This window comes from Diadema antillarum, unplaced genomic scaffold, assembly GCF_040938485.1.
Source record: "Diadema antillarum isolate AM-2024a unplaced genomic scaffold, OU_Dant_1.0 scf00000123, whole genome shotgun sequence".
Taxonomy (NCBI): domain Eukaryota; kingdom Metazoa; phylum Echinodermata; class Echinoidea; order Diadematoida; family Diadematidae; genus Diadema; species Diadema antillarum.
Genome location: NW_027271012.1, coordinates 480,953 through 536,661, shown reverse-complemented (window position 1 = coordinate 536,661; position 55,709 = coordinate 480,953). Strand labels below are relative to the sequence as shown.

Sequence of the window (55,709 nt, the reverse complement as noted above, 5' to 3'; positions counted from 1 at the left end):
ACAAGAGAGAATCTGACATCGAGAGAGTGCTCGCTGAGCGCTTTATGCTAGCGCGCTGTCGCATACACACACTGCAAACGCAAGCGTTTTACACACATAGTGTGTCGGGCTCTCAGCGAGCGTGCAATGGAGCAAATCGTATGGATCCAAAACTGCACGGTAAATGGAGCCACAGTTGCATGGATGATGACATCATAGTGAAATGGGCTGAATGATCAATGTCAAACAACCAATCAAATGACAAGGATCTCTTCAGGCGTCATATAATGTGGCATACAGAGGGTTAACAGGTTGAAATCGGCGGTGCCGATTCTCCATTATTGTACTTGAGTGATTTTTTTTTTTTTAGTTAGTTTATAATGAGGCACCGTTTGTAAACAGTAAAAATCGGGCGGTCCTGGTGACCTTGTGATCAGGGGGTTTCCCTGTAATTCTTCATAGAACACCCAATTTGCTCATTGGACTTTTTCCCAACTTTCCACAAGTTACCACCCAATGAGACTTGATATTCAACTCAGTATTTACCTATTGTCACGTCGAGATAACTTCATAACACACAGACAGACAGATGTGTACTGTTCCATGTGTCTGATATACTGATGATAATGTGTTCAGGTCTATATACACATATGCACAAATTGTGTATCAGTACAAGTGATCCCAGGGCATTCCTCCCAAAGGATTACAGTGTATTTCTATTCTATTACACCAGATGGTATGCGAGATGTCCATGTAATAGCGTCTATACTTTGAAGTATTTTTTATTGTCAAAGTTGAACAAATTAATATCATGGAGGTTGGAATTAAAAATATTCACTACCACCAAGTTACAGATGTGTGTGTCTGTGTATACATGTGACAATACATCTATATCACTTGTAATGCAACAACTTCATTGATGTGCTGGTAGAGAGTGACAGTTCATTCCTATGTATTAGACTAAGAGTATGTATAAATGTATGTTTCTGTTTGTCTAATTTGTTGTGTTCTGTGTGTTTGTGTGTGTGAATGATCGATATTTTGCAAGGATGAGCTCTTACAATCAAAGTCAAGAAATTGCTGATGGTTGCCATTAATTGTAATTGCTACGTAAGTTTTATGCCATGGGCCCATGTTATTTGTGGCAAAGTTAATGGTAAAAATATCCATACATAACGTTGTATTACAGTGTATTCCCGATATAACGAAGTCCTTGAGACTGATGGTTTTCTTACGCTATAATGAAATTTCATTATAACTGAACAGTATGGCATATAATGGTATAATAGAAATGAAAATGAAAGAACCTGAATTTTGATTTCATAATGAGAATTTCATTGAAACCATCTCCATTATAATGGGAGTGCACTGTGGTAATACATCAAACCCAAGTGTACAGGTGCCAAATCATTTTGTTCATACCTCACTCTACTTGCATGTAAGCACACAGTACATTCAGCAAACAAATAAACTAATAGAAATCTAATTTGTTTCAGACATATATTTGCAATTATAAAATGAATAAAAGATATCACACACTAATGTAATAAGGAAAATGATACATATTAGTCATGAGAAAGCAGGGTGTCAAATAAATACAGTCAATTATCAAAATGTCTATATTAAATACATGTTTCTATGTAGAGTGAAATCTATATTGATTGAATCATTTCTTTATTCAAGAAAATGTTTATACATAACCAGGTCAATTATCTCTTTAGATAATTGCAGGTACACATTGAACATACAACACAAATAACATCCATGAGATTAATGTGCCAGTATCAACAATAATATTTAACACTAACAATCATTATAACATTTATATCAATTCTTTCATATATATTTATAAAATGGGTTCAAGAATGTAGCCAATTGGAAGCGCTGAAATGAGTCACATGTGCGTGCATTATTTTCTTCAGGTATGCACTAAGAAGAGTCTCTCTTCCACCTCCCTGGCCTGACGTACGTCACAATGTTCACACTAGCAGTGCGCACTCAATCAGTTGTTACAAGTGCGTCACGCACTACTATACGCGCTGTCAATCCTGTAAACAACTTCTAGTTCGGGCCGCGGGCTGCCACAACAGCCGGCAGCCTTTCTTGTGCATAACAGTACGTGGCGTACGTATACTCTTATACGTACGTACAGTACTTATGTGCGGGATTTCCGAGTGCGACGTGCGTAAATGTTTGGGACGAACATCTTCGGACATCTTGACTTTTGAGCGAGTGCTACATGTAGCTGACTGGTATTGACCCACAAAGGTACGTGAATAATGCTGTTAGTTTTCGACCCATTTTATAAAACAAATGATGCGCAGGATTATTTCGTGGCGTTAGTGAAGGTGCGGCTCACTCTCGAGTATTGACAACGGTTGCAAACATGCACTCGGCTGCGCCTCGTGCATGTCGCACCATTGTCAATACTCTCGAGCGCGCCGCACCTTCACTAACACACTCTATCCTGTGCATCATTAGTATAATATCGGACGTTTATAAAAACTTCACACTCCGGGCGGACCAATAATCAGTCGATGTTCTGCTTTTTTGTTTTCTGATTTCGTTTTGTACAAAATCAAAAACTCCATTTACTTTCCCATTGAAAAAAAAAAAATATCCGTGGTCCTAAAAACTGTAATAAACCTTCTTTCGGTGTATCTAATTCAATATTACATAAATTATTATACAAATACAAAATATTACACATATACTATACTAATCAACAGACTTCAACATTTTGCATACTATAAAGATAAACCCATGAACTGAGAGTGAGAGTTGAATTCTGATAAAATGTGTATCTATATATACTTTTTGTTTACTTTGGTAATGACGTTTATTCATCTGCATAAAGGGTATTAATGATATTTTGTCCGTTGAGGTCATAACCATGTTTACATTTAAAAAAAAAAAAAATTATATATTCCAGGAGAGGGTTAAAACAATAAAGAAATATAACTGGGGATGGATGGTCGCCTTAAAGTTTAAGTTAAAAATCCAGAGTGGTCCCACAGGGGGAAATACTGAAAAATATGATTGCTACATGATACAAAACTACTGCCGTTGTCTCTAGCAGAACTCTTCTTTCACTTCCACCATGATGTGCATGTCTTGATTGACGCTGCAGCTACAACATGTAGGGGTAGGCCTCTATAAAGTACATGTACATTGTCTCGTACAGGATATGTAGGCCTCTACACTACGCTCCGTGTATGACATGTATCCAAAAGAATACTTGCATCTCTAGTATTTTTTATGACATATACACATCCCAAAAACCTAAGCTTGTGCAACTATTTGTCATCCAATGCACGGCTATTCTTATCTTTTGCATGTATTTGATTTGGGTTTACTGGTAATTGTTTCTTCATTTAGACAAATAGGCATACAAATATATGTACAATTGCATCAGATCCATATACAGTGGAAATACATTATAAAAAGGTAAAGCCCCTGTTCCACTATGCCGTTCTCACTACGATTTGACAATTTTCTCAGATCGGGAAGGATCGGGTAAAACCCGAGCCGATCTGGACACAGTACGATGTTAGAACGCTCTAAGTACGCTGCAGTTACGACTACCATGTGCTTGCTACGCTCTTACTACGATGATCGGGAATGAGAAATTACAATTTCTGCCGCTGCAGTTACGCTTTAGAACGATGTAGCTACGCTGTCAGTGCGATGCTGCCGATGTTATCCGATCGATGCCCGCTGTATCTACGCTCTGAATGATCTATACAATCTTATCACGCTGTTACCCCGTTCAGAGAGCTGAAAAATGCCCGATGTACCCCGATGTACCCCGATTCGACTGTCGATCCGCAGTCAGTCAACTTATTAACATGCAGAACCAAAGAAATATACTGTGGACCTCGAAGAGGCTACTCAACTCATGGTTCTTTTGCAGCGATGTACGCGATGTATTGTTATATAATCAAAGACGTGCTGATCTTTCCAAGGCTTTTTCTTGAATTCGTTGCTTTTATAGTCCGTCTTCCTCCAGTTGTAGATGATTTCATATTCTTCAAAATTCTACTATGTCCTCTTCTTCCTCCTCTTTCGGCATCACGTGCAGTCTCTCTTTCTTCGCCTTTTGGGTAGCTGCTTCGCTGCTTTCTTCTCTTCTCTTTCTTCATCTCTTCTTCTTCTTCAAAAATTACAGCTAAAATTACTTCCCGTTCTTGTGCCGATGTTACTACGCTCAGAAAGACCTTGTTACGCTCATCCCGCTGCGTTTACGCTGTCACTACGCTCTCCCCGCTTGCCGTACGATTAAAAATAGGTCAATTTTGATCGGGGAGATCAGGAAGAAATTTTGAACACGTTCAAAATTTCTTCCCGATCTGAAAAAATGCCCGCTCCAACCCCGACCTCCAAACGCTGCTGCTACGATGCTTCCGATCCCTGTACGCTTTTGCCGCTCTCTCCCGATCTGCTAGATTGGGACAGATCGGGGTCCAGATCGTGATAGTGGAACGGGGGCTTAAGATATCGTAAAGTAGGTGATATAAAGACGTAATCTTAGATGTCCCATTCTCTTATACTCTTTTATTTTAATCCCTGATATGAGAAGATACCCAAACTAACAGGAAGCTTCAGTGGTCGAATAATAACGAGGTTACCCTGTTATGCTCTCTTTATGGACGGGTACTCTAAACAGTTTCATCAGCACCGTCAGGCCTCTAGAAATAGGAAATATGACTCTAAAGTGATGGTGTAACACTTTTTGTGGCATGTAATTTTCATTGTGTAATGGGACTGCACATGGGTTACATGAGAGATACGGTTACATGGGAGATACATGTACTCATTCATTAATGACCTCTAACACTAGCAGGAATATGGAATTAGCTTCAATGTTTTCAAGGAAGAAATTAACGTGTGTATGAGAAAAATGCAGCCAGAGTTTAGACTTCTACCAGACTCAATAGTCATGGAAACTGGCTTAACAAATATTCAGCTGTACCTCAAGATATTATTATGCTTGTACGTCAGAATATTTCGAAAGTCCCACTGGGTGGGTATGACACTATTTCTCAACTTGTTTAATCATATCACCATGCTGATCATATGGCAATGATCGTATCCCCGTGATTCTAGCATTATCATACTTTGGCATTTTTTCACATTGAGCAGTCAATAATCCTGGAAGATTTGAGATTAGTCCGATACAATCACAAATCATCCAGACCCTCGACCCAACCAGCCAGAGATAACCTTTCCTTGCTGCTCTTCTAAACAGTGGGTCTATCCATACCAGAATGTTGTCACAGCTAGAGGCATGGTGGCAAAACAAAACAAAAACAAAAACAAAAACAAAAAAAATCAGCCAAATAATTGGTCAACGATGTCCCTCGGATAGGACATAAAATGGAGGTCCCGTGTGTGAGAGAGTCACAACTCATGCACATAAAAGATCCCGCTTCATTCATTCATCGCAAAGAGTAGGGTTTAACCCAGTGAAGTGGTCCCGCCTCACATCCAACTGGACCCCATGGAAGACCAGCTTAGCATAGCTGAATATGGGCTATCCAGCCATCTTCTCAGATGGAAAAATGAACAACAACAACAAAGTCAATAATCTAGGAATGTTATGATCAGATGTCCCTAATGCATTCAATCATCATGAAAGATGGAATGTCTGAATATTTGTTGATTTATCAAACACTCTAATTTTGCTGTTGAAATAATTACCCACGCCGATGAAAATCGGCAGGGGGTTATGTAAAGGGTTCCGTATGTTTGTTTGTTTGTTTGTTTGTTTGTTTGTTTGTTTGTTTGTTTGTTTGTTTGTTTGTGTACAAGATAACAAGAGAACGGGTAAACGGATTTGCACGAAATGTTATGGGGATGTTTGGATAATGGCAGGAAAGAATCGATTAGATTTTGGTGATAATCGGTTGACCCTTGCAAATTCTGTGTGACCTTGAAGTTTTGACCCCATGGTATAGTGACCACTCCGAAAATTTCCCGTTTCTCACTTTGCGATTTTCCGCCACCATACGAAAACATAAACTCCCAAACGGTCCGACTTCGCTGCTCAAATGTTCGTAAGAATTCCGAAATTTACGTTTAGGCCTATTTGAGGGACTATGTCCTTCTAGATTTATGAAAGTTCGTTCTCCGTCATCACAAACTGGCCCGTATTTTGATGATTTTTCAAATTAACATTGATTGTTTTTTTCGTTGGAGGAGCATTTGCTCGGTCGCAGTCACACTGCACGATATGCGTGCTCAATGTCAATGCGTGTGCAAGGCCGCTGAAAATGCATCGCGCTCTACACTGTTGGTGCAAAATTGCATCGGGGACGTTGCGGCGCTCGTTGGTGGCCGAATACTGGTGCAGTAGACATTTGCATTCAACCCTTGCATTGAATAATTCCCGTAGACACTAATCATTGGGGTAATTGCCTAGGGGGTACGTAAATTTTGTTTTTCTTTTGCGCTTTTGTGGATACCATCAAAGATCGTACACTCATACGACCTTTGATATCATCACACTCTCGGCTTGCTATAATCAAAATATCCCGCAAGAAAACGGCGTATTTCTCGATTTTTAGCGCTTTTTCCGCGACCCGTCGCGTAGACAATACTCTTAAAACTGGACTTAATTCGCACGCGCTTGGAAAAGTTCCGATTCTGCACTTTTGACTGTGGAATTTGGGATTTTCGATGGATTTTTGGAGGAGACTTAAGGACTTTCCTGTACGTGAATGAGTGTTAATACCGTATGTGTAATGATGTGATTTGCGTGTGATGTGACTGTAGAACCAAAGATCGTACACTTCAGTGTACGATCTTTGGTAGAACTCACTGGCTGGTGATAAAGCACACTGGCAATTAAGTGGCCGAATTCTGGTAGATGACCGAATGCACATTATGTTTACCCCGACTTTGTACTTAGACGTGGGTCTGCCGCCTTTGACGGCCCCTCTCTAGTTTGTACTGTTTTCATTCCAACACACTCTGACTTACTTGACATATAAAGCCTGGTGTAACACTAGTTACACGCTTGATTATTTTACATGGCTCTGACATGCACAACTTCATGCTTCAGGAAAAAAAGAAGAAATCTTTGGGGACAGTCATGCTACAGGTCAGAATTACTGCCCGATTAATTCATTGATTAGATGAAAAAAAAAAAGTTAATTCATTGACAATTGAGCCCATTTAGTTTCAGCAAACTTCATTGCTTCTCCTTAAATTGACAACAAATTCTGGTTTACTTTCAAATACTCAAACACTATTCATGAGCATATGAATTTGATTGTGAATTAATGGCATAAAAGAAATCCCAAAGTCTGGACACTCTTGAAAACGCCCTAACAAACATGCATACATTTGTAGGTGTGATGCTAACAAAGTCTTAAGAGAATTGTCGACGGACTTCTGATACACGAAAGTGCTAACATACAGGGACACAAAATGTATAAATTTCAAGAGGTCATTGATCTTCAGATCTGGATGAGAGGTTTGATCCCTGAGTTGTTGCCAATGTCATGCTGTCTCACTCTTCTCTTTGTTCATAAAATGTTGATTGCACACCTCGTAGTCTGCCAGGGAGCCCACATCATATCGACCAGAGATGTCGTACACGTATACAGGTAACCTAGAGGGGATAATATCATAACATGTCACAGAAATAGGTGGTCAATGACTTCTGATTTATCATAAACTTTGCTGGTTAAAAAAGCATCATCCCCCCCCCCCCCCCCCAAGTCTGTCTAGCATAGTGGCAAAATAGGAATAGTACAAAGTATTCTGATCCTACAGTGCTTTGGACCCATGGACCACACAAAATATGGAACGTCTTCACTAAAAACATCTTTATAATGGGAATACTGAATGTGTCACCAAATGACACTTTCAGCAGTAAATGTACCTCATTAAAAAAAGTAATCAAATGGAAGGATTCTCATTCATGTATGTTACAGGTGAATTCAAATTGGAATAGAACACTTCACCACTACATTCCTTCACATATAATACGGCATGGCCTATACACAATCAATGCTCTTCGACATTTTATGGGTAAATACTTTGAGGAGTGACTAAACCAATGACTCAAAAGGCCCAATATCTGACAGTTGCAAAAGGTCTGTGGTGCTTTCCGAATCAAATATCACCTATATATTCAAAGTTTACCTTGAATGCAGATATTTGACAAAATTTCCAGTGGCATCTTTCTCTTTCATTGGTCTATCCTGAAATGAGAAGAAAAGTTATAAATCTCTAGTTATGTTCAAGAGATTCAAGGAGTATTCAACAAATGTGCTGCAGTGTTGATAAAGTACAGAAATACATACAGGTACTTTGTACTAAGTAGTACTCATATACGTTCAGTTGACGGTACATTCAGCTCCCTTGCGGAGAAAGTTCATTCACAAATATGCATTTGAATTCTTTATGATATTGCTTGATTTGATCTCAGTTTTTCGGCAGTAAATTATTTATATAATTATGATATTATGAAGTTGTTAAGATTGAGACTGGAATACAAAGGAACCACAAAAAGTAATCACAGAAAATTTCCTTTCAATAGAATACACATGCATTTCTGTTCCAATGTTCTCTTACACCCCCCCCCCCCCCCTTTCCCTATTCATAAGGAATAAGGCACCTTATCATATATGAGAGGTGTTTAACAACGGTCTTTGGACAGGACCAGATAATCAGTTTGGCATGTAAATTGGCTTTACACAGATCTTTCTGTAATGATCATCACAAATATACACAATGCATCAGAAAAAATGTAAACACAGGTAATTTTTGTTTTAAAATCTATCAATTGAATACACAAATTTCAGCTGACTCTACAACATACATAACTTAGGAAGGTTGTTTACCTCCTGCAGAAAGTTGTCCAGATGAGGCAAGCTTCGTTGGGAGAAGAGGTAGAAGCACGGACACTGCAAAGGAATGCAAACAAATAATGAAAAAAATCAAACAAAATTTGTTTTACTATATGCAATGGTTGGTTTTATCACGGAGAAGAAATTTGCAGTTACCACAAAGGACATAGTACCCTATCTTCCTTGTAAATACTCTGCTGTGAGACAACAATGAAACTACATCAAAATTAATTGACAAACACAAAAGTACAGTAATTTTTTGATTGTCTCTAATTCAAAACTTCTGTAGGTTTGAACATTAACCTGAGTCCCGAGTATACTTGAACAGGTGTCTGTGGGAAATGTGTGTTATACCAAAATAAGCTCGGTCTCAAGAGATAAAATATGCATTGTAGTTCAAGATAAACTAGAAATGTCGCTATGGCGACTGGTATGCCTCCGCCATAATGCATGATTCTCCTAATAGGTCTAAATAGTACATGTGGACAATGTGTGCTTACATTTTCACAAAATTGGCAAATGTTAAAATGACAGGTTTGTCACAAATGTGTTGAATGCTCACCTTCCATGACCTAGGTTTAATTGGATGAATAGGAGAGCATGTATTTGGGATTTACGGACTTTAACTTGACTTTGACCAATTCATACGTTTATAAATGCATTGAGTAATATTCAAGGTATGGAGAAAAAGTGCAATTTCTGTATTGAATAGTAAATTGTTACCATTTTCATCTGGCCTTTGACCCTAAAATTCATAAGATAATCACTGTCAGGCAGAAGATGCATAAATATGTAGTACATTTCAAGATAACTTGAGCCACTTCCGAGATATGGAGGAAAAACTTAGTTCAGCACTTTCACTTGATCTTTGACCTTTTGACCTTTGAGGCAAAAACAAAAGAAAACAATAAAACTTTCCAGAGAATCTCTATTAGGTTAAACATGCATACACCTAGTGTTAAAAAAAAAAAAAATCCTGCTGGCATTGCACAAACATGAGGGAAATATTTAATAAAATTTTAAAGTGTTGCCCTTGACCTTTGACCCCTGACCTTTGACCCCATGAACCCTAAATTCTCTAGATAATCACTGCCAGTCAGTACATCACTATGTTCCATGAAGAGACCCGGAACAATTTCCAAGGTACAGAGAAAAAAGGTGAAGTTTTAAGATTTTTACTTGACCTTTTGACCTTTGACCTTTGACCTCAAGACCCAAACTTTCACCAGAGAATCTTAATTGGGTAATACATGTATACACTAAGTTTCAAGAAAATATCTTCAGGCATTGCATAGATATGATGGAAATAGTGAGATTTTACGTATTTGACCTTGACCTTTTGACCTTTGACCTTGAGCATGTGCACCCAAAAGTTGATAGGCACAACTTCACCCCCTAATACACATACATGCCAAGTTTCATTAGGATACCTCAAAAGGTTTTGATAGTTACCTTGTCCACAAAAAATTCATTACGGACGGAAGGACGGACGGACGGACGGACGGACGGACGGACAACCCGAAAACATAATGCCTCCGGCACCACTTCGTGGCGGAGGCATAAAAAACAACTGAATCTATTATCTTGATATTCACTTCCTTCAATTTTGTCAAAAATACCTGCAACCTTTACGCTGCCTTACAACAGAATGTATAGCCCAGACATATCAGAAAGAGAGAAAAGAAACAGAGTAAGGCAGCATAGTAGGCAGTCAGCCGTATCAATACCAAAGAATCTCTGATACTCACAGCTCGTCTAGAGGAGGTTTCTTGAGGTTTTGGTTTCTCTAAAAACGCTGTCACCCTCATGTCTTCATTAACCTCGAGGATGCCACGCTTTATTGTCTCTGCAAGCAATGGGAAGACATACATATGTGACCCGCGACAACGGTTTCAGGCAAAAGTCGCAATAGCAAATTTCCTCCTAGGCGGGGTACAAAGATCTTTACCATTATTTTTGTCGATTTGGGTTTTTTGCAGAAATCGAATCTTTGATATGTTTTCTACATCTACACTAAATTTCGTAGCATAAGACTACGTTTTTCCTATCGAAAATGGAATTTTAAGCACCCTATGTTGGATTGCACTCGTCAGTTTCGAGCTTCTTTCGAACGCCGCGCCAATATCCCCAGCGTTGCTACGGCGCAAGGTCTCGCATGCGATTGGCTGGTGCGTCACGCACATTTACATAATTCGGCTTTCGGAGACACCAGTTGCAGCGTTTGGGGAATGCTTTGTCCACGCGTGCATGTGATTATATGCTCCGTTGTTCTTGCTATAGTGGTTTATACGCTGTAGTGCGTGCTCTTCGTTTGCCTTTCTATTCAAACTATTCTACCGCAATGTTGGACAACGGAAGTGAAACAAATATCATGTACGTAATCGTGTGAAAAGAAAAAAAACCGAGTCTACTTGTACATGTAGTAAAAATTATGGCAGCAGACTGACTCATGGGAAGGTAGATGAGAGGGTCACATGAAACCAGTTATATCCAAATACTATCAAGATCGCACGAAACTAACGAGTCGTGTTTGTTTGTTTGTTTTAATATAATTAACACCACCAAACAATTAAGGCAACATATGCACGGCTTGTAAAAGCAAAACAAACAGGAAGCGTGACCTTTGCCAGCACTGTCATTAATCTGTCTTCAAAAGGGTCGGCAATGATAGAATCAAATCAACAACAATGAAAACGCGATTTGTAAATGTGTGGATGCGCCACCCGCTCCTGTTACATGCGCATGGTCATGGCGTGTGGATGCCATTGCGTAGTGCGTGCACCATACACGTGTACACCATACGTGCAATTATCGTATCCGCCATCTTGAAAGACGTAATGGTAAAACAAACCCGAGCGAACCGCGTTGTTTTTTGGCTCCATACGCTGAGCTGCTAGGAAGGATGCCCGGGAAATTTGACTCTCTCAGTGAGCCAATCAGAAGGCGATGTGGTTGCTAGAGGCGGAGCTTAACATCGATTGGCACCATTGTACGGATGGGTGATTCTCATCTCGCATCGCCGCTCGGAGATTGTCTTTGAGAAAGAGGTGAATCTTCAAAGCCCGTTTTCTCGCAATTTTGTCAGGCTAACAAATTAAAAAGTGCATTTTATTTCGCTTTCCATGCCCACTTATGGTGCCGAAGAATGTAAGTGTCTTATATCAATGCAAAGCTTAGGAAATGGGCAATGTGATTCAGTGAAAAAATGAATTTTCAAAATGCCCGACTTTTGCCTGAAACCGTTGTCGCCGGTCACATATTATAGTAATTTATACACACAGGAACTAAATTCCTCAATGGATAAATGCTAACTCGTGATATGGACGAATGGTAAGACAGTACTTGGGTTTTTAAGAACGGCATGAGTGCTCACACATTACTGACTTTCATGGAAGTCACAAGTGCCCAAACAGCATAATTTCATTCAAACAGTTACTTGTGTTCATCTAACATGTATTGTGAAATTTCAAAAACACACTAAGTACATATAGTATTCATACATTACTCCATTCCATGCTTGATTTTAAAGGGCTACATCATAGCATTTCATAAAAGCTGCAAGTGTTCATACATTACTGATGAGAGGCACAATTATCCCTCCATTATAGATCCCTATTTTGACCATTTTGACAATATGAAACAGCTGACATCAAAAACAGTGAGAGATTTGTTTGACAGAAAACCTGCAGGGAAAACATTCATGTTTTTTGATTTTTTTTTTTTTATGCCTATCCCAAAGTGAGATGAGTCTTGCAAGGCTTTGCTTCAAAACATAATCTAAAAGTTACTGAAATACAATTCAGTTTTTATAACATGCTTCAGAAATGCCCTGTTTTAGGGCTGTTTGCAAGACAGTTTCCCCCAACAAAAAGCAAGAATTATGCAAAAATGTCAGTTTTGCCACATGCTTAGTGATACTCCCTCCCCCTTGAAAAAAGAAGAAGTAATACATAACAAACAGTTAGAACAAATAAAAAAGAAACAACAACAACAACAAAGCAGCAATAGAACACTACCTTCATCTGGGATCTGGTTGGAGACCACCAAACTCGCTGCCGGACTCGCCTCCTTCCTCTTCTCAAACTCTGAGAGGAAAGCCGGTAGTGAAAAGTCATCAAAGAATAATGTGTCACTGTGGCCAACAGCAAGAGAGAAAGAGATACATACAAATCAATGTGTCCATGATTAGTGGTACTGTAACAATGATATCCCAATGAAAATAGTGGTAAGAATGACAATGGTACTGATAATAACAAAACAGGGGCAATCATGATGATAATAAAAGAACTTTGTTATCAAGTCAAACCTGTCTATAGCGGCCACCCGAGAGACAAATAAAGTGGCCATTATAGATGGGTGGTTGCAATAGACAGGTTCTTCCACATGCTTTTTCTCTCAGAGGGAATTTTTTTTAGTGGTGGTATATGGCAGGTAGTCGCTATAGACTGGTGGTCGCTACAAGCTTTACTGTACATGCAAACTCCACAGAGCACAATGTTCTAGGCACCTATAGGGCCTACACAACTTTTGTCTTGTTGCTCCCATCCCCCCACCTCTTACAGTTAACAGTTGAGATTTCATTGACTGCCTGAATTATACACTCCAACAAATAAGCACCTTTTCACCGCAGAGAATTACATGAGATATGGAAAGCTCAATGTATGACAGACAGCTACAAAGAAATAGAAACACTTACCCTCCAATGACAAGAATATCATCAGCAATATTTCCATCTCTCACTGCAAGCTGAATGCATCCAACTGCTCCAATTCTGTCCTGATGAAAACAAGGCGTATAAACATCATAACGTACTTGTGGTGACTGTAATTCACAAAATTTGTAAATACCATGGCAACAGTTCCAATGTCAGAGTGAATCAGCTGTGAGCTCAATCACCTGTGAGCTCTATACAGTAGTTCTGGCTTTGATAGATCCTAAGTGGCTTATACCAAATGTATTAAATTTGTGTTGCAAGTATCTGTTGTTTACATAGTGAAAAAAAGAAGAAGATGAGCCCCACATTGTTATCTCAATGAACACACTGATAAAAATGTACAAATCTTTAGAAACAAAAAAGTAAAACACATAGTCTTATATGGGTGAAACTTTGTTGAGTTTGCTCATAGATATCCTATAGTCCATCAACAATAGGTAGATACTTGAGTATTTCATACACTTCAAAGCTTCACTCAAGACTCACATTTTTCACCAGACATTCAATATCTAATGCTTTTGGAGGATTCTGCACCTTTGAATGTTTCTTAGATAGATATATGGCACCATACAAATGCTGTGAATCCTCATCCTTATCATAATTTTAACAGGAGGGGAAAAAAAAAACCTGATCAGGGAGGCTGTTTTATCTTGTACGGACATGACACGACAGTCTTCAGTGTTCACGAAGTCACCTGTGAATCAGGAAAACTTGGCAGCTCCACAACTGGTTTGGATCGAGGTGACTTGTAATAGCAAACTGTTTCAACTGGACACATTTAGCCACCCAGAGAGGAGAGTTTAGCCCTTCTTGTGCCAGGGATTTTGCACAAAGTGTACAATGCTATGGGGTTTTCTGTGCCATTTGGCACTCACAGCACATAAAGGGTTAAACCAGTCTCACCTCATTGGAGGTTGTCCCATCGCTGACAAGACTCACTTGGGGCCAGTCCTGCCTCCATGACTCAAACTGCTCTCTGTACAGCTCATTCGTCTGCAGGTGAGAATACGGACAAAACACAAGTGATCAAAGTAATTTAATCCACGTTTTACTGTCTGCTGTATGAGGATAACCTCTCACATGCCTAAAATCCCCCCCCCCCTGCCCTCTTCTCTGTCCCTCCTCCTCCTCCTCCTGCTATTCTTCCATTCATCAAATCATATCAGTGGGCTAACACTTATTGAGTGATCTGATGAGTTCTCTTGTTTTCTCCATGTCTCCTATTATGTGCCTGGATGACTTGAAAGAGAAAGACTTGCTGTTGTTAACACTTGCTTCACTCTAATCCAACCCTCCACCTCATCCCTCCATCCTAAAAAAAGAAGAAAAAAAAAGAGCAAACAGAATGTAACTGTTAGCAAGGAGCTTCTAGCTCCTTGCTGTTAGTGATATTCACACACGCCAATTTTGGTATCAATAATCGATACATCATTTTGAGACTTCCCAAAGTGATGTACTGATTACATGATGTATCAACACAAAAATTGGCGTGTATGCCAGTACCGTGCATAACATGCTACCCGAGTACAAAATCTACACTATAAATCATAAAGGAGTATTGATATGAAAAATAGGAAATTACACCAAACCACAATCTGCAAATATCTATCATTCAAATTTTCTTTAAAGTGTAAATTTGCAAACAATAATGCAAGTGGTTGTCAACATCTTTGATATTGGTAACTCCTCCTTAAAGAAATTATGTCTCAGTCTTAACAGAGTAATCCCTATAGCAGCTGCAACACAGCTAGACAGGTCATCACATCTGATTTATGAGAAGTCTGTGAAAAACATTTGGAAGTTCAAACTTTCAGATTCTTTCCCCAGAAAGAATTCCATCTCACTGAACACATAGTGTTAAATGGTAGTGCAGTGGAACCTTATCATAAAGAGGTCTGATAACAAAACCTTCACAAGATCACTTCACAAGTTGCATCTCTTCCGTTCTTTGTGAGAAACTAATATTCAGACCAAATGTAGAAAGAATATTGTCTTCATTTCCAGGTCCTTGGGGGGAAAGAAAAAAGGTTCCCGCTTTGTATGTGTAGTTTTTACAGCTGGCTTGTGAAGTCCCTGATGGAGTTAGTCATGGGTTATTCCTCACACTCACCACAAGATAGACCTTGTCTATTGCTTCATGCTGCACCAGGCACTGCATCCAGCGAGAAATCAAGGGTTTGGTTGCTATGGGAACGAGAGGTTTGGGAAGACCAGCGAGGTGCGAGTATTTGCCCGATGCATCTTGGGATATGTCCCGCTGGAGGCGAGTGCCATAGCCAGCTGCCAAGAGAATCACTTTCATCTGGGTAGCAGTCAACTACATGTGTAAATTTAATAGAAGGATGACAAAATATCAGTAGAAGGTTATTTCAATATCAGATATATGGAATCAAACTTATTTGGACAACTTGCATAAAGAAAGAGAGATATCATCTGGTACCAAATGTGTTTCAACAGTCAGGAGCAGAGGTTCCCTTTCATTCCAAGCTATGTTCTACAGGATAGCAGAACATTGTTGGATACAGCATGTATATGTACACTACAGTGCTCATACTTGTAGCTCATGCATATTTTGACCAGGTTATACCCTGGTAATAGTTACATGGACTCACAAAACATATGATCATATGGTTACGGTATGCTTGATGATCGACATCTCAATAGTCATGGCTTGATTTTTATAGAAATGTATAGAATTCATCCTACAAACTATCATCCGTATGTTTCACATGGAGACTGAGAGGGTGACATTTACCTACTAGCCACCACATCACCACTGTCTTGATATCCATTCCCATATTTTTCAATGTATTCCCTTTTGATAGGTTATGGACAATTTCTTGAACCATAGTCACTAGGAAGGTCTCAGATTAGAAGTTTTGTTTGTTTGTTTGATTGTTTTTTCAAATGCAGAATACAAAAATGTATAACAATCAAACAAATTAAATTAATCAGCATCTACTACTGGTACTACTAGCTTTATTCAATGATATTGACCTACAATATCAATCAAGCCACAGGGAATAAAAATAATTTCAGTAATCTAATTGAGACCCCTCATCCCCCCCCCCCCCTTCCCTGGGGTCAAGATGATGGTATCCTGGGGCGCTCCGTTGTATCATGGACCTACATCGTTGTAGGTCTATGGTTGTACACAGTTATATTCGGGCTGTTCATTCAGTCAGTGTACAGTGCCATCATGGCACTGGGCTCCACCATTGCTCTTGAGGGCTCTACCTAACATTTCCAACTGTGACCGTGCATCACAAAACCAACAAAAAGTCACAACCCTTCATTTTACGTATGGACTTTAAAAAGGGTGAAACAAGTCAACCAAGTCATTTCTTTAGTATTCCATTATTTTCTTGTGGTTAATGGAAATATGCGGTATGTTATTGTTGCGTCAATGCGTTGAGGCGCGTTGTGTCCATGCCAATGGCGCACTGTGCGTGTGGTTGGCATGGGCACAACGCAACTTTTATTTTTCATGTGAATAATGACGCAGATTTGATTCTTGACTTTGACTTTTCACTTGAGAGAGAATGGACATAGTGTATTCTCTACGAGCTCTGCTATGTTGAATAGTTAATAGGCCTGTATTTGTTATTCACTCTGTATGCGACATGTGTAGCTGAGGATAATGCGGATGATACGGAGTTTATCGGCAGACTGAGACTGTTCTGATTTGTTCAATAAAATCCATGCAACGTCAACTGGAGACTGTCAGCGTCATCATTGAGCCGGCTTACAACAAATGGTGTCAGGAGTGGGATGATGACAGCCTGACGGAGTGATCCACTTCATCCAGTTGAAGAACCCTGATCGACGAATAACAGCCTCGAGTATGACGGAATAATGGTCCACGTTTCGCTCCGGGGAGACCTGCTGTTTTGACGACACTTTGGTAGCGGACAGGAGTATGCAGGAGTGATCTTGATGGTGTACGTTGATCAGCCCTGGTAGAGCAACGCTACTCTGTGAGGCAACTTCAAGATGATCAGGCTCGTCGGTAGCAGATTGAAGACTGGAGCAAATGGTGCATCGAGAGTTTGCCGTAGATCGATGTCTATCAGCGCGAGTGTACCACAGGAGCAGCAGGACATCGATCAGGATTTAATGTGACAGTTGGAGTTGATGGCATCTCACGCACTGAATAAGACGGTATTTGATAACTTTCGTTTAAACCGAATGGACTTCAGGCAGATTTTGACCTATGATGCCATTTGGGCATTATGTGTCATGTTTGGCGTGTCTTAATTGGTCAGTTTAACTGCATTGTTAGTCATGTGTGAACAGTTTGTTTATAAGGATGTGCAAAGTGATAATTGCTCTTCGTCATCATATCGACAGGCAATAGATTTGTGTGTAAATCTCGCTCTAGGCCATGCTCAGATTGAAAAGTTTAGTGGGTATTGTGAAGATGGCACTGAAACACCTTTTTCTAACTGGATGGAAGGATTCAATTTTATTATTGAACCTTTCCATTTCAGTGATGAGGAGAAGGCTTGGGTTTTGGTGAGCAACCTTACGGGGCCAGCAAGAGAGGAGATTCTTTATTGTCTGTCTGACGCGAAGCGGAGGAGTTTCACAGAGATTGTAAAAGCTCTCCATCTGTGTTTTAGTCGAGAGAATTCTCACTATTTGCGGTGTTTGTTCTATAAACGTGTTCAACGTGATAATGAAGACTTGGCAGACTTCAGTAGGGCTCTCATGCGTCTTTATGCCAAATTGGTAGATGCTGCAGACGATGAGAAGGAAGCTGCGGCTCTGAGGCAGCTTAGGGATGAAGCTCTGTCAAATCAGTTTGTCAGTGGAACACGGGATGAGAGAGAACGAATTTTGTTAAGGCGTTTGCACATGAAAAATAGGGGAGGCCGATTTGAAGTGCTTAGGAGAGAAGCACTGTTAGTTCTCCGTGAAGACTGTATGCTAGAGGGGGATGGGTTGAAAACTGGGAGTGCTGATGCTGGAACACAAGGAGTGTTCACTGACCCGGTTGCTCAGCAGCTAGATCTTTCCTCAGATACAGCTGGACAGGAGAAGAAGGATATTTTGGATGGGGGATCGCAGATTCTGGGTTGCGTTGATGTAGATGAGGGTGGTGCAGAAATTGATGCTGGGGGACATGGACGTGAGTCATGTGATGAACAGGTTGATGCAAAGGATTTAGATGCTGGGGTGCTTCTAATTGCAAAACCTGTAGGAGAGGGTACCAAGAGGGTTCCCGAATTATCACTTGAAGGTCAGGATGTCCAAAAGCATGCAAACGTGCAGCCACAAAGAACTAACGTAGCGCCAAAGGAGCGGTCAATTCCAAAAGGGGAGAACATTTCTCATGGTGACATTGTTGTCGATAATGTAACAACAAGGGAGGCATGCATATCTAACTGTAACATGTGGAAGCATGGATGTCATGTTCAAGGAACGGTATGGGGGCCCTGGGAGTCCAATTGGAGACCGAATTTTCATGAAAGCTTGGTTGCTGCAGGTTAGAAATTCGTCCGTTCATGGAATTTGTTGTGAGTTGATTCGCTCACAGTGTATACGTTCATGACTGCAGCTGAAACTTGTGTACCATCTCAAGTAGCAATGGACTTAGGAACTATGCGCATTTAAGAGATGCAATATCAATGCGAGAAATGATTATCAATATAATATGGTAGTTTTAATTGATATGTGATCGATAAGAAGTTTTTAATGAGATATTGGAATAGTGATATGAAAGTATTTGAAATCACTATTACGTGGAAAAACGAAGGAACTATAATAGCTATTGTTTTAATTGTTTTGTTGGCAGCTGAACAACATGGCATTCTGACAAAGTGGTTGTTCAGTGAGTCAGAAACTTTTGATAATGAGAATAGTTGGTCAAAAATTCATGCTTTGAATGATCCCTTAATTTGTGTGAAGTTTTGTCAATGAGCAAATTGTCGACTGTGACGATATGACACATAAAGCGGGGAAGTTATCTTTATCATTCGCTTGCTAAAGCGGAGAAGCTTATTTTTGTTAGTTGTGAATTCTAACATTCTGTGACTTCACTTTGTTTCAACTGTGAATTTCGTGATATGTGTTATATTGATTGATTGAGAAGTACATTACTTTTAGAAAATCGATTATTATCATACGGGTCGTATGATATAATCGCGGGGAAGTTGTTGTGTTGTTGTATGCATTTGGCATGTGTGTTAAGAGACTTGTCTATATATTGCGTCTCGATAAATTTGAACTATAACACATTGATGTATGGTTTTATATACAATGTATAGAACATGTTCTGTTACGGCATGTTTGACGGGTTTTCATGCATTGTTTTCTCGGATATTCTGTACATGACTGACAATGTGGGACGGCTGAGTTCTACATCGAAACGGAACTGAAGAAAATTGTAACATATTGATGTGTTATTCTCTTGGCGCGGAACATTTATGCCATGTATCAAATATGAGTTTGTATGATTTACTGTAAATTTGGAAGATTCAAGAGTTTCAGCTCTTGGCAGATTTCATGTGTAAATTTCAATTTTGTAGTATTTCGACGTTTGTATATTTGACTGGAAAAGCGGGGAACACACGCTTTCCTGAAGTATATTTTTGTATAGCATTATGTGCTGTTAATCCGCTCTTATATGAAATTGCTGTAAAGTGTAATGATTTGACATGAAGAGCGGGGAATTTTTTGTTATGTATCATTATGTATAATGTTATGAAAATGATATGATGTAATTGGGATTATATAACCCATGGTTGTGTTATATAATCGCGGGGAAGTTTGTGGTAAATGGAAATATGCGGTATGTTATTGTTGCGTCAATGCGTTGAGGCGCGTTGTGTCCATGCCAATGGCGCACTGTGCGTGTGGTTGGCATGGGCACAACGCAACTTTTATTTTTCATGTGAATAATGACGCAGATTTGATTCTTGACTTTGACTTTTCACTTGAGAGAGAATGGACATAGTGTATTCTCTACGAGCTCTGCTATGTTGAATAGTTAATAGGCCTGTATTTGTTATTCACTCTGTATGCGACATGTGTAGCTGAGGATAATGCGGATGATACGGAGTTTATCGGCAGACTGAGACTGTTCTGATTTGTTCAATAAAATCCATGCAACGTCAACTGGAGACTGTCAGCGTCATCATTGAGCCGGCTTACAACATTCTTAAAGAGCTATTCCTCTTCTACATTATTCTAAAGTTCCAAAGTTTGGGATCATAAATTAAATGGAAAAGAGGGTTTTCAGCTGTTTTTCCACACTTTTTTTTTTTTGGTAGAGTAATGTGATCAGGTATGTCGTACTCTAGAGTCTAAGTCTTAGAGGTTCCTTAATTTCATTTCTTTAAATTCCTTTGCACACTCATCACCTTCAACTACTACCTGGTAATAACTTTTGAAAAGATAATGCTAATGCTAACTAATTGTTTTGAAAGTTGGCATTAATCATGGACTGAATTTGTTCATAGAGCATGTTCAATTTCAGCTTTAATTTGAGAATCCCTTCATATAGTTGAAATGTTGTTTCTAAATTCTATGGTGGTTTGTTTACATTCCGTTTTTTTGTCCCATTCATCACATAGCTAGCACAGCTTGGTAAAGAAAATATCAAGACAAGAGATTGAATAGACCTTGTACTTCTGAGCCTCTTCTAATTTTCTCGGTTCACACTTTTCCAGAGTGTGTGCTCTCTTTCCAATAATTAGATATTACAGGTCAGGACAATCCATTTGAATTGAATCAAAAATAATACATCAATCATAAAGGAAAGCTTGTGTTGATTTTTGAAGTCTGCTCTTTCAGAATCTGCCCTTTAAGCCATGCCTGGCCACTTTCTGTTGGTTTTGTGGATTATACGCTGCAATGGGATCCTTGAACTTTGAAGAGACAAGGAAACAAGGATTAATTTTAATAATCGTTGCTGAAAGAAGAAAAGAAAAACAAATCGCCTGTAAAGTGTAAGCACAGAGGTGCGTGAAACAAAGGACGCAGGGTGGCGTGGGCAACTTGGCCATGAATTGCATTCATCCTCGCCGTCGTTGGCCGTGTGTGATGAAGCAATCAGACCGCGACTGGCCGCGGAGTACTGTACCAGGTATTTGTGATAAACTGCGTTTATGGTAATGCAGTAAATGCACTTACTTTCTTCACAACGATGGTGTACAAGGCAAGGTGTAGGGCAGCCGCTGAAGTCAGGACCTGTTCATCGATCAGGGTTGGGTTATCTTCTGCAGCTTCATGAAAATAAATGACAAGGTTAAAAGCATGTACGTGTCATTTTGAAGCAAAGTCGCTGGCTAACTTGGAGCGATCCCATCCGGCCGTAACCGCCGCGCTTTACTACCGGTGATCGTGATCATGAAATGCTGCTTGGACGTACATGCGAGTAGTCCTGTAGATCATAGACAGCGTGCGAGTGCGAGTGGTAGCCACAGAGCAGAACTGAGTTCTGAGTTCTGTGGTGGTAGCATAGCATAGAGATGTATACTAAGAATACATCTCTATAGCCGCCGTCCTTGCCACTTTCACTGAACCGCGGTTTGTGGGCGGGGCTTTTGTAAACACACTAGTAACTTGTACACAACAAGAGCGGATCATTTTCTTTTGACCATTTCTATACTCAAGTGGAAGTATACTCCACTCGAGTATTGTATGTATTTTGATTTGAACCACCTACTGTAAGTAATCCAAGAACTTGGAACTAGTGTACATGACTATCGGCATTCTCGTGAAATAGGTGACTATCTTTCCATCTATATACTGGCCCTCTCTCTATTTCCCATATCTTTCTATTGTATATAATGAATATACATTCATCTACTTTAAAGCTTTCAGCCTTCAAAACGAAAGATAATTGCATTTATTCATTATGCCCATTGTCCCTTTTGTTGAAAACTGATTTTGCTACAACCACCAACGACATCACAGTCTTCACTCTTAATTATATCCGTTGTAGAATACAATGTGACCCCTCTGATGTTGATCGCATGATGCACGTGTAATTGATTATAGATAAGTTTTCTTATTAGACTGTTGAAGAAATCAATATACCTTCTCACTTCTTTCTTATGTATTTAAAATCTGAGAAATATCCAAGTAATATATATCCATTCAGAGAGAAACCTACAGAAATCATATTTGTTTCTTTATGGCTCTTGATCATTTTGAACAGATAACTTAGACAACATGAAAAACCTTGTGTGCTAAAATGGTAATGATGTGTTGAACTTTGAAGTGTCTATGTACCAGGTAATGTGTGCTTAAGATCTGGAAAAAAAAAATGACGTTGTGTCAGCCCTAATGCTCTTTTTATGTTATCTATATAAGTTAGCCTACCAGGACCGTGCTACATTTCTCAAAGTGAGGTTGCCGACTTTATGGGAGCAGGGATTGACTTTTATTAGTTTTTTACGATGGGGAGGGGGGCGGGACATTTTGCTGCCATTTGCCTTAAAAATATATGCTCACAAGCAAAAAAATTGCTTTAATTTTATCATTGAAAATATGCATGATGATAAAATGAGAAATGAGTATTGCCCTTTTACACCCTGGAGATAATATATGCATTGAATTACTGAGGAGACAATATCTGTACAAGATGTTATGTTAAATTTGTTGATTTGCATATTATTGTAAAACACTGAAATATGATTATTCTGTTGACATTATGTGAAGTATAATATATCAAGTTACATCACAAAGTAAATGTAAATCTACATCGTTCTAAATTTTTTTATTTGTGCCTTAGAGCTCAAATATAATTTTGACTACATTTCTTTTAAATGTAATGGAAACCATTTTACTTCAGTTTGTATCATTGATTTTGTAAATATCTAAACAGCCTTGATCATGTGAACTGCAAACATGGAAGCAATAGTCTATCAACTTTGATGGACACCACATACACTGGAAAATGTAAAACTGAATCAATGCACTGGAGGCACTCATTTCCTTTTGAAATAGAATGATACATGTATTATGGTACTTGTCAGAACTGTAGCCCATATTGTCATTTTCATTTACAAACCTTACTTGTCTATGTACAACATTCTCCTTCCCATAAATGAACATCCAAATTATTTTGCACTTTTATTACCATTACCCTAGACATAATATGTAAAGCTCTAAGTCAGATATTTGTGAGACTTACTGAATAGTAGAGGAGTATGTCACAGACCCTATTGCATTGTGGGCAGTAAATTGTATGAATAAATGAATAAATTAACATGCCTCTCATCCAAACTCAATCCACCCACTTCAGCCATGTTGCACATCTGGAATTTCCTGTTTATTCTCATTCTTGCCAGTACTTTCTAATAAATAAGAACTAGTTACTGTTGCTCGACTCAAGTAAAACTTTCTAATAGATAAGAACTAGTATACTGTTGCTCGACTCAAGTAAAATTAGACAATAATTGATCCTTACATTGTATACACAAATGATTTTATTAGCACAAAAAGGTGTATGTACAGGTAGATACAATGTATTTCATATACAAAGATATGCATTTCATGCAGTAAAATGAAATATGTAAACAATGTACTCTCGTAAAGAATCAGGAAAAAAAGAGATACAATGTTGCATCAGATCATAATAAATATTTATAAAGTGGTCCTGTTGGGAAAAAAAGTGATAAAGTCAAGTACAAAGCTTTACTACAAATTTATCATATATAGAAGGGATGTGAAACATAAATGTACAGAATGCTTTCCTACTTAATCAATGTACAAGTATTAAGAAAATTGCAAGTAAACAAATCAATATCGAACTGGCATATGTTATTGTAATGCATAATGAAATTGCACATGTATATAATTACACATCCATGTAATATAACCCATTTCTGCAGACATCATACATATCTTTCTCAATAGGCCTATCAGTACCAAACACATGTATTAACATGTATGTACCTTTAATTTCAACAGTTAATATTTTTGATGAAAATTTTGATACAAAGGCAGTCTCAAGAAGAAATAAACATGTTTCTTAGATTTTCAGTCTTTATGTGTGTCTAAACTACAGCACGGGACAATGACAAACTGGTAAACATTGGTACTGTACAAAGCGTTCCCTGCAAAAGGCCTTTGTGCATTTTCAGGTTCTTCACACAAAATCTGTGCACAATTTTACCCAACACATGAGAAACATAATGAATGAAAGTTCATATGATATAAACATGAAATTTTCTATAGGAGAGGGGCAAAGGATAATTGATAAGATATTGCATTTTTAAAATTCTTCCCTTAAACTATACTAAAATTGTTGTAAAAAAAGTTATACATTCCATTTCTTTATGGTGTACATTGCATGTAATGAATTTGTTATAAAAATACATGTATATATGTATATATATTTAAATTTCATTTTCTTGTGGTGTGCATTGTATACAGTTTGTCCCATGAACAGGAATCCTCTGAATATAGTGGTGGTGTTGGTGTTGGTGGTGTTGGTGGTGGTGGTGGTGGTGGTGGTGGTGGGGGGGGGGGGGGGGGGTAAATGCTCCTGCCCCCTTCAGCACATGACTTTTTATATATGACCATCGTGTGTTTGTGTACTCATGTGCTTTTTTGTATGTTATATTACAGGCTTAATTCCACAGGAAGAGAAGGAAGAAAATTCCTGAGGCTATTTTCCTTTGGAGAGTACCCACAAATCTGTTTAATCCTCTTTACAATTGAATGATCAGTTTGTGTCTTATCATGCAAGAGCCTGAAGAGGAATAACAAGAGGCATGATTAAAAGGTCGGCAAGGAAGTAAAATGCAGACAAACATGGTGTAATCTGGCTAAATTTGAAGCTTTTACTACTGGAGAAACAGTATGATAAGCAGTTTCTTTACCACTCCACTGTACAATAATTTAAAACATTATTGCACACACAAAGTGAGTGGTATTTTGAGCTAGATGCTGGTCATCCATGGCAGTTATGATAATTTTAGTAAACGTAGCATTTCAGTACCTAGTTCAATCAATTTGTAAAATTTTGCCCTTCCCTTTTTTCTGGTACATATAGGCATAAAAAACTTCAGCGTAAAACATGAAAAAAAAAATTAAGGATATATGAAAAATGTGTATAATTCAACTTGCATATTTCTTAAGTAGCATGGGTCTTCAGAAATGGAAGACTAATAAGCAACATAGGATCACATGGGCAAGAGTGACCGTGTGAATGTACACAGTTAATGTGACAGCGAACCAAATATTTCAAAGAAGCTGTTTTACAAATATTAAGCACAGAACGTACCAAGCTCAGCTCACATGACATATTTCAAACTCTTTATTATTTAGAATGATTCTTTTTATGTCAGTATAGAGAGCAGACTTTGAGATTTCAGGCTCACATTTTACACACACACTTTACATCTTAGCATAAATAGACAAACAAAAAACTGTGGATAAATGCAAATCCTGTTACAGAAGTCCAACACTTATCCTATGAAAGACTTATCATTTTCTTCAAATTTCATCCTCATATCACAAAATAAACTACAGAATATAACATATTCATATTTGAATATAATGCCCATTATCATGCCTAGCTGACTTGATTGAGGTTTGCATAATCAAACAAAAACAAAGACATAGAATCACTTGTATGACAACATCTAATGGAACAAACAATGGAATGACAAGCTGTCATACTCACTGGTAATCAAGGTTAAAAATCAATTAGGGTTCAGTTATGACTCATTTATATCATTAATTCTCAGTAGAAAAAATACAAAACTAAGGATAAAAACTAATCAATAAAGGACACTTGAACAAAAGCAGTCATAGTGGTCCTCTTGTGTGTTTGTACACATCTGATTTTTTATACCATGATTGAGGAAACTTAAGGATAAATGTCTGGAATCAACAATCATTCAACTGATAATGGAAGCACAAAAAGTTTGTGTTATGTCAGTTTGCTCCTCCAACCAAATTGGCAGTTATATATCCCAACACAGTGAAACGTGATTGCCATCAATGTGACAAACTTCTCACTGTCAAATCACCACCGACTAAACTCACTGATGGAAGATTTTCCTTGGACGGGCTAACCAGCCTCGCAAACCAGTCCTTGAGCATACCTGGTATGCCCTTGAGTCCTGCATGTGAGTTGTCTTGGAAAGCAGACACAAGAATCCATCAACCTGCTGCAGTACGCTTTAAGTCAAAGTCTGTTCCCTTTAATATGGAAGTGGAAGTATCGTCTACATCAAAGCGCAGCCCTTCTTCCCCTTCTTGGACTTTCTACGAGTTGTCGATGCCCTATCTAGGTTGCGGGAGTTGTGGTCGATGCTGTTTCGGCTCCAGCTGTCGTTGTCGGCATCGTAGTTGAATGCCACCCTCGTTCGTTGGTCCAAAGTCTCATCCCACCACGATTCAGCAATGTAAACCTCCTCCTGTGCAGACAAAAGAGATGACAATGTTTACAATCATTGTGTGATGGAAATTTCCAGTGCAATGTTAACATCAGTATTACCAACATCTCTCTCCTTTTAACCCTTTGAGGACGAGTCCTGAGAATACTCGGGCAGGTGTCTATGGGAACTGCGCGCTATAGCAAAATAAGTCCATCCTCAACAGGTTAAGGTCCAATGCTCATTAGAATGGCAAATCACTTTTCTTCTTGTTCTGAGCTTTCTTTTCCCAAGATGTGCTCAGTATGAGATGCTTTTTTGTCTCTTTGTTTTTGTTATTTGTTGTCATTTGTTGTCTTTGTTATTTGTCTCTTCAATGGATGTTTTTGGCACAAATACAGTTACCTTAATGATTTATTTTGTGTTATTGCTGATAAGAAAGCAAAGCAATGAATGCTTAATTTGGCAACTACAGGACCAATGGCATAAAGTCCCTGCCAAAGGAACTTTGATGCACTGAATGAAAGATTTGGTTTCCATGAATGTCAATCCTGCGGATTAATCCTGCAGGCGATGGTTTAAAAGTTACTGACATATGATAGTTTGTCATGGATGGGTTAAAGAATATCTATTCAATTTAGAATTTCAATTTCAATTTTATTTGTTCAATTCCACCAAGAAAACAAATTAGAGAAATTGTAATAATGGGTGAAGACAAGAGATCAATGATTACACAAACATGACAGATAGCTAAAAAGAGTTAACATATACAGGAGGTGGAAAAGATAGGAGTCCTGCTGAGAAGCAAAGCTTGTAAATTGCAGAAACTCATATTTACAGATACAAAACAAAACAAAAAAAACCACCAGATACACAAGACTGGAAAATTCAGCCTGAAAACTATGTACAATATATACATACAATATGCGAAAATGACATGATAATTGTGGGGGGGGGGGGGGGGAGAAAGCACACTAACGGATGTTAAAAGAAAAAAAAGTATGTTTGATAATTCTCCATCTTGTCTGATTTCTCACCTGCAGTCTCTGTGGCGATGGCTCTGCTGCTGCTGCACCCGCAGGTTCAGCTGCTGCTCCTTCCTCCTTCTTCTCCTCCTCCTTCTTTTCCTCCTCCTTCTTTTCCTCCTCTTTCTTTTCCTCTTCCTCCTCTGGTTTCTTCTCTAACTGCTGCATCACATCCATCATTTCCTCTGTCATCCTTCCTTCGTTCTTCATCTCATCTACATACGCCTTGAGCTGGTCATCTCCGGACTCTCGGTAGCACACTGTAAATATGAGGAGATATCATCATTTTTAAAGGGTCATGATATATTCCTGGTTACTCTGCTCATCTGATATTACTAAACATACACAAAATTGAAAATAACACTACTGCTTGTGAGAGATATCTTCTGATATTTCACAGTGGTTACAATAATGTTGTAAAAATCGCTATGCGGATGTTTGATTTGTATAAATCGGTCTATTTAGGACCTTTCCTTTGATTAAAGGGGGATACTTGATAACTTTCTTCCTTATAGCAATTCCCCAAATTTCTTTACATATTATGATAACTACTGCTAATTACATTGATGTTGACTTTCTGCTTGCACACCTTTGAACAATAAAAAGCAAAATATTATCAATACTTAGAATGGCAGTAATACCAATAGTTGTATGACATAATATACATATATTTTGCTTAAATCTCTAGATAAGGGCATCATCCAAATTAATGTTCAACGTACACAAGACGTTGACAAGAAGAGAATGGCAGTCCTACCTGCAAGGAACATGTCGGTGATAAGACCAAAGTGCTGGAATTTGATATGAGCACCTCCAGATTTGCGTGCCATGTACCCGTAGAAAGAGTTGGCTGGTTCATAGCTGCGTGCCTGCACTCCATACACCTAAAAAACATCAAAACATAATGTCTTTAATTGCAAGACTGTGATGTGCCATAACAAGACAAAAATAACAAGAGAGAAGCCATTTTTGACTAATGCATTGTGCTTGAACAACAACTTGCACCTGAATTTAAGATACAATTAAATATAAGCAAAAAACAAAAACTCATGGAAAATGCATTCCATGGACATAATTGCAATGGAAGTGGCACATCTTGATTCTATATACATTAAAGCAATGAGTCAGTTGTAGTACAAAGTGTGTAAATATTACAATTAAAAGTATCAGAAAAAAAAATCAATTCATATTCTGTATATAGAGTGTCTGCATGTACCCTATGACTTCTGTTTTATCAACATTTTATGATTACTATAATCATTCATCTTTTTGAGGGGAGGGGACATACCTTGACTTCCTTGGCGATTAAGTCATCAAGTTCTGCCCTCCAGTCCACCTGTTCAGTGGTGTAAGACTTCTCGTGTGGGACGACATCACCAATGATGACCAGAGCTTTGGCTGCGTCCTCTCGCCAGGACAGATTGTTCGCATGTCTCAAGACCCACTCGTAACACTGGAAGAAAAAAAGTGGATAGTGCAAACTTATGTCAAAAACATGAAAAGTACAGTGTGTACCCGCAAGTTGTTGGAAGGAATAACAGTACAATTACAAACATGATCATATACATAGCACATATCAATTTGTTTTGCTTATAGTCAAAGTAAGACCTATGAACCAAATCACATCATGAGATTTCAAGACATCTTGTTTAATGTGACAGAAATACTTGAACATTTGTTCGTTTTTTGTCTGTTCGTTTGTTTTGTTTTTTGTTTTCTGTCACATATGCATCAGCACTCATTGTTTTTAATCAAGGTCTTTGGAAAACAATGTATTTTCTGCTGACCCTACAACACTGAATTTCACTTTCAGAAGTACATGTACAGTTCATATGCCTCTATTCAGTAATGACAGTTACAGTAAATACATCTATAGAACTTATTTCAAAAAGCTATATTGTACAGCAAATACATCTATAAAACTTATTTCGAAAACAGTTTGTGGATTCATTTCCAAGCTAATATGGGAGAAAAAAAATTGACCAAAAAATTATGTATGTCCACCAATGACACTCACAGCAAAGTTTCCTTCCCCTCCACTGCGGTCCGTTTCTGTGACAAAGTTCACAAGGTCAAGAACTTCTGAAGAGAGGTCATGCTTTCTCAGGACATAGATGTGCTGGTCACAGTAGTCTCCATGGGCCATGATACCGATCTGGATGTTGGGAATATCTGCCAGGAGTTTGGTGACTGAGTGTCGGAGTTTTGCCTGGACCTAAGAAACATATAAATATGCAAACATATAAATATATAAACATACGACTGCATAACTTTTATAACAAATAAAGTTGCCAACCAAATTATGAACAAAACAGATAAATGTAATAGAAAAGAAACGCTGGTGCAGTTCGGTTTGGTTATATAGAAAGAAAGACACTGTTACATGCTCTAAAATATACATTTTATGATGATGATAACTTTCTTTTTTATTGACAAAGTTTTTCTGAAGAGGAACTGGGTTTTGATATGTGCCTTGAGGTGATATATTATGCACAATTTTTTAGTTTGTTTGTTTGTCTGGGTTTTTTGTGGGAAATATTATTACAGTGCAGTAACAGCATATATTAACAGTTTGACTTGTGTCAAGTTAGTTGCTGCAATTGTACATCAATTGCACTATAGGTCTTTAATGCAGTGGGTAATGAAGTAGCTAAGCACTTTATGTCAATGATTCTCTGCTGTATCAACACACACCAGGAAGTAGCGAGGTTGGTCGTCCATGATAAAACCTACCGTTGATAACAAAGAGTACATGCTGCCAGTCGTGTCGAAGGAGAATACCACGTCGACTTTACGCTGCGATGTAATGTTGGCAGCAAAGCTGTTCAAGACTTCCTGTATGCAGGGGAACAAAGTAAACATTTGACTTTGTGGGGGTTCAGGCAATCAAGTGGTAAACCTTGGTATCTGGTGTGTACAAAATATGATTTGGGAACTTCATGCATCCCTCATTGTTAATATTTTCCCATTTTTCTTAACAGGAAATAAATACAGAATTTTAATTATTATCATCAACAACAGTAACAGCAACAACTAGAAAAGCACTCAGAGAGCGCAGACCTCCACCAAGCAGCTCATTTCCATCCATACACACATATGCTGAAACTGGCTCTGTTGTCTAATGATAAAGAATCCTTTCTTGTATCTCTTCCTTGTACATGTACTTAAAACAATTCTTGCTGGGCCTTGAGCACATGGTCGGCACTTTAATATGCCCACCTCAAATCCATGCAGCCAGAATGCTCTAGTTTGTTGGGGCTATTTGCCAATGATTTTGATAAAAGAATCCTTCAAAAATTTCTTACAAAGTTCCTGGATTCAGTCAGACAAACAAACAAATGCTAAAAACAACCTTGGCAGAGGTAATAACAAAACCTAGCTTGTCATGATCAATGCACTTGAATACAAGAATTGCAAGACAGGGTTAGACTGGTCAGCACCGTTTCACTAGATTTGTCATCTGATTGCCATTAATTAAAAGGGCTGTTAGCTTGCATGGGAACTGATAATATATCAGAGCTTAAACCACACTGCAAAAGACAAATCAGTCATTCATACACCAGAAGCAGTCGAGGACGAAATTTCACGAATTGGAACCAACAACCTTTTTTTTTTGGCATGCCTCTTTGCAAAGAGTCACTGCCATTCAATACAATGTGTAGACATTCGGCTTTTGCGCACATTTCACTTTGCATGCATGCCAAAATTTCTAGGTTTGTTTTGCCTTTCACTATGTAGATACTGTAAAACAAGAAATATCCGCAGAATAAAACTTTTGCAAATTGAAACCAATTGTCACTAGCATTACAAAATAATGTTGACAAGAACTTTCACATGCAGTTAAATTTTGCAAATCTTGACTCTCACAAAATTTGTGAAATCAGAATGCATGCAAACATTTCTGGTTCTACAGTAACCTCGACCCCTGAACCATCACTCCAGAATAGACTGCCAAATTATGTGCCTAAAACATCTCCCTCCATCATTTTTTTAAAAAAATCATTACAAGGGAAAAACAAATTGTGCAAAGAAAGTCTGGTTTTGCAAAATGCCTATACCTGCTTATCTTCCTCTGCCATCTCTTCCTCCTCTTCCCCATCTGCTCCAGGCGGACGCTTGACGATCACATCAATCTTTTCTCCATCTTCGAGACAGTCCTCGTAGGCGTAGTTTGACATATTCAGCTCCATTTGACCAATCTTGAAGAAATACAATACAGCCAACATATATGTTACAACTTGAGTATGGGTAGGTTCTTTAAATGTAGCTATCATACCCACAGATGCTTGGTGCAATATGAATGCCGTTTTCAAAATTCTCTCATTTTACCAAACCTGTATCTCTTTCAAAAGCTTCCTGACATGCAACTAAAGAATCAAATGGAGTCATTATTATAATAAGTAGTCCGATCAAAAATGTATGAGATCAGTTTTGAGAGGAGAGAACAAAATAATCTCTCTTCATGGTTGCCGCTTTCACTTGTAAAAAATTAAACTAAAATTTCACATGAATTATAAATTCTGACATGCCTATTGTCTATACACAGACGTGCATGCAGTCATTGAGAGCAATAGTCGGTCTTCAGCCACAATATTATTCTTACTATAATAAGGTTGACATCACTGTCTTAAGACAATTTAAAATATCTATTTAGACACAGATACAATATCATTAAGACGGGATGCATAGAAACCACAAAGGAATTGTTGCTTGGCTTTTATTGCATTGACAAGAGATTATTTCAAAGATTTGATTCAAGACTTCATAGCAAGGGAGATTCAATTTTCAGATTTTAAAAGTATGCAGACATCCATACTTGTACAAACGGGTATTCTCAGTGGGTAAGTCTGTCATTGATGTAATATTCAGTATAAGCTGAGATATAAGTAACCTTAAACATAAAAGATATACACATGCCTATTCAATGCAGACCTGTCATGAATTACAAGGGGCGGATCCAGGAATTTCACAAAGAGGGGGTGCCTTTACAAAATAAAAGGGGGTGCATGCACCCCTCCCCCATTTTTTCTTTTTATTTATTTTGTTTTTAGAATAAAGTAAAAGGGGGCGCGCACCCGGTGCACTCCCCCTGAGTCCGCCACTGCTTACTACCCAACCCCATCCCACTCCTGCCAACATCCCCCACATCCGATGAATTGAAGTGATTAGGAGACTTACCTTGAAAACAATCAGATTTTGGTGCATGTCAGGTTTCTCCTGCAGTAATTTGTTCTTGATTTCAGAGAGGAGAGATGTGTTATAGATCGAAAAGGAAACAATCTCATCCTTTGGAAGTTTCAAGTTCATCTGCAATGTCTGCTTGACAATCATCTGCAAGAAAAGAAAATGAACAAAATGATATCATCTTCTTTGAATTTATATGTTAATGATCCAAAAAGATAGTAAATGTACACTGTTCTTAAAAAAAGAAAAGAAATGTAGACATTTTAGAAAAATACAACACCTGTATGTTGACTCAAACAATGGTGCCACTACATCATGAATGTAACACAAAGCTTAATGCTGCATGGCATTACATGAAATTTCTATATTGTGCAGCAACTACGGGTATTCCTAATTTACTACTGAAGAGAATAAACACATGATTGTGATTGGATGCCACTTCTGTAAATATCATTTCATGATCAAACCCTAACACAAAGATAATAATGAACCATGTACATTAATACAGTGCATATCACACCAGATGTAGCCCCTATGCTAACTATACACAGCCCAGTCACTGTGTAAATAGATATCCCTATGCATATGCTTTAGAAAGAGAAAGGATGGAGTAAGGGAAATGAACAGAAGAGGATCAGAGGAAATATGAAAATAAATTCAATTTTGGAGAACACAGAAACAATTAGTTTCCAGATATCAACATTAATAACCACTGATATTAACTCTAATGGAGTAAATAACTGTGCAATGCACGACATGCATGCATGGGCCTTCTATATAGACAGAATTGAGAGAAAGAGAGATATAGTGAGAGATATAGATAGGGAGAGCTAGGAACATTGGAATATCTGCAAGGAAGCAATTATATTTACAGAATCACTATGCCTACACTAAATGACTTATAAGGTGTAAAAACGTGGATTTTTAGGCGATTTTTATGTACATTAATTAGTCCACAGTAGAGCAGCTACTGCCGCTTCCGGTATATAAAATACGCTACTATTCACTTGGGTGCGGTTACCGGCAGGGGTCATGACTTGGTTGGCCTAGAATGAGCGAGCTCATGATTGTAATAGTACAATAGTATACTGGCGGCTGCAAGAGTGACAATGACATGCATATTGAAATATTAACATTTCAAAATAATTCTTGAAGTATCAAATATGACAACAATTACCTTGACTTTCAGTACTGTTTCCACCCGGATCCCATAATCTCGGACAGTTTTGCTTCTCTTCAGCGTCTTGCCATCGAACCTCAACGTTACTTCTTCCGCGGGTGATTTCTCCTCCGCAGCTGCTTTCTGGCACAGCTCAGCGACGGTCGTGCCGTAGGGCACGGGGAACTTAGCGGTACGACCGCTGGTCAGCTTGATGCTTACGTCGACTGTACTAGACGGCATTGTCGGAGCCATGGTTTCACGGCAAGATTTGTTGACTCTTCAAATCTTAGTAAAGAGATAAGGGTTTAGAATCGCGGTTTATATTCCTGCTTGGTAAGATCCTAGATGGTTACGCTGGCCAGAGTTTGGAGCTTGTCACTGTTCACAGCTACGGTGGCTTGCTTTTAACAACACCGTTCACTTCCGCACTGTGGGTGTGTTTTATACTCGTCAGACGAGACTATTTTGGTCGGCCGTTCGAAGTGATGTAATGTTCTAAAATTAGTATCACACGTACTTCCCCGACTCCAGCAGCACGATGCAGCAGAGAGCATGCACATACACGATCCAGGGAATGGTAACACACCCTTGCTCGTTTCAGATTTAGAACAATTTGAGACAAAGTGTAGAGGAAATATTGAAAACGGGAGAGAAGAAGAAGAAAAAGATGAAGATTTAGAAGAAATGAGGAAGAAGAAAAATAGGAGAAGGGGTAGGGAAAGAGAAAGACGATGAAGAGAAGACCTGGGATTGCCAGAGCTGGCATTTTATTGTGCTCCAACAGTATGCAAAGGTATATTGGTACGTCAGCTGCACTAGTCTTTTAGTCCATGGGCCAGGCCAGATATTGGTACCATCTGAGGTGGCAATACCTTTTTGGTGTCATTTTGTTTGTCGGGCATAGATATGCTTATCAAGCTATGATAGCATTTCCAAATGAGTAGCTTAGTCATAGTAAATGAATTTTAAACCAATTTGGTCTCGTTGTTATATCCCTGTACTTCTGAATCGAGACCAACCGCTATACAAAGAAGAGCACTGTCTTCTGTATGTCCACAGGTGTTCTGTTGTAAACGCAGTGCGCTTAGTCTTTATTCAAGGCAGCAAAGGGAATATCCAAGGGTTATGATGTCCACAGCGCTTAGTCTAATATTCAAGACTGCGAAGGGAATATCCAAAGCTTATAATACAGTGTATATCCCTTTATCTAAAAACAACAACAACAACAAAGCAATTTCTAGTGAATTCTAGCGTATTTTTCAATTATTTATCATTTTCCGGTGAAAACGCTACGGTGAAAACGCTAATACCACGCCAATGTCGCTTTTTTTTTCATCCAACAATGAAAGATTATGCAAAAACAATGTACCGGTACACTACAATACATTATAATTAATAATGTTGTAAATGAACAGAGTGATTTTTGTTTAAAACTGATGTATTTGTTGAGAGAGTGGTATAAAAACAGTATAGATAATCCCTTTTATTAGGAACTTTAAATATGATTAACGGTACATTGTTCTAGATAAAGACTAAGCGCACCGCGTGACAGCTGTGGACATCATAACCCTTTGGATATTCCCTTCGCTGCCTTGAATAAAGACTAAGCGCACCGCGTTTACAACAGAACACCTGTGGACATGCAGAAGGCAGTGCTCGTATTTGTATAGCGGTTAGTTTCGATTCAGAAGTATAGGGATATAAAAACGAGACCAAATTGATTAAAAATTCATTTATTATGACTAAGCTACTCATTTGGAAATGCTATCATAGCTTGATAAGCATATCTATGTCCGACAAACAAAATGACACCAAAAAGGTTTTGCCACCTCGGATGGTACCAACAACCCATTTTTCGGCTCTTGGCCCATGGACTATTTGTGCAGTATGTCAGACTGGACCGTTTCATGAAAGCTGTCAGCGCTGACAAGTTGTCAGTCTCTGACAATCGCCATGGTAACAGTCAGTGACCAGAGCATCTCAGCCAATCAAAACCATTAAGGATTCTGCTGAAATTGTCAGAAACTGACAACTTGTCAGCGCTGACTAAATTGATGAAACACCCCCCCCCCTGGTCGCTACATTGAAAGTTGACTCTAAAATCATGCAAATAAAAGAAAAATAGTGATTTCAGGTGTTCTCTTAAAGTTTGCATCATAGGCTAGGCCTATATAGAACGAGCAAGGATCAACTGTATAAAGACATGTTCTTTCGAAAAATTGCTGTTCAAAGCGTTTTGTTTTGGGTTTTTTGTTTTGTTTTGTTTTGTTTTGTTTTGTTTTGTTTTGTTTTGTTTTTTGTTTGCTTGTCAGCGGCACTAGAAATATTTTGGGCGCCCCTCCCCCTAGTTTTCGGAATTCCTGGATCAGCCCCTGAAAAGTGAAGTAGATGCCTTGAAAATGTTGAAAAAGATGTGTGGTCATGCTGTAATGAAACCAACATTGTACTCTTCATCTTTCAAAACATGGCAGCATATAGACCCCGTATTTAGACCACGTACATGGCCACCTCCCTGATTCGACTCACAACCGGGACCCATAATAACTATACAGTAATCAATGCCCGTTATCCCTCGTGTAAAGTAGCCCATGATTAGCCTCATCCACTGATATGCTGTTTGGTTTGTTTTTATAAAGGGAGGTGGTAACCTTCCTGGTTTATAGGAGCTGCAGAAGGAAGGGAGTTGGGAAAGCTGCAGCTTTTACACTTTTTGCTCTAAAAAATGGAAATAAAAATAAAAGATAATAGGGAAAAATCACAACAGTGAAAATAACTTTGGGTTTCTGGAGATTATTCTAGAGATCCAAGCATTGGCTTTATTCATCAATGTTTCCCTTTCCAGTTTGTTTTTCTTTTTGTGGGTGATCAAATCACTCATAAATCATCTGCATTATAAGTGGTACTTTGTGACCATTGTCAGAATGATGTTGGAATATTGACAATCACATGAGTCTTTAATCTGAACCACAAATGGTACGAATTGATTCTATGCACTTGCTCGTCATATAAAGACCCTAAACAAACCCATAAAATAAGTTCAAACGTCTTTTATGTTGAAAGGCATTTTCAAGTAGGCCTACAATCATTCCTAAACAAGATCATGGGCGAAAGAGTTCAAAAATATGTCTCTAACTTTTGTAGGCATATTTTTTTTTTCAGACATAATTATGCAAAATGATGGCATGAATATTTCATTGCCTATTACGCATTGGCGGATCCAGGCAGGGGCGCACCGGGCGCGCCCCATTTAATTTTTGTTAAAACAACAGAAATAACAAGAAAAAGGGGGAGCGTGCGCCCCCTCCCCCGTTAACTTTGTAAAGGCGCCCCCTTTTTTTAACGGAATTCCTGGATCCGCCCCTGGTTATATGCACTCACAGTCATGAAGCAGCTTGCTGCCTGAGAGCTGCTTTTGACGATTCCTAAGCAATGAAGTGTTTATATGCTTGAATTACGTGATTACATGATAAACAATGAGTAGTCTTCCCCACCATTAATTAAGAATTAAGTGCCTACAATCTTCTGCCATCTTGATCATGTGAAATCTCCTTTCTTCTGTTTTTTTTCCTTCTTACGTACTCTTAATAGATAGATAGATAGATAGATAGATAAATGGTATTTTATTGAAGTATTCATGTCTCGCAGTCATACGACTGAATTGCCCATAGAATTACATCGTAAAAGAGACAATAGATATTACAAAAAAGGTATTCATACAAATGAAACACGTAAAATAATGACATCAAGAAACGAGGTCATACGACAGGACATGTAGACCTACAGACTGGGCAAGCCGTAAACATAATCTCATAACAAAAACACAGATGATCATGGTTCGGTATTCATACTCTCTCTTTCGACACCTGCCTCACACACTATCACACGCCCTTTCGCTCTTTGTCACTTTCACTCGCTCTTTCTCTCATGTTTTGCATACGCACCACTACGCTCACACAACATATTGGTACATTATCAGACCTGCTGATTTCCTATTCTCGTTACACCCCAGTGATCACTCTCGTGCACCTGATCATCAAAGCCTATACTGATCAATGAGATTCTTCTCGGGAGATATGCACAATGAATGCCTATTGAAATACACTGTATATTGCACTGACTTAATTACGGGGGATTCTAAAATGTGCAAAGTATATATAATTCCACTCCCAAACAAATAGGGTGAAAAACAGCAAAACATGTTCCAGACAATGAATTGGTGTAGTTGAGTAGAGATAAATAGAAGAATGAGGAAAGAGGGGTATGGGTGGGAAGGAGACATAGGGCGGAAGAAACAGAGAGGATAAAAAAAAGAAGGAAATAAGAAGGTGTACACCAACAGAGCGCCTATACATTGGGTGGGATATACATGCATGCAAGAACCAAGGGAGGTTAAGGGAGAAATAGGAATCGGAGTGTCGGCTGCAGCAAGTATTATACAGTTCTGCGAGGCACGTGACACCTGTACATTGTGTATCATAACAAACAGATTATCTAATAATTGAAATAACACGCAAAATTAACGCTTTCATAAATGTAAGCCACAGACTCTACACGCGTACATTATACCTCTTTACACAAAAGATATCATCTTTGTGGTGTAAATAGGAAGAAATAAGAGGGATCACATCAATGAGCATAAAATTGATCAAAGTGACACGAAACTCATTATCCGAATACGACATGAGACATAATGTTGGGTAAACTTGTTCTTCTTCTCGTAAAATAAATATATACAGTTAAATGTGATTATCATTGCATCAAAAAAAAAAAACATAGAAAAATAAGGACTATAAATCACCGTTCTGACTCAAGAAAAAACAAGACACGACTTTGACCCTGTTATTGTATATCAACTTATGCTTTATTAGGACATAAAGTAATTTCTGCATACAAGTATATTTTTGTTTTGCTTTTTTAGCAAAGCATCGCATAGAGGTACACATTATTTAATGCAAAAAAAAAATGAAATAAATAATAACGACCACATCATACTTTCCCGAAAAATGATGAAACATTACAATATTGCTTTCAGTTGGAACATTATGAAACGGTATACATATAGTCATTTTCTGGGAGAGAAATGAGAACGGCAAAAGATGTGTACCATAGCAATGTAAATCATGATAAATATATGGCTTACTGCTGTACAGAAAGCAGACATTCATCTGAAGAATGCTTTCATATTAAATATACATGTATTAAAAATATTAACCACCTCAATAATAAACGGCATGTTACTGTTAAGTCGATAAAAATGTATATTGTAACTTTAACACAGTCTATGCAAACACATTCATATACAATATATATACAAAAATGAAAGACTAAAGATACGACATAATGCAGGATTTATTAAATGGCAAGACTTATATTCTCACATTGAGAATGTGTACTCTTCAAATGAAAGCAAACTAAACATTCCAAGTATACAATCGATTGACTTATAAGCATCAAGCACATACCACAAAATAATATGCGCTTAGTTTATTATTGGAGGATGATTTGTAATAGGTTGACACGACAGTTGCTCCTGCGACAATGACGAAAGACGTTTCGTGACGAATGTACAGTTACAATCAGTAATGCCGTGTGGTGGGAGAATGAGAATTTGTAGTGTCTGTATGTGTTTATGTGTGTGAGAGTCACTTATTGGATGTGATGAAGAGATGATTGTGTGTATGTGTTTGTGAGTGTACCTGTGTTTGCGCGTGCGTGTATGTCTGTGAGAGAGAGAGGGAGGGGAAAGATGTGAATACAATGTAAGAAAAGGAAGTAACCGCATGGGTCCCTTTTATTCAGTTTATGTTTATTCGTCACGTACAGTGTGTTCAATGTAGTGAATGTAATATATTTTATAATGAATAATGTTGTAAATGATGTCAATTGTTATTTTTTAAATAGTGATGAATGATTTGAAAATTGTAAATACTTTCTTTTTTAATCACGTATGTATTGTGTGAACAATACTAATGTTGCAATTCAGCCTTTTAGCTGCGAGAACATTTCATCTAATAAACCATACCAACCAACCAACAACTGTTTGTGGGTAGAATTTGTGTTTGGCTTAAAGAGATATTTCATATGGGAACATTGTCGCAGGAGTAAATGAGGATTGTCCTGTAACCGATTTCTAAAACAGCATTTGTATATAATACAGTATTCACATTGATGGTAAAGAAAAAAGACGCTTCGTGTCGAAGAATTTTCCGGAATGTTCTATCTAATCTGATCACAAATAGTAACACGACTACACCTGGAAGATGAAATTTGCACTGTTTCTGTATGTCCACAATCATTCAATTCTTTTTATCTGTATATATCCACTATGGTCAACTATTGCCCTAGCTGTGTCACTTTCTTATACCTGCATATAACCTTATCTGGATTCTATATTATGTGACTGGTTAGCCTTCACAAAGGGTAACTCTGAATGAGTTACAGGAAGTGTTGTTAAGGCTAGCAGGAAATTATCAGGGTATTTGATTGCTACATGTCACTGAGCAAAACTTTTGAGACTATGAGAGTACAGTGCACAATGCAAGTGACCGGTATGAATAGATGATAGAGGTAATACAGCGGTACATGGTTGGATGGTACATGTATCAACATACACATGAATGGAAGAGCATAATGAAAAATGTGCGTATACATCCAACAGTAAACTTAGTATATACAGTGCATCTTGAGCATTTTTTTCTCTTTTTCCTCTTTTATTGTTTATCATTTATGATATACATGTACGTCAATAAATAACATTTCTATAGTCCTTATACATACGCAATGAATTTATGTTTCAAGAAATCTAAGAAGATCAATCACCTAACCGAAGAAACTTATTTAAATTAGCATGGCATTTTTGGTTCGTATATTTATAATACATTTATATTTTACATCTTATTTTTCGCATGATTTTGATATAACGTTGTGTTATTTGCTTAGTGGCTATGTTTCGAATATAATGTTGATAATTTTTTGATGTTGTTTTTTTCCGTGATTTATGTCATTCTATATTTCGTTGTGAAATACGAGAAATAGATATACATATTAAAAAAAAAAAACATAAGTCATAATAATTGTCATGTCAAACTCTTCTTGACCAGGGGTATCTAAGTCAAGGTATATATTATATATGCATTTAGGGCCTATAATGTCCCCCTGACCAGAGATATTACAAGGACTATCTACATTAGAATGCATTCCTCCTTCAACTGTCCACATTTATTGCGGATCGTTGCTCCTCTACCCACGTGGATTCGGCGCCAGACGTCTCTCTTAGCGTTGTAGGTGAATCGCGGGCGGGTCTCTTGATCCAGATTCTGGTCCCACCATGGCTTTTTAATGTAAGCCTCCTCCTGGATAAACAAACAAACAAGGTGATGATTTTTATAATCACCATCAGCATTGCAAACATGCCCATCATTTCCCTTCTTTAAAAGAATGGCGAATAAATGTCTTTTCTTGGGCTTGTTGGGGTTTATTGTATAAGATGTGTGTGTGTGTGTGTATCATGGAGTGTGATGGTTAGTGCTTTCCTTTAGATGTATAAATGCGCCAGTTTTCTGTGTATGCATTTTGCCACAAACACTTGTACAGACCGTATACCTTAATACAATGTAATTCATTAAACGAAAGATATGGTTTCCAACAAAATAAAGTAATTTCTAAAGGAAATGGCTTTAATTGATCTGCATATCATTGTCTGGAATGGGTTGGGTATTAAATGAGAGTTTGTTGTGAAAATGCCGGATATTTCCCGCGGGATGTTTGAATTTCTTACCTGTGGTTTCCGTGGCGATGGTTCAGCCGCTGCATCCGCAGGTTCAGCTGTTGCCTCTTCAACTTTCTTCTCCTCCTCCTTCTCCTCCTCCTCCTTCTTTTCCTCCTCCTTCTCTTCCTCTTCTTCCTCTGGTTTCTTCTCTAACTGCTGCATCACATCCATCATTTCCTCGGTCATCCTTCCCTCATTTTTCACCTCATCAACATAAGCTTTGAGTTGCGCATCGCCGGACTCCCTATAGCACACTACAACAATAAACAAAATAAAATTGTCAAAGGTTATAATGTATAATCATTTTATTTTGTGTATTAAAAACAGTCCCTATATAGATGCTCACCCAACGCCACCATCGGTAGAAGTAAAATCATATGATAATTATATCATTGCATTGATGAGTCGACTGACATCAGTGTTGGTCTTTTGTATATAAGTTTGTAGAAATTGCTATAATGGCTGTTCGACTTGCATCAGCCTCACTTGAGGATCTTACGTTTGTTTTTATGGATTATTTTAAGCGTTGTAATGAAATTCACTCAAAAAAACACTCGGCATCAATTCAATATTTATCCATTTTGTTTCCGAACAACTCGTGCCCAAAAACAGTCGATAAGGTTTTATGGATCTAATATTTGGAACTCCGGAATTCCGGAAAATCTTAAAAAGCTGCCTCTGAACAATTCTAAGAAAAAAAAAATCGATATGCTCTCTTGCCTTCTCCTCATTTTAGTCAAAATAGGAAATATGAATTACATTTTTTTTATCATGCATTTTACATGAGCTGCAATCGGTAATGTCTTCTCGTACTATTTACACGTATTTTTGTATTCTCGTTCTATACCTCGTTTTTTTTTTTTTTTTTTACATATTTATTTTTGATCTGCACATTAAAAACAAAACAAAACAAATAGAAACATCCAAAGGAACGACGCATTGTTACAAGTTTATCAGAATAGAATTGCGGTCTTACCTGCAAGGAACATGTCGGTGATAAGCCCAAATTGCTGGAATTTGATATGAGCACCACCAGATTTGCGCGCAATGTACCCGTAGAAAGAATCGGCTGGATCATGGTCTTTTACCTGCACTCCGTACACCTGTAAAACAACAAAACTTGATTTAATTGTAAGAATCAGGTTTGCCTTATACGTGAATAATTACCATCAATGTCTCGCTCATGCATGTTGTATAAGCTTCAAACAATCTCATGACATTAAAGAAAAAGCAGTGAGCCATGCAGTCTAGTAGTTATCTAATTCATGTAAAGTGTTTTGAAAGTATACCATGAAGGAATTGGAAATAAAGTGCACTTATACTCTGTATACTTATACATGTTGTAATGTGCCGACACTGGAACTCTCCATAACACCCATAGTATCCGTATATTGTGGTGCGTGTGTACGCGCGCGTGTGTGTTGGGGGATGGGGGTTACCTTGACTTCCTTGGCGATTAAGTCATCAAGTTCTGCCCTCCAGTCCACCTGTTCAGTGGTGTAAGACTTCTCGTGTGGGACGACATCACCGATGATGACCAGAGCTTTGGCTGCGTCCTCACGCCAGGACAGATTGTTCGCATGTCTCAAGACCCACTCGTAACACTGAAAGATAAAAGTGGATATTGTGCAAACTAATGTCAAAAACATGAAAAGTATTTGCAAGTTGTTGTAAGGAATTTCAGTATAACAAATGTGATCATATACATAACATAGCCACAAAAAAAAAAATGATTTGTTTTACTTATAGTCAAAGTAAGTCCTCTGGACCAAAACACATCATGATATTTCATATACCATGTTGTTTAATGTGACAGAAATCAGGGGCAGATCCAGAAAAAGTGGATTGTGCGATACCATCGAAAAAAGGGGGCATGGGAAGTTATGTAAATCATTGCAGGTTTGCCCAGATGAATTGCCAATAATTAGGTACTCATGCTTGCGCTTTTGATAATGTTTTATATCAAAATCAATATATCTGATAAAAACACGTCATGTGGATTATCACATGAAATATCATTATACTATCACACTACATGCAATTGCACAGGATACAATTCTAATATTTATCAACATGAATATCATAGCTACACACACATACATACACACACGTATAATACACACACACGAGTATATATCATACAAAGAGAGAACGTTTATTTTTCTGTGATTTTTTTCGCTCCCTTTTCTTTTTTTTTAATTCAGATGTTTGTGGTACTAAAGTGTATAAGGGGTAATAAAGTATAATACCACTGTTGCATACACACATACATTATCATACAATATATATATATATATATATATATATATATATATATATATATATTATACAAAGAGAGAGGGAGAGAATTTTTTTCTTTTTTTCTCTCTCTCTCTCTTCTTTTATTTTTATTTCTCTCTTTTTTGGGGGGAGGATTGGGCAAAAGATAATCTCCAAAAGCAGAGACAAATGTGGGGTTTTATTTGACTTGAAAATACTCCTTAGGGCTTTTTACACTTGCAAATTTTTGCTTAGTCCCGTACCAACGGTGGGGCTAAGGGGGGGGGGGGGGGGGCTTAGCCCCACCGTTGGTACCGGACTTTCCTTAGCCCACTTTCTGTTTACACTTGTTTTTGCCAAAGTGGGCTAGCCCACCGATTTGAGTCCCGTACTATCTGGCCCTGTAAAACTGTAGCAGGGTTAGCACCGCAATTGCGGTGCCAAGCAAGTGAGTGTAAACAGAACGAAAAAAATAATCCGGGGCTAAGCGACGGAGACGAAGTCCGACCCCCACTGACCAATCAGAAACGAGATAATCAAGTGCTGCCGGTGCGTGTGTGTACGTGTACAGTGCACAGCGTAATCATGAATATTCATGTGGTTTGGAAAGTACCGGACTAAGAAATACGAGTGTAAAAAGGTCAATTTTCTCCTTAGCCCCGGACAAGAGCTTAGTACGGGACTAATTGGCGAGTGTAAAAAGCTGAAAAAATTGGTACGGGACTAACGATAGTTCTGGGTCAGAGAAAGTAAGGGGTTAAGAAACACAAGTGTAAAAAGGGCTTATTATTTTAATGTTCTGTATTCTCTTTTTTTATTAAATGGGAAGAAAAACTATCCTACCACTGAAACTCACCGCATAACATCCTTCTCCTAGAGTGCGGTCCGTTTCCGTGACAAAATTCACGAGGTCGCTGACATTGGAGGAGAGATCATGCTTCCTCAGGACGTAAAACTTCTGGTCACAGTAGTCTCCATGAGCCATGATTCCAATCTGGATGTTGGGAATATCTGCCAGGAGTTTGGTGACTGACTGACGGATTCGTTCTTTGACCTGAAAACATAAAACATATAATATGGTATAGATGATAGATACAGAAACATATTGACGCATGCTACATGAATATATGCATACATAATAATATGTACAAACGTGTATATGAAACATATATTTTCACATACACATAACATTTAAATAGATATTCATTATTGCTTATTGTAGATTTGAGAGCTGTGATATAAGCACGACTTTCCAAAGATATAGGTGGTCTTGTATAAGACACTGCAAAGGCACAAAGTCACCTCCTTTTCTTTTCTTTTCTTTTCTTTTCTTTTCTTTTTTTCCTTGGGTGGTTTATCGTGACAATATAAATATACAATGTGTATGTATAAATGTATATATTATACGTGATAGGTATATATATATATATATATATATATATATATATATATATATTATGATAAGAAAGGATGACGAAGTAGGGTGGTAATGCATTTTACTCCAACAGTGCTGTTTATTCAGACCAATTTTCGACGAATACATTCGTCTTCCTCAGGGTCGACAATGACAATTCTGGAAGTCATTGTCGACCCTGGGGAAGACGAATGTATTCGTCGAAAATTTGGTCTGAATAAATAGCACTGTTGGACTGAAATGCATTACCACCCTACTTCGTCATCTTTTCTGTACTGGTACCAACACGCGGACTACAAGTATCATAATATATATAATATATATATATATATATATATATATATATATATATATATATATATATGTGTGTGTGTGTGTGTGTGTGTGTGTCTGTGTGTGTGTATACGTATTGTATTGTATTGTATTGATTCTCAGTGATTTAATTCAGATACACACCACGTGTGAATATTTGTCTCGTTGATGTACAATTATATCATCGTTTATTGCTCACGTCATCAACAAAAATACTGCAACAGTTAACATAACATCAAAATCCAAGCCTAATATTATAATGATTCTGACTGCTCTGACAAATATAGTCGCTAGTAAAAATTGATACATTATAAGTCGTTAATGCAATTGGATCCCTGAAGTATGAATATTAAGCACTTGCAGCTATATCATTGTAGAGGATCAATAAACAACAGGAAGTAATAGCAAGCTGGGTCGTCCTGGAGGTCGTCCTCGACCAACCTACCGTCGATAACAAAAGTACATGCTACAGGTCGTGTCGAAGGAAAATACTACGTCGACTTTACGCTGCGATGTCATGTTGGCAGCAAAGCTGTTCAAAACTTCCTGTACGCAGGGAAACAAAATAAACATTTTACTTTGTAACAGTTTAGGTAATTGTATATGATTGTGCAGTGTATATATATGTTTATATATATATATATATATATATATATATGTATATATACATATATATAATTGTGAATTGATTATCAATATATTTCATCTTTTTTAACAGTTCTTCCAATGTGTATGCACAAGTGTATTTGATTTAATTTCAAAATTCTGTTTATCAGATGTCATTCTTGCTTTCTGAATAATGAGAGTGTAGTTTTATATCATATTTGAAGAATCATTGTTTGATTATGTATGTGATTACGAAATGAAAATGTACAAAATTCTGCAATGCAGCCATCTCCACGGCTGCAAATTAATTCTTAATAAAGCATCTTGCGTCCAGTTTTTCCATTGGTTAATAGACTACTTTTGGATTAAGATGTATTTGGAGTTATGAAATGATCCTATCGAACCAGATAATTGTTTTTAACTTCCACCTTCGCAAGAGGAACAGCCCATCCTCGTGAACATCATTTTATTACAGGCTAGCATTGGCTTGATAGAACGTTGTACCGACTCATGTGCACAATTCACAGGAAGTTCCTTTCATATCTCCTTGAAGAAGAAGATATCCTCATCATCCACCCGACCTATATATATGAATAATGACAATAATATGAATTTATATTGCGCTAAATCCACTCTGTAAGGTGCTCAAAGCGCGTACCTATTATTACCCCGGTCTCTATAGATACATTATTCCCGCCCATTACTCATGAATAGACTTCCAAACTACCTGAATGCTACGTAAAAATCTGAACAACAACAACAAGAAAACTAGCACAAGAAACAAACTGTGCAAAGAAAATCTAGTTTCACACATCGCCCACCTGCTTTTTCTCCTCTTCCATTTCTTCTCCCTCCTCTTCCCCATCTTCTCCGGGTGGATCCTTTACGTGGATTACATCAATTTTTTCTCCATCTTCGAGACAATCTTCATAGGCGTAGTTTGATAGATTCAGGTCCATGTCACCCATCTTGAAGATAAATACAGCGGACAAGTTGTAATTTCACAAATTTGCCATCACATTAATGGTGACACAGGGAAATAGAGCTGCCATATTTAATGATACGTTATAGCAAGTATTTCTGTCACATGATGTCAATTCATTAACTTACAATAAATCTGTCTTCTTGAATTCTGCTCATGACTGACTATCTCATCCCAAGTTATACCATGCCAATAGGTAGACTGAATTTCGTTCCATTTATCTTTCATTCCAATAAAAGTATGATATTACAATCATTAAAAAAATATTTTAAATGAATGAAAAATATTTCAAACATTTACAACTATTCATAAGTAAATTGTTGGAATATAAAGATAATATATCTTGCCTTAAATGTTATTAGTTTTTGCTGCATATCAGGCTTTTCTTGCACAAGTTTGTCCTTGATTTCGGATAGAAGGGATGTGTTGTCGATCGCAAAGGACACAACCTCATTGTCTGGCAGTTTCAAGTGGACCTGTAACGTCTGCTTAGCGATCATCTGCAAGGATGTTGGGGGAAAAGGATGAAATCGTTCCCACTTAACACCTCCCATCATGCACATTCATTTAGAAAATTACTAAATATGCTCTGTTCTCTGCAAAACGAAATTGATAAATTAATGACGATTCCAATATTGCATGATAATGGTACCACAACCTGAAGGGGGATAATGATTATGAAAACGTGCATGTTTACTATAATAGGATGGCATGATGACATCAAATTTCTATTTTACAGCAAATATACATCACTTATTTAACCTTGGCAATTAAGGAGGGAAATATTTGATTGTGATTGATTGTTGTGCTGGATTTATTGGCATGTGAACGGTCTTTGCACATCCAAAAAAACAAAAAACGAGCAGCACAAAATCACGAGAGGCAATATAATGTAATCTGGATTTAAAATGTCCGATGCAGATCTAAGATAGGGCCCAGCTACTATAATACACAGAATCCTATACGTCCGCGTGGGCACTGCAGACGCGGAATGCAGTGTATGAATATATATATATATATATATATATATATATATATATATATACATACATACATACATATATAATCCACATTTATGCTGCTCTCTGTCTCTATTCCTATCATTAAGTGGCGTTGCCACACTCTCTCGGGTGAGGGCAAACTTGAGGGCAAATCCACGCGAGACACTCGGAATAAGTTTTGAGCATGCTCAAGGCCTTGTCATACCGTATCTGGGGAAGTTTTGCGGGTTGACTTGCGGATTTGCTAACCCGAGCTCTCTGCATGCAGTTGGTCCGCACCTGACAGTACCTAGCGCGTATCTCGCCCGCAGTTGCCCAGATCCTGAGGTGCGCACGCAAGTTCGATTTACCCCCAGCCAAGTTTTGAGCATGACCAAAACTTTTTCCGGGTGAGTCGCGGGGATTGCCAGCAGAGGTCCACGCAGAACGCCAGTAGGAGGCCCTTATGCAGCAGCACCTCGCAGGCAACTCCTACGCAGGTACTTCGCAGTCCCCGTACAACTTCCGTACGCGGCCAAGATAATGACCTTCTGTGGGAATTCTGGCATTTCTTCAGAGGAATTTCTTCACTGAGTTGTCAGCACCCACGCGCCTGGCACGCAGGTCACACAGAATACCCGCAAGTAGAACTTAAGTAGAACGCGTCCAGCAAGTAAGACACATGCAAAACTCGCCCAAATTCTTGTCCTCTCTCAGAAATTGTCCGATATGCTGGAAAATCCCCACACGCAACAGTCTCGCGTATAGCTTGCATATACCCGGAAAGGTGTGACAGGGCCTAAACATGGTTGCGGGTAAAAAGGATTTGCGTGCGCACCTCCGGGCAACTACGGGTGAGATACGTGCTAGGTACTGTCATCTGCAGGTCGTCATCTGCGGAGACCTCCGGGTAGTAAAATTGTTCTTCGCAAGTCGCACGGAAGGCTTGTCCGGAAAGGTGTGACACGGCCTGTAGGTGCACGTTTGTCGAGGTTCTGGTTGGATAACTATGAATAGCCGAGTTAAAGCGGAACAATGTCAAGGCAGTTCGTGGGAATGGAATCTGTACACAAATACTTAACACAGCACTTTGGAGGTAACTAATGTCGTAATGAGACCGTATAGTGAGTGTACGCAATTGAAAGAAAAAAATGATTGTATGAGTCCGAGTTCGTGCTTAGTACGAACAGTTTTTGTTTATTTGTGTTTTTTTCCTGAAGACACAGTGAGTTGAGTTTAGGCTTCTGACAAGGCCAAACGAGATTGTAGTTAGAAATATAAGGCAGTATGATGGAATTATAAATGGTTAACAGCGTAGAGCTAGAGTGGGGAATTCTAGCTTGTCTCTTTTACCTGAGAAAACTCTGGTTATTTTCAAAAGAGTATTTTTCCTATTTTAAGATCAATGATGGAATCATACTGACCCGGCAGTGTGCGACAGTACCCCTTTTGTCAGGTAAAAATATATAGTTCTGCAACAGGCCAGGTACAAATATATTTCTGCAACAGGCCAATGATGCATGTGCATGTGCATTCCCATAACTATCAGAATTTTCTTTGACATCTATCTCAATATTGATTCCAAGTATACTCCCAGGTATATGTCTGCAGTCAATACACAGAAATTTAAAGTAATGTCAAATCAATTATCTATAATAATTGTAACTTTATGGTCCAAGAAAACGAATAATTTGAACCCCCCCCCCCCCTCCATCCCCCGCAGAAAGAACGCAAAAGACGTGACATACAAACTCATATACGTGCAATCAACCCCTCCGGATAATCTTGTCGGCGCCCTGTAGTGGGCGCCAAAACGAAGAAGTTGGGAGTGTCGTCTTTCTTACTCGGAGTATACCTTCAAGGATTGACGAACTTTAATCTGTGTAGAGCTGTAGCTAAAGAAATCACCCAACAAAACTCCAGCAGGAGATAGTATTGAACTATGCTGTATTAACAAAACTTCAAAAGAAGTCAAGACATTAGTCTTCTTGAAGCATCAATACAGGTCCCATATAGCAATTTTTATACCTTGACTTTAAGTACTGTTTCCTCCCGGATTCCATAATCTCGGACGGTTTTGCTTCTCTTCAGCGTCTTGCCATCGAACCTCAACGTTACTTCTTCCGCGGGTGCTTTCTCCTCCGGCTCCACAGCTGCTTTCTGACACAGCTCAGCGACGGTTGTCTCCTGTGGTACGGGAAAGTGAACGGTGCGACCGCTAGTCAGCTTGATATGAACGTCCACTGTTTGTGTCGACATTGTTGGAGCCATGGTTCCACGGCAAGATTTGTTGACTCCTATGAGTCCGACTCTTATGTAAAGCTAATATTGTTAGCTTGATTACAGATGGTTACGGGTGAATTCACTTCTCACATGCAGTTGCCAGCTACATTATACAGGACTGTCTCCTTTCCGAAACCGTGTATTACCTTCACCGCACCCGATAGGGTGCGTTTTTTCTGTACAGGTGTACTATATACCTCTCTGCTATTAGCTTGCCATCAAGCGACTGACGGTGATTATACACACTGTACCATCTATACTTGATCGGCTACTCGAAGCGATGTAATGTTCTAAATATAGTACAATAACAGTGAATCACTGTGCTTTCCCTATAGGCTTTTTCAAGGCCCTCTCCCTGTATTTACGGACGAGCGAATCGAGCTCAGCCGAGTGCGACAACCAAGTCAGCTGATTCGCTCACCCCCATTTTGATCACCACCATAATACAGCGAGAGGGTCTTGGCAAAAGGCCATACTTTGCCTGCATGACTCGAGCAATGCAAATTGCAAAACATGCACTCACACACACATTCAGTAGTTCCCATCGTCCGTGAAGTACATTATCTTTTTATAAAATTAACAGATAAGTTTCAGATCGAGCATAAAGTTAATAGTACTGTAAATATTTAGCATCATTCTCTCCCTCCCACAAAGTAGACTTTTCACCTGCGTCGTATTTCTTCACAAAGGGGAATGAATCCCAAAAGAATGGTGGATTGACTGATAACAAGGTGAAGCTTGAGGAAAATCGGACAATCCGCTCGAATTGATGAGACTGCGAACTTGATAGGATAACCTATACATTTTTACCACAAGCGCAAGCGCTTCATGATAACTCACACAGCACATTCCCATTCCCTGGGATTCAGTTAGGGGCCCAGGCACCTTTGATCTACAATAAAGGGTGCGCACGCCACCACTGTGTCCATCCAACCTCTTTGGTCCACCCCACCCCACCCATTTCTTTTGTTTAAACAAAAATAAAGAGGGGCGCGCGCCCGGTGCGCCCCTTCTGGATCCGCCACTGCATTGCCGTCTCATTTCTTGCTTTACTATTCACTAATTAAATGTGGCGTCATGATTATCTTATAATTATAATCCATCAGTGAATACATTCATGGGTATGTTCTCAATGTATACAAATAAAACGAGGGTCCGGCGATAACGAGGTAAATTCGCCGCACCCAAGCGGTCCCGTTCTGTGGTTCCCCTGTACGTTATTCATGTAGTGATCTGTGATCTATCACATGGACAGGAATATACAATGCAACTCCATATCAGAAATTAGGATTGGACGTTTGTGACTGACTTATACACAACTGGAATCAATGGAAGTTAAGTCCAATTTAGAATTAGCTGATCTGCTGCAGCAGATCAACCGAGCAATGTATATCTGAGTGCATTATTAAGGTTCGTATACAGGTCAGAGCGTATACTTATGCCTAACCATGCGAAAAAGGCTGAGATAATGATAAATAGTAATGAATAATAATACTGATAATAATAATAATAATAATAATAATAATAATAATAATAATAATAATAATAATAATAATAATAATAATGATAATAATAATAGGTATTTATACTGCCCTTTACCACTCAGTCTGGACTAAAACAGAACTCGTAAAAAGTTTGTCTCGATCTGTGCCAGTGAGATAGCGCGCGCCTTCCGCATCTGCAACGAATGGCTCGGTTCGGTTCGGTTCGATTTGTTGGTTTTTATTTCTGCATTTTCCAAACATACACAAAAATAACGTGACACTCTGTTTTACATGACGCAAAATGGATGCATATGTGATGAAGTGTGATGAAGACAAGGTACAATATTATGATATGACTTAAAAAATACTAAGCCAATATAGTTATGTCTCTTAGATAGGCAGTCTACACATTGATGCACTGATAACATTATCACGCTTGTCGTTAATCTCTTTGAAAGAGTTAAGAAATACAGGAGACCGCTATCATAATGCTAATAGACAGGGCAGAGCCAGGCAAAAACTGCCTTTTTTTCCAGTCAAGGTTTTCTCACTTGATTCTGGTACTTTAGACCATACTTAACAAAATAAGCTTCTGCGCCATCTTGAAATCTGTCCCAAATCCAAGATGGCCGCCAAAAATCCAAAATGGCCGCCAGAGGACCTAAAAAGTGCCTTCTGTGGTTAAGATTTGTCTGGGGATGGGTTTTTTTAAAACTCTATTTGATGATAAATGGTAAGAGAAATAAGATTCAGTGGATTAAAATTAGAATCAGTTTCTTTTTTATTGCGAAAATCCAACATGGCCGCCAGACGCAGCTCCCGAAATTAATAAATGTCATAATAACCGGAGGGCCAAACCCTAAAAACTCGCTTACTTAACGAGTGAGTTCCACTCTCTCTACAAACTAAGTAGACCATGCTTATTTTCAAATTTCTATTGTAACAAACAACATACCACTGGTCTACCTATAAAAAATATTTGCGAAAGCCTCCAAATCCAAAATGGCGTCCAAGATGGCCGCCATATCTACTGAATTTGCTATTTGAAAGATAGAATTTGATAGAAGCATCAGATTTCAACAAATGTGATGTCATATGAAAGAGAATAAAATTTTCTACAAGTTGATACCATTTTTGTGGGAGATTGTGATAACTGGATTGAGATTTTAAGGAAAAATACTCATTTTTTGATATTTTTCTGAAAAAAGGAAAATCATGAAAATGCTTGATTCAGCATAAATCAAAAAAACACCGAAGGATTACCTTGAAACGTTTTTAAGAATTTTGTTTAACATATGATTAATATTTGGAGAAAATTAGGGGTCAGTACCATATGCGGTTCAGGAGTTATAATGTCTCAAACTTGAAAACTCACTATGTAAAAATTTCCACTTTAGCTGTGACAAGACCTTGTTGGTCGTAAAGAGAGTCTGCACGCGCCAAGACTACTACACGCACCACTGGCACTGACGCTTGTAGCAGTGCCAGTGGTGCGTGTAGTAGTCTTGGTGCACGCAGACTTTTTTGACAAACAACAAGAGTTTGTGCCTGCAAACTAACTTTTCATACCAAGTGGTAGCTCAGGTGACGCCGATCGCTATCATTTCAAAGTAGATTGTTCTGGAGCAGATGAGATGAAGCAAAAAATGTCTTTCAAATAGAGGTAGAAGCTTGAAACAACCATGCTATAGAAAGTTTAAAACAAAATTTGGATCAATCACTAAAGAACTTCAAGATTGCAGGCCATCAAAGCTGACATAGTTTATTGCGCCAAATTAAATGTATTATTCTAATTTTGGTACAATTTTGTCTGTTGTGCTATCCATTTATAGTTTTTATATATTTTGAACATTGTAGTGCTATTTCAAACCGTCATGGGTTTTTATGGAGATATTTTAACACCAGTGATATTCTACTCCGAAAAAGAAAAAAAAAATCGAGTGGAAGTTTCATTTTTGAAGGAGTTAATAACGGAAATCAGTAAATTTAAAGTAAAATTGGAGTGAATTTTGAGTGAAAATTTTCATTTTCACTCATTTTAGGGTGACCTTAGGGATCACTCGTCACTCTTTGAGTGATCCCTGAGATCACTCTAAAAGGAATGAAAATGAACATTTCCACTCTCGAGTGATCCTGATATCTAAAATGTGAAAGCATCTACCAATGGCATTAGTTCAATTCAATTTTGACACTATAACCCACATGAAATCAGCCTAAAAAGATGTAAGAAAAATCTATTCACAGTGAATACACTTTCAGCATGCTTATTTGTAAATTCAATTCAATTCAATTCAATTCAATTCAATTCAATGTTTTATTTCATTTTTCGACAAGAACATATAAACATCACTTCTTCTTTTTTGGTGACAGAAAATCAGGTGCTCAAAACTATGTAGGATGAAAAGAATATAATAATTGTAGCACCTTATACAATCATTACAGATTATCATAAAACTCGAGTGATTTGAAGTAAGTAAACATTGTGGATAATTCGAAAAATTGAGGGACCCACTATAAAGACAAGTCTTGTAGAATGTGGGCCCCTCAGAAATGTGAATATACAGCATGAATAATCATTTTGGACAGTGTTATTTGAACAACATACTGAAAAGTAATTTCGCACAACACATTTAAAAGCAACTTTGAGAAATTGCCGCCATGTCGGATTTTTCGGGGGGGGGGGGTGCTCGGATCAGAAGGGATTTCAACGACATGTACGGATCAGATATTATTACACATATGCCATCCTCGTTCACGTTTCTACAACAGCAGAGTAACATACAAGTACAAAAGCATATCTTTGATACAGAAGCATTTCTTTATAAATCAAAGATCGGGCCTTACCCAAACACTAAAATGAGCTCCACCCCCCCCCCCCCCAAAAAAAAAGATAAATAAATAACCCTCAATATGGTTTAAACAAGGACAATATATATGATAGACAGCAATACAAGAAATTCTAAAAATATATCAAATTATTAATCAAGATTTGACTCTGACGCAACACACTAAAGGTATCGTTTACCGTTGGAAGAGATATCACATTCGATTTATATGTGCAGTTTAGTTGTATCACAAAACATTCTACCATGTAAAAAAAAAAAAAATATATATATATATATATATATATATATATATATATATATATATAATGAAGCCTAAAACATACGGAGATATCACCATTTCTTTTCAAGAAACCATAACATTTATAACTGTTGACAGCTTAGTATAAAAAACTAGAAATGTCGCTACGGCGACTGGTATGCCTCCGCCATAATGCATGGTTCTCCTAGTAGGTCTATAGTACAATGTTTTGACAATGTGTGATGACAGTTTCACACAATTGGCAAAATATTAAA

At 38.1% G+C, this 55,709-nt stretch overlaps 2 protein-coding genes and 1 pseudogene across 2 annotated transcripts; all 3 read right to left on the bottom strand.

Annotated features, from left to right (window-relative positions):
* Positions 1-7,482: 7,482 nt before the first annotated feature.
* On the bottom strand, positions 7,483-15,853 carry LOC139720195 (UTP--glucose-1-phosphate uridylyltransferase-like). The gene is made up of 8 exons (XM_071631558.1): positions 15,662-15,853; positions 14,455-14,544; positions 13,534-13,613; positions 12,854-12,969; positions 10,586-10,683; positions 8,832-8,894; positions 8,131-8,189; positions 7,483-7,594 (listed from the first exon to the last, which is right to left on the bottom strand). Exons 1-8 carry the CDS (start codon positions 15,851-15,853, stop codon positions 7,483-7,485), a joined length of 810 nt encoding a protein of 269 aa, XP_071487659.1.
* Positions 15,854-26,400: 10,547 nt separating this feature from the next.
* On the bottom strand, positions 26,401-34,514 carry LOC139720193 (uncharacterized). The gene is made up of 9 exons (XM_071631557.1): positions 34,278-34,514; positions 33,095-33,247; positions 31,975-32,115; positions 30,650-30,751; positions 29,934-30,131; positions 29,205-29,369; positions 28,674-28,800; positions 27,929-28,176; positions 26,401-26,933 (listed from the first exon to the last, which is right to left on the bottom strand). Exons 1-9 carry the CDS (start codon positions 34,512-34,514, stop codon positions 26,742-26,744), a joined length of 1,563 nt encoding a protein of 520 aa, XP_071487658.1. The 3' UTR covers positions 26,401-26,741.
* Positions 34,515-41,443: 6,929 nt separating this feature from the next.
* On the bottom strand, positions 41,444-50,870 carry LOC139720192 (uncharacterized; annotated as a pseudogene).
* Positions 50,871-55,709: the final 4,839 nt, after the last annotated feature.

Bases quoted from the DNA above. Each gene is read 5' to 3' on its own strand.
- LOC139720195 (XM_071631558.1), bottom strand. From the start codon at position 15,853: ATGAAAGTGATTCTCTTGGCAGCTGGCTATGGCACTCGCCTCCAGCGG. The intron at 13,614-14,454 runs GTGAGACTGGTT...TGTTTTCATCAG, and splicing joins ATGGGACAACCTCCAATGAG to GACAGAATTGGAGCAGTTGG. The intron at 7,595-8,130 runs GTAAACTTTGAA...TATCCCCTCTAG, and splicing joins GTCAAATATCTGCATTCAAG to GTTACCTGTATACGTGTACG.
- LOC139720193 (XM_071631557.1), bottom strand. From the start codon at position 34,514: ATGGCTCCGACAATGCCGTCTAGTACAGTCGACGTAAGCATCAAGCTG. The intron at 33,248-34,277 runs GTAATTGTTGTC...CTTTTCTTGCAG, and splicing joins AAACAGTACTGAAAGTCAAG to ATGATTGTCAAGCAGACATT. The intron at 29,370-29,933 runs GTGAGTGTCATT...TTTTTCTTCCAG, and splicing joins GAGGGGAAGGAAACTTTGCT to TGTTACGAGTGGGTCTTGAG.